This window comes from Lepisosteus oculatus, chromosome 27 (genome assembly GCF_040954835.1).
Source record: "Lepisosteus oculatus isolate fLepOcu1 chromosome 27, fLepOcu1.hap2, whole genome shotgun sequence".
NCBI classification, from domain to species: domain Eukaryota; kingdom Metazoa; phylum Chordata; class Actinopteri; order Semionotiformes; family Lepisosteidae; genus Lepisosteus; species Lepisosteus oculatus.
In genome coordinates, this window is record NC_090722.1 from 4629034 (window position 1) to 4692399 (window position 63366).

The 63366-nt window shown below is 47.5% G+C and overlaps 1 protein-coding gene and 1 long non-coding RNA gene across 2 annotated transcripts; both read right to left on the minus strand.

The window, feature by feature from the left end:
• Nucleotides 1–4547: 4547 nt before the first annotated feature.
• LOC107075476 (uncharacterized) lies at nt 4548–24334 on the minus strand. Its single transcript, XR_001476994.2, has 3 exons — nt 23085–24334; nt 7616–7739; nt 4548–4661 (listed from the first exon to the last, which is right to left on the minus strand). It is a non-coding gene; the product is annotated as an uncharacterized lncRNA (long non-coding RNA).
• A 6417-nt stretch (nt 24335–30751) lies between these two features.
• rhbg (Rh family B glycoprotein) lies at nt 30752–49195 on the minus strand. The gene is made up of 10 exons (XM_006641806.3): nt 48855–49195; nt 39493–39679; nt 38585–38735; nt 37928–38075; nt 37223–37389; nt 36226–36363; nt 35058–35191; nt 34314–34435; nt 33908–33981; nt 30752–32690 (listed from the first exon to the last, which is right to left on the minus strand). Exons 1-10 carry the CDS (start codon nt 49045–49047, stop codon nt 32604–32606), a joined length of 1401 nt encoding a protein of 466 aa, XP_006641869.1. The 5' UTR covers nt 49048–49195; the 3' UTR covers nt 30752–32603.
• Nucleotides 49196–63366: the final 14171 nt, after the last annotated feature.

A 63366-nucleotide genomic window follows, 5' to 3' on the forward strand; every position in this document is an offset into this window, starting at 1 on the left:
TTAACTCCTGTTACCATTCTTTTCTCCTCATGCAATGTTACCGCTGCAAAGCAAACGAGAGTTTCAGAGCAGCAGGCAGCACATTCCCACGTCGGCCACAATCGAAGCTGTGGTGATACACTTTCCAAAACGACGCTCTTGGCTGGTCATTCAGCTGTAGTGACCCTCGGACTGCTTACACCCCTTCATGTGCTTCCTGGGTCAAGTATAAAAGAAGATGGCAAACCCACCTTCGGATCACAGCAGCACAGTGCAACTATAAAACAATTCTGATTGAAACGAGTTGATATTTCTCACCTAGAGGGCTGTCATTTCTTTAGATGCTACTCAAGAGTGATGGACGTCTCGACAGCATTCCCCTGCAAAACTGAGCTGGCTGCACCCCCTTTTTGAACCGTCACTCGTTTGAAATACGTGCTTCGCAGTCTGCATTCTTCCACATGATCAGCCTACATGCGACCCACTCCAAGCAAGTGATTCATGCGCTACCGGTTTAGTAGAAACAGCCACTGGCCACAACAGGGCCAACGAAGGGAAGATGCTATTGAGTTTCACCCACCTGTCCAGCCACTGTCAGAAAGCTGTGTATTTGGGGGAAAATGCATAGCAACCCAGAGCCTACCCAGGTGATGAAAATGAGGCAGGACTATAGCTCGGACACCAGTCCATAGCAAGGCACAGACAAGCACACGGGGACAACATAAGCACACTCATTAAGCTAGCCAGCATATATTGATAGGATGGGAGGAAGCTGGAGCAATTTTAAAAAAAATCATGGAGCCAAGGAACCATGCAGACTCCTCCCAGACTGTGCCCCAGTCCAGAATCAGCTACACAGGGGCTAAGAGGTGCAAGACCCCAGTGTTACCCACCTCATGGGATCAATCACTCAATATTAGATTCTAACCTTTCAGAGAGCTTTGCACAGGTACAATTCAGATTTCAAGAATTATTCCAGAAGGACGTAATGAATGTCATTGGGGAAGTAGTGCCAGGCTTTAGGGCTGCAGCAGTACAACGTTCTTCAGCCAAACGTTTTGATGAACAATGCAAATGAAGATTCAGATTCAGTTCGAGTCTGGAAGGGCAGCACGAGTACACAGGCCCAGTCCTTGACAATACCAATCCAGTAAGTGTCCTGAGGCACCATAAATTGCTCATTTTAAAAGGTTAGAAACACTTGAAAATTTCCGATCAACCAAGTGAGTAACTTGTTCAATTAAAGCAAGTCCCACAGAACACCAGACCTACAGGTTTTATATGCCCGTATTGGATTATAGCTTTTCAATCATTAATATCCAGCATCAGTTTAACAAGCAGTACATTCACCACTACAGGTAATTTAGAGATCATTGGGAACAAAAATCAGAAAATCCTTCAGCCTTAAGCAACTATTACTTGCATAGTTGATCAGTTGCATAGTGTTCATTAATGAACAAGTGATGTAGGGTGAGGAACTGGATTGGGGCTCTCCATGACCAGGGTGGGTGACACCCAGGTTGTGGTAGCTAATAACCAATGTATTTCCTGCAGAATTGTCCTAAGCTCAGAGAAAGCCTCCTGGACTGATGCTCTTCAGGAACGTTGGTGGAGGCGCCTGAACAGAAGCAGCTTTATAAAAACAAATCTGACCCCTTTGAATGCGTTATTGTGGCCTGCTGGCAGGCGTGGTCCAAGCTGATAGAGTGCCTGACTTCCTTGCTAATTCCCTTCAACTCCATCACCCGGGGCCCGTGTGCTCACAGCGTCAGGTTGACACAGCAGGTCACGACCCCAACAAGTGCCTCTTGACCTCGGCTGCTAGCAGGTCAGGCCCTGTAGATTAGCACAGCTCCAGCGATGAGCCGGTCGCTTAACCTTTGTGTGGCCGTCCTCAGCTGCAGAAAAATGCACAGCAACTTCATCACTCCGAATACCCTCCTCGGGCTGACCAATCGGAGCAAGGCGCCACCTTTTTATTGACACGCAGCGGTAATTGGCAAGCTGGGTCGGATCTGTCCTTCGTCTGTTTTCTCAGGACCCAGATGCAACGAACAATAGCAATCACGAGTTTAGAGCAGCAAGAACAGACGCAGGTAGTATTCAGAGCTGAAGAGTCTTTCAAACTCGCTTTGCCCACGAGAGAAACAAAACCGCATGCATCTCGTGAGAAAATGTTGACAAAAATTACACTGCACATTTCGACACAATTTCATAAAGATATTTCTTTCCGTTCCGTGGAATAACGTCTCCAGAAATTCTGAAACGGTCATTCATCTCTTTCCTTGGCGATTGCGTCTGGAAAAACTTAGGAACTGTGATAAAGGTTCATGGTGATTTTCTGGAATGTTAAATACGCAACATATTACACTTGTGTATTGTTATCATTTGAAAGACTTTTCCTCGAGTAGAGATTGGGGGAAAAAATTGAGTAAGAAGAATATTGACAACCAAGAATGAAATATGTTCATAAGGTCAGGGTTTGCTCAAGTAATTCCTAAGATTCGAAAAACAATGTTAAAAATTCAAAGCCTCGTCATTACAAGATCATGAGCTCTGCATTTACATAGTTTTCCATATAAATTGCCTTTGTTTCGTTTGTTTAAACATTTTTGATAAAACATTGAATATATAACAATGTTAATAACGATTTGTTTGGAGAGCATCGGTACTTCCAAGTGAGGGAAAGACGTTTTCAAAGCCTAGGCGCTCCGATATCCCGCCAGTGGATGATCTTAAAAGTGATTTTTGCCCCTTCAAAGGATAATGATCAGCAACTGCCCATCCTGACACGCTTATTAATACCTTCCCGTTACTACAGGACAAACTTCCGTCCCAGCAGCCTGTGCGATTTCTGCAGGCTCTACAGTTTGGGGGGGTCAGCTTTAATTTATTTTACTTTGAAGTTGGTGGTTTTGTGTCGTTTTAGTTCATATGTACAGTTCACCAGCTTGGACTCCCACGCAAACAAAGACAGCGATGCCTCACAGAAAAGTTCGACAGAACGAGGAAAAAAAGTAAATTACAGCGATTTGTACTCATGGCCGAATAGTTCCTTACTAACGCGTGTTGCAATGGATTGGTAGGGACTTTCAAAGAAAATACACAAACATTCTTGAACGCTTCCACCGAATTAGCGTCGCACAGAATTCAAGTATGACTGACGAGAACAGAAACGTCCGAGGCACGGTTGCCGATTTAAAAATGGCAAGGCACAAGTGAAGGTTTATTCCAGGCTGAAAAGAGAAGAAAAACGGAACGTTTCGGCTGGTGGAGCCTTCTTCGCCCACAGCCGGAACATTGTCTTTCCTTCTCTTTCCAGCCTAGAATAAACCAGTACTTGTCCGATTTAAGTCTTGGCCGGCCGGACCTGAAATTATTTAATTCACGTTCGGAGCGTCTTGACAATGACCTTCCCGAACGAAAAGAGTTGTTCAGTAAACGTGGACGCTACACCGGGTAGCGCCGTGATTAGACTTGTCTGAGATTCGGGCAGCTGCCGCTACAACACCACGGCCGGGTCTCGGAACCGGCGGACAGACAGGACGGAGCTCGCACGCCGGGGCCCATCTGCGCAGGCGCACGGCTTCAGCCGCCGCCCCCCCCAGAAGCCCACTAACGCAGGACACGTCGAGGGGTTAAAGCTCTTAATTAAAATGAAAAGGGGGGAGACACAAGCATAAAAGCAAACGAGATGAAGTCCCGTAGCCCGCTGTCTGGGCCAGAGGGTGGGAGTGCGTCTGCCTGCGTGTTTGTGGAGGTCTGGAGTGGAGTGGAGTGGGGGGGGGAGGGGGCTGGGATTTGACTTCAAGATTAAATAATCTAATTGAGTGCCCCCCACCCCCGTCTCTCTCCTCCATGGTTTTATTCACCCAGACAGTTAGGGGAGAAAGGAGAATGGGGAAGGCAGGGCGAGTGTGTGGGTGGGGTGGAGTGAAGAGGGGGGGGGGGGTACTTTTTATACCCCCCCCACCACCACCATCCCCAACTAAAGCTATGTGCCGTCTGAGCCGCATAAAGACAGAGGTCAGAGGTCAAATAGGTTCACAGAGACTCGGGGGCTTTCTCATGCTAATGCGCCCCGATCGGGTCCCTTCCGCAGAACAACAGCAGGCTGGGAATCCCGCTGACGGTGGAGGGGCGCACAGTGCCGGCGTTGCCAGCCAGCGCCCACTTACTCCCCAGACAGGGTCAGGGACGACCAGCGCCGCCCCACAACCTTGATTTCTCTCGCAGGACTGGGGGAGCCTCCTGTTTTTTCCTCGTCATGAGCCCCCGCAATGCAGAAATGGAAAGACGTGCAGGTGCATTTAGTACCAAGAACAGGAGGCACTTCTTTACACAAAGGGTGGTGGGAGTGTGAAACCAGCTGGCGATACCCAGGCTTCTTGCCTGAAACAGCTGGATGAGATCCTCAGATCAATAAGTTGCTCATTACCAACTGGGTCTGAAGAAGATTTCACTCTCTGCCTGTCCTCATCCTCCATTTCTAGTGGTGCATTGGGGTGATACTGTACACGAGGGGCTCCAGGTGCCAAATATGAAATTCTATTCATATGCTAGGAATATGTATTTTATTCTGAAATGCCAAGTTCTGAAACATCTTGAGTGGTCATTTCAGGAGCGACGCCGGTCCAGTCCAGTCAGTCTTGTGGGTCACCCTGCACCGGTGGTCTTCAACCCTGAAAGCAGAGAACCCCTGCAGAGTCTTATAGTCACCCGTTTCTAAAGAGCAGCAAACCTGTAAGCAATTGATAAATCAAGCACGTCATCTGTTCATTTAAGAAAACTCTGATCCTTGAGGGCTGTAAAGTCCTTAGATTTCAGTCCTACATAAGCTTATAGTGACTTAATTTCACCACCGGTTTAATTGTTCCACATTTTGAGATAATGGTGATTTCATGGTGACTCACAAGACCTGCTGGATTGGGCCTCTCCCTGGGGCTGATCCATCAGATGACAGGCTAGATGCCTTACAAGCTGACGCTACGAGGAATTCCTCTCACATACAGCCAATAACATAGTGCATTAAACTGCATATGAGTGCAGAGGGCAAATTCAGGAATAGTCCTTCATTCCTATTGATAGATTCTGGCACAATCTGCTCCCTAATCTTCACGGTTACTGTCATTATTGCTATTACCATAAAGTGAACTAGATCTAGGAAAGACCAGCTGAAGGAAACAGATTTAATGATCCAGTGTGCACTTATTCAGTCAATGAGCTCCTCCATATGACTGCACTGTCCTCCCAGTAAAGACTCACCTTTCGACTTTTTGCAACCACTGCTGAGTTAAGTGAGCATCAAGCCTGCTGTATAAGTAACCTACTGTAGTTTAAGAAGTGTTTAATTGATTATCTGGGGCCAAACCCTTGACCTTTTCCTTCCACTCCATTGTGCTGAGCCACTCAATCACGTCAGACAGGAGCCGGGCTTGAAGAATAAGCAGCATTTAACAGCGTTTTAATAGTTTGCCGCTTCCTACAGAATGTATACTGTAGCTGAACTTTGAGATAATTAATTATGGACACCCTGGGCACAATGGCTTGAGCAAATGTTTAAGCATCAGTCTTTCATACAGCAGATAATACAGGCGCCTCTTTCAAAGAGAAGACGATCCTGGAGAACCACAGACTCACAAACTTTACAGCAAACTCCTGGTCCTCACTGACTACAAGATAGAAAGCGGGCAAAATTCAGACCCGTTAATAAATTGACACAATCAACTCATTAAGATCTGAGGAGTGCGATACAATCCTTCTCTAGTTGGGCAGCAGTGTGGCGCAGGGCTCATGGTGCTGGATTCATAACTGGAAGGTTGTGGGTTCAAATCCCAGGTGAGACACTGCTGGAGTTCCCCTTGTGTGAGGTGTTTCACCCAAATTGTTCTAGTAAAATCTCCCAGCTGTACAAATGGATGCAAATGTAAGTCACTCTGGTTAAAAGCATCAGTTTAAGGAATCAAGCAGTTCTCAGTGTTGCTCTGACTCTGTGGCAGCTTAATAGTACAACCCACACACTACACAGAATGAGGCGCACTTGAGTAGCTCGTTCATACCCCTAGTGGGGTAGCAGTGCAGCACAGCGATCAGACTTGTGCGGGTTCAATCCTGAAACCACTGTCTAAGCTCTAAGCTGAGTTTAGACAGTGGTTTCAGGATTGAAGTTACAGGGGTCCAGGGTGGCAGAAGCTGTACCTTAGTTACAGCTAAGTTACACTGTCTAAGCCAAGCTTAGACTTAGACTTGGGTTCTCCAGAATCTTCTTGTCTTTGAAAGAGGCGCTTGTATTATCTGCTGTACGAAAGACTGATGCTAAGCTTAGACTATGACAGCTTCTGCCACCCTGGACTCCTGTAACATCTTATATTCTTACAATACCTATTTTGGTGATAAATCGAGATGACAAACCCATAATAATTTTTTTATAGAAACTAAATCCCCACTTAAGCAGTGTTACAGGGTTTTTAGGAACAATCATTTTAGATCAATTTTAAAATTCAACTTTAAAAACAAAACACAAAAAACTAATGAAAAAGAAAACTGTAGCAAGGACAAACCCAAGTTGCAAAAACAAAAGTCCATTGTGAGTGACATCTCGACAGCGTTGTAAGATTAAGGGGTGACAGAGAGGGAGGGCTGTAGTACTGTGACAACACCCCCCCCTCCCCCATCACATCACTCCCCAATACCCAAAGCACAAAGGGGCTCTGTCGGGGAGTAAAGGGGTGCCTGAGTCTGTCTGCAAGTCACTGGGACCTTGTAGGTTGTCTGGGAGCCTTGTGTCTCTGTCTGCATGCAGAGGAATTAATGCGCCTTTTCTTTGGTCTCAGGACTAGTGGAGTCCACAAGTGCCACTGAAGGAACAAGAGGCGTTTTGACATGAATGTCTGACTGGGCAGCTTTCTATCCTTTGACACTTTATGAGATGCAGAGGTCTGGCACTTGGGTTTCAGCTCTGGAATTCCTTTTCAAGGGGTACAGAACTTCCCCTGTGAGAGACAACTGCAGGGCAGCCAATGTGAAGGCCAGGTACACTGCAGTCAAGTGCAGTAAACCCCAGGGTAATTATACTGCAGTAAATCGCACTGGAACTGGGGTAAAAGCAACAAAGCCCAGTGGTACAGTGAAAGACTAGTGAATCACAGAAAAGTATGACACACTCAAACAGAGCAGAGCAAATTAGTAAAGCACTACACTATACACGTGGCAAAGCACTGTAAATGGCAAAGCAAATACAGTACTGCACAATATTGCTTGTTCTCCAAAAGCTGTCACTGAGAATGCTACTGTTCTCTTTTAGTAGACTTTGTAAGTTTTTTTATAAAAGTTCTTTTTTTTTTTTTTTACAAAAGATGTACAAAAAGTCAGATTTGACTTTCTTTAAAACCAACACACCGAGAGGAAAAGTCTCTGTTCCGGTTGCTGGCTCAGCAAACGGACCAACATCGTCCCACACCTTTTACTCATAAAAGAAGAACAGTATCAATAATGCTGTTTCTTTACGCTGGATTAAAACAGTTCGCTTTCTGTGGAAGGGACTAAGAAACTGAGTTAGTGTAGCTTTACTACAGAAGAGACTACAGAACTGGTTTGCTCAGCAGACTACCACATTCGGAAGCTGCTGGACTTGTACCTGTCAAGGGAGGCCTTCTCAGTTGTGGGTTGTAGCTCCAAATTAGACGATTCCACTCGCTCCGGTCTCCAGCCTTCTGACATCTGCTCATCACGTGGGGTGTGGTGGGCAGCTGTGAGCAGCTCTCTGTGGAAAACATTTAGATTTGTAAGCCTCGCATGATAGTGAGAAGACATTTTCACTCAGTCCATGGAGAGCAAACTCATTTAAAAAGTGACATGGAATTCCTTTAAATAAGATAAAGACCAGGTCACTTTATAGCCACATACAATTTCTCGCATTAGGAATTTGTCTTTTCACAGACCCCAGCTTCCTCTCCATGAGAGACACAGACGGAGAGAGAAGCTTGGGGTCAGAGCGCATGGCACCCCTGGAGCAGCTGGGGTGAAGGGCCTTGCTCAGGGACCCAATGGAGTAGGATTCCTCTGCTAGCTGCGGGATACGAAGCAGTAACTTTCTACTCACAGGCGCAGATCCTTAGCCACAGAGCCACCACTCTGCCCAGCGGCCAGTGGCACTGGTGGCACAAATCAGCCGCCCTCTTACTAGAGAATTCAGAGGAGGTGCACAATACTACCACCTGGGATATCTGATTAATTTGGCTGATGCGTTTATCCAAAGATAAAAGCATCCATGTCCACAGATGAGTGGGGATGATTTGTTCAGGATCACATCTGGAATGTGAACTGTGTCCACATGCTCTTTATGTATCGGCAACCAGGGAAACTGGGAGACTGTTTCGGTTTCCAGTGCCAGAACTGATGCTTGCATTAGGGGGCAAAGTCTGATTCTTGCAAACTAACACAGTAATGCGCAGTTTGCATTTTTAACTGCAGCAGGATAACAGTACAACGTCTGAAAACGTCACTTGTAAGGTTTCAGTAGGTCTCTCTTAACTTCCTGAAGACCATCGTCTTTGTCTAGAACGGTCTTCAGTTTAATTACACTGTGTCCCGTGCAAGTTCAGCTCCTTCACCTACTTTGCAGAAGTTGCTGCTGCTAAATTAAAAATAAAAAAAGCTTTAGAATGTAGCAGATGCCAGACAGAACATATCAGAGCAGGTAGAGTCTGCAAAGCAGGCTGTTTGAGAAAGGGGTAGAGGAGGACAGGGCATGATCTAAACACCTGCTGGCTTTCATTCCAGCCCACCTTAAATATCTAACCGCGGCCTTCATAGATTAAACAAGTGGCTGGATAGGGAAACTGGAGATTGGGATTTTATTTTTGCCTATGAAATGCAATCCTTAAAAACTAAACGCCAAACAAAATTCTGGTCCTAGTGTCCCACACACCTGCTAGTTGGGACACCTGCAGCGGGAGTCTTATCGTTTTTTTAGACAATGCATTGGGAAAAAAAAACAACCACAAATAGGCATCCTCTTTTTTTTTTTTACAAACATAAACCGATATGATCTTACCATACCATGTTAGAGTGATGTAATTAACCTCTCCCCGACTGATTTGCTCAGTTTTAGACCAAACGCAAGGGACCTTCCACAAGAACGTATCTTCCACCCTTTTACTATCATCACTTTCTCGTATACCGTGATTTATAAAAAATACTTCACCACCCGAAGGAAAATAATCTGTGGGCGCAAGGGGGAATTGGGAACAATATATTTTTTTAAAAAAATGCCTTTATTTGTTGAACGACGCTCTGTAACTACGGTTCAACCATGTGGTTTACAAAGTGATTTATTGTCCGGGCCATTGTAGTACTTACACTACATTTTTAATTAAAAAAAATAAACATTCGGGCGGACAAAAAGATGTCTCTGGCAAGTCGAGGTACAGGAGGCCGCGGGGCGGAGGAACCGGCGGGCTGCTGCAAAAGCCCACCCGCTACTAGGGGGGTTTCCCGCCTCGCCGCAGCCCGTCCGAGACTCGTCCTCCCGCCGCTTCAGAACAGGAGACAGGCCCCGGTCTGATAGAGAGACGAGCGGCGTGACAGGCCGTGAAATTGAACTGAATCGCCAACTATGGCGATCGAGCTACGGGACACGTCTGGAAAAGGCACCGCTTTTTGCTTTTTTATACATGAGAGACGGGCTTACGGCGGGGGGTGAAAGCGGGCCCTTTTTTCTTAACCATTGGAGTTTTTTTTGTGTGTGTGTGTGCGCGCTGAAAAGGCCAGACTAGACCAGCACACTTCGTCTGCGTTCCTGAGCTCCGTGTTCATGCCGATGTGAGCTCTCTATTGATTTCTGTTATTCTTTAAACGTTAAACACACAGACACAGCCAGACATAGCAGTCGGCTTTCGCGTTACAAAAATACTGTGAGAGGAAACGTGAATCTACACTTGTCTCATTAACAGAAATAAAACTGTTTTTTATACTACTATTAAAATGCTATTAAAGGTGTGCGGCCGTTACGTGACTGGTTTGGGAATGTTTAGCCATTAATTAAGAAAACACTGTCTACTACGCAAAGCTTTATGGGATTTTACATTTAGCTCAATTTAGCTCAGTTACCATTTGGAAATACCTGTATCACTGTGTTATTGAGGTTTCTGAATTCGGAGGAAGGGTCGTCCGGCCTCTTTAGAAGTTAATTTTACGGAAGACATTTGAACAACTGTTAAGAGAGAAAGAGGCAAAGACATCGCCACGAAACCGATAGTTTCCTGACTGTGGCATTTGATCCTTTCACAGCCTTAATAAATACACGAATAAAGTTATAATAAAATTATTTACTAATAAAACCGCACACGGCAGAGTCATTTCATATTTTCTACATACTTTCACGTCACAACGCAGACATTCATCAGATTTAGAAGTGGGTCTGACAGAAGTTCAGTGGCAATTTGCATTAATAAATAATAAGAAAAATAATAGTTATTGTGCACTTCGCTGCCTTAATAGGCAACTATATTTCTTAACAGTTAGGGACGAGTACCCTTCACGTGAGATGGTTAAATCAGTACTGCCTGTACAAAATATACTATCTTTTCAAGCACCTGGTTAAAGCAAGGTTTGATTATTTCAGACCTGACACCCACACATCTGCGCTAATTTACACATTCTGCAATCGACAAGTTAGTCTAAGAATACGTCGAAAGACTATACAAGTCAATGTATGGGTTAACACTGGTATATGGTTGGCGTTAATAACCAATAGTGCGTTTATGTCTTATGAAGACAAACTGCATTGTGTTAGATATTCAGAACTATAACACCTCAACTATACAAATGTCTTGTAAAAAAAAACATTTTAAAATGTGTATAGATGCCTGACGTATTTATTACACAGGACTTCATAAAACTGTTCTCTAAACCCCTTTTAATTAAGACGAAACGTGTGGTATCGAATTAAGGTGTTCATAATGTAAAAGAAAAAACGATTTTTTTGGATGGAAAAAAAACGCTTCAATATTATTATTGTTAATGTTCTTACCGAAAATAGTAACCTTCATTATCAAATATCGGCAGGCGTATTTTGTGCTCTTATTTATTAACGAATATTTTGAGCGAGCCTTAATATTTTTGTGGCGCTCTTGTTAAAATAGATGTTCTCCTTTCCTTATTCATGATGAAACTTGGCAACAGCTTTAATAAAGAAACTGTATTCAAATAATAAATGATGTAATAATCAAATGACATGTATGGACGTGAGTGTATTTTTTTTGTCCAAAACACAAAACAAAACGTCTTTAACATTTTGCATCGAATCTAATGAAATTTAAAAAAGGAAATAAAATGCCCTTTCATATTTTGTTTTACTCATGTTTTCACCTTGAACAAACTGCTCTGTAATGTGTTCTTTGCATCTGATAGGTATTAACAGGTATGTTTAAATATTATATTAACAGATCTACGAGACAAAGCAACGTTTATTATTTTATTTCGTGTAGTATATGTGGTTTCAGATAAATCAGTAGTCGTGACGTAGATCACGTTTTTTAGATCGCTTCACTGAAAACACCAGGACATCGACACCGACAATGTAGAAGTCATTTTTTGATCTCATTTAAATTGCCTCATTATACCCTTATGTGATGCAATTAATCAATATTATATAGTCATGATGCATTCTGCTTGGTGGGAACGCGTTTTATTTTCAGATTTCAATTCTGCGTGTCGGGAGGTCCAACGACAGCGGAGGAGAGCACGTTTCAATCATGTTTTTATTCATTTGTCTGTTTTGATGCGCCCGTGTTTGCAGTCGTACAAGCCAGAGGTTTCTGAAACGGATCCCACAGCTCGTGTCCCTACTGAAAAGACGCGGATATTTACGCGCGGCTGTTGATGCTGAAATAGACCCGTTTTTTTACTGTTTACAGGCTTTGTTAACACCCTTCTCCCCCGGCATGTTGGGATCTGTCCCTCCTGTGTCCCCACGAACAAAAAGGCGTATTTTAAAGCCTATAAAAGGACAGCCTACGATTAATAAAAAAAAATACGGTGTTTTCTATGCCCTACATCAAAGCGTTGCACAGGAGACCTCACTATCAATGCAGCAAGAAACGAATTAGCCATCTCGCAGTTTACGAGGTGCATGAAATTTGCAGACGCCCCCTTAGTGTAATATTACAGTCCCGGATATATAGGTGACGGCGCCGCAGATATTCGCGTGACCGAGGGTTAGGGGCTCTGGGGGCGATTGATTTTGGTTGAGGTTAAACTTGCAGAGAGATTTTTGGTTGGTTGTTTTTTTTTCGTTGGGCTAAAAGCGATGATGATGATGATGATTATAGCTACGCCGTTCACGGAGGAAGCAGGGAGCGTGTCAGAGAGCAAAGGGATTGGGCCGGCGCAAAATAAAAAGTTCTTAATTACAGACTTCTGAGAGAAATCCACGGCCACGTGAGACCAAAAGGAGTAGGATTAATTGTGAACAGGCTCGAGATCTCCCCGTTCCTGACAGCTGGGGTGTCGTAGTGGGTCGGTTCTCACGCTCGCCTTGCTCTTTTCCCCAGAGCGTTTATTCCGTTTTGCACAAGCGCGCCCTCTCCTGGACAGCTTCAGAAACAACTCTCTAGCGCTCTGGGAACCCGAGAGCGCTACAACTCCGCCTGTCACCCGTGACTGACAGGCCACTCCGCCACTAGCCGAGGTCTCTCCCACGTTCAGACCCATAAACCCATCTCTTCCCACGATAATCAGATGAAGGAACGAGACGCCGGCTACCAACTGTGTCCAAGCACAAGAGGAGGGAATAAAACACCTTTTGGTGCGCCTCACATCTACAGTGATAAGACAAACCTCGAAACGTTTCCCCTATCGGTATCGGTCTTACAGCAAGCAAAAAAAAAGGGCAAAAGTCATGATTCCCTTGTTTGAACATTAAAAATAAACCACTCGTGTTTGGTTCATGCGTTGTTGTTTTAGAATTAAAGGTTTTAGGTCACTTTTTTTTCCCCTGCACGCGTTTGATAATAATGAAATGGCGGCGTTTATACAATATGATACATTAATCCACGACATGAACGAACATAATGCTTATCTTGATATCAAGGGATCGATGTCGAGTTAGTCATCTAATAACGCGATCGAGGAGTTTAACCATAATTAAGCGGTTAACTATAGATATGATACAAGAGCACTGTGTTGACAGTCTGTAAGTAACCTTAGTGTCACAAGCCAACCCACGTCAACAGTAAGACAACCGGGAAAAGGCGATTTTTGTTGATTTTGTCATTCAAAATGTTGGCATTGTACAACTACAGCGGGGGTTATTTCTCAACCTTACGTTAAGAGTCGTTTTCGAATCCGTCTGTGAGATTAATTGACGTTTTAAAGGGCGCTTCTCTTATAACGAAGGCACCGTGAACCGACGATTACCGTAACGACTCTAAACGGACGTTATCCTTCGTAAAACCGAATTTCCACTTTTGGAAGCGTCCCAAGCTGGGGCTCGAGGAAAAGATGGCGAGGAGGGTAAAAAAAATAATAAGACTTAAAAGCCTATTTATCCTGCCCTGTGGAAACCCGCAGCCGGTCATGAGCTCAGGCAGTGTCTGAGCCTTTAGCCTGGTGGAACTCAAGTGATCCCGTTAATCCGGTCCTTATTAATGAACTCTGTCTGAAGGGGAAGGAATGGCGTGAATACTGTATTGTTCGAGGGCTGGGGGGGGGGCGGCAGGGGCTTCGTCCGACTCGACTCGGGGTCCCAGAGTTTTAAGCGCGTCAGCCCGGGAGGAGGGAGGGAGGCACTTGTACGGACACTTTAAAACTCCAATAATAGTATTTTTTTTTTTTAGCAGTTACATGTAAATGCCAAAACGACGTCTTTAAAAAGTCCAGAGCAAGCTAAACGAAACCGCCTCAGATTTCGGATTTTATACTCGTCTTTAAAATGAATCCGTCGTAAGAAAGATCAACCGTGTTAGTTCCCTACTGTACTTCTTTATTACAGCGCAAGATCTAATTAAGTCATTCCTTGATGAAGATCAAACTTAACGGCTGTCGTTACAGCTGATTGGTTGAACTAGTGGACACGTTTCACCCACACATTTCCCGTGAACTAGACGCACTCACTGTCGACCTGTGTTGTCAATACTTAAGCGCGACCAGTTAAGGTCATTCTTCCAGCGAATATAATGCAATTAACAACAGCTTTCTATTTTTGTAAATTTGCATCTGAATTTACGGTCGGCTGCTTACAGAGTGTCACCTCTTGAAAAGGGATCCCCACAAAACCCAGGTCAAAGTACCTCAGCCGTATGCAGAAGATAAGACCTCTTTGCTCATTCTAATGAACAGAAAAGTAGAGATTTCTTCCGATTTGTTTCTCGGGACATTCTGTAGCTTAATGAAGCTTTGGGGACTGATCGTTGAAACATTAAAACACAATCGTAAGCCATAAGTAGCATTGCATTTTCTGCGGTCGCTTATTTTTAAGCCCAAATCGATGCACTTTACGGACAATTCTGTTTAATGTTAGATCTGTTTAAAATGTATAAAACCCTCAGGATACGTTTAGGATATTGAGATAAAAATGATTTTCCCTCCCAACGTCATTCGAAGGCACTTGGTATTTAGATCCAGTATGGAAGATCTCCAAGGTTTGTAATAAACCGAATTAACTACAAGCAGACTGTTCGGGAACACTGATCGATTTGCCCTCGATGAACAGAACGCAGAGCGCGGATAGAGAGACCGGGGCGCGAGCACGTCTTTCCCAGTATTCCAGCAAACCCTTCCACGGGCGTGATTCCGACACACACGCGCACCTATAAGGAAAAACGAATGGGGTGGGAAATACCGAAGTCATACGAAACCGCTGTGCCATTTCAGACAAACCAGAAGAGAGCAGCGCCTCGTGGACGCGCACGGCAGTAAGAGTTGTCTGTAGACACTGAAAAATAATATAATAAAACAAACTGATCTCCCACTACAGTTTTTAAGCCTAACAATTTCTTGTTAGGTGCTATTAATTGCCAATTTCCGGGAGAACGGCACGACGCATGCGCTAACTAAGTCATTCCACCTGCGGCGGAAGTTCGCGGCCGGACAACAGGCGCGAGCGCGGACGCGCAGGCCGACGCAGGAGAGGCGAAGTAACCGAATGCCTTCTTAACGATATCCAGCTGATTCGAGTGGGATACGAACGATTCGTGTTGATTCAAGAACAGCAGCCCCAGACACTGGCATTTCATCTGAATATTCTGCCGGTGGCAGCATCTCTATGGCAGCAATTAATCTATGAATTGGTTTCATTACTCTGTTCTCCTCCCCACTGCGAACTAGTGTGTGGGGAGCGTTCTGGCAACTATTGCTGCCGTCGCATCATCCAGGTGGAGCTGCACACTGGTGGTGGTGGAGGGGAGTCCCCATTACCTGTAAAGCGCTTTGAGTGGAGTGTCCAGAAAAGCGCTATATAAATGTAAGCAATTATCATCTCAACTCAGTCAGATGCTGGACACCAATATTGGGCCAGTGTATTCTTTGCCATACCCGTCTCCATCAGATCGGGTCTTGAAAGGCCGACTCGAGTCACTGCGAAAGAATCGTGCCCCTTTGGGGTGCCTTTGGCTATTTCGGAGAATTAAGCAATGAGGTTTCAGGAGAAGTACGACAGCGAAACCTCCGCGGACATACAGTAGCTGATGAGCCGGCGCTCCTGAAGCGGATATATTCCTCAAACTTTAAATCAGATTGCAGGCCGAAAAGAACCTGTCCAAGAGACCCTGGAGCTTGGGCTCTTTCCTAATATCGCCGTTTCATTCTGTATTGTTGTTAGTCAGCCTGCGCCAGTGGCGCAGTAATTAAAGCAAATTAAGAACCGTCACGCTTCTACAATGAGCCAGAATAGTCTGGCCAACACCGACATAGCACAAAACCTGGAGTTTTAATTCGAAACCAGTCAGCACACACACTAAGGCCAGGGTAGCATTTATATATATATAAAAAAAACACTTTCCCAGCAAAGACTTATAAGCATTGCAGTCTGCAACTCTTGGCTATGCAGACTACATTTTGAGTTTTGACAAGCTAAAGCTGGACTTTTTTTATACTCTCGGTGCTATAGTTAATACCTCCCTTGCTTCTGTATCTTAATTTAAAAAAAAAACTGAACGCCGTTGAAAATAGAATTTGCATGTATTTGGATTGGGGATGGGGGGGGGGGGGGGTCTTCATTTGCAGTGGTCCCAGCCTTTCTGAATCTCTGAAAGGCCCGAGCCCTGCATCCTTTCACCCGAGAAACCCTAACCGCAGCCCGGCGAGCCTACAGAAAAGCCGTAGCCGGTGTCTTCTGCTTTAATGTGACTGCGGCCTGGGAATGCGCCCTTCTCGCCGGCTCACTAGATGCGCTCTATACCCTCTGACCTCCTTCCTCGGTCTCTTACACACAGGGTCTCCTGATTACACGAAACGGGGTTGGCGCAGCACAATGTCCGGACCAAAGGGTCTTTGTTTTAGTTTCTTTCTTTGTTTTTGTATATACAGGCATTCGCGCAGAAGGTCCGCGGCGCGGTTACGGTCACTAACCCCGAAATGCTACCCAATTAAAACGGGGGGGGGGGAGAGTTGTCAAAGACCAGTGTATTGTGTCCGTGTGCGCGCCCATTTGTGTGTTGTGTGTGCCAAGCCCGCTAAGGAACGGCGTCGTTAGCATTTTAGAGGCGGTAATTAGGCTCGGCCTGCAGGCAGGCAGGCAATAGAGGATGATTGGCAGTATCAAAAAAAAAAAGGCGCGATTCAGAAACCAGCGCTCAGTTCGGATCATGGGGTGTGAGGCGTCGAGTCTCCCTCATCAAACACGCATTCGGGCTGGAATCAGCACCCGTAAATAACGCAGAGCCGGCTATTCACGCCAATTAGCCTGCCTCTGCTCTCCCCGGATTCTCACAAAGGGAGGAAAGGACTGTTTTTGTACGCGCCGAGATCCACTGAAGGGGACTTGATCTTTTTTTATCAGTAGTGCGTAATGAGATCTCTAGTGTACGTGTCCTGTACATTTTGGCCCACGAGCCGAGGAAGGTTTGATTCTCCAAGCTATAGCGTAATCAGGATACCCACTTAATAGCGGCCACCGAATGGCTCGGTCACACAGCGAAATGACCGGTGCAGCGCAGAATGACCGGCGCCTTCAGTTACGTCATGTCCATTTTCTTAGATCAGCGCGGCGCTACGTGTGACGTGGATCATGGCGCTCGCCAAAAAAAGGCAATTTAGTGGACGGATCTATAAACCTCAGATACCCGACGATGAAGATGGAAATCCGTTAAAAATGTCATGATGGGAGAATTGTTTGTTCTTATTTCAGCCCTAAATAGTGGTGTTCGGTTTGTCCTAGTCAGGATTCATCCTTAAATCAATATTGTTCGTTATTGGTAAATATGAAGACGTTCTTAAGTTTTGAGAAACGTTGGATATTCGTTAATTTCCAAGTTCTTTGTGCGGTTTCGGGTTGAAAATAAGCAACCGAAAAAAAAACCCGTCCATGTTCATTTAAAGTTTCCGAGAGCTGCTCTGCTATAAATCTTTCCAAGATGTCCCCTTTCAAGCAATATACTGAATAACAACAAACACCACCACTGAGGGTGTACAGTCCGTATCAGTGAACTGTATCAGGAGCAAACACTGATAATGACTGTACTGGAAGCTGGTTTGTATAGCTCGCTTGATACCCCAGGAAACACTGAAAGATTAAGCAGTACTATATTTGTTGTCGATTGTATCGATTGATCAATCAAATCAATTTCTACTGTTCATAATATTCCGCCCTGCACGTCTCTCAACAGTAACCTCTAGATAGTGAATACAACGGTTTTAAGGCGAGCGCAGAATAAAAAGTTGTTGTTTTTTTTTTTATAATTGCGAATATGACGTTTAAAATAAATGTGGACGTTGCACTGTCAAACTCGTGACAAATGATCCGGAACTACATCTTCGGTAATATTTACATCGGGTAATCTTTACCCGAACATTAAATTCGGTAAATATGAGCTTTAAGACTATATTTTATGCTGAATAACTATAATAATAGTTACAGTAGATCATTAATAGGGCAAATTCTGTATAGACCGCTTCATATAGTGCACCATCACGAGTCTGCCAACGCACATTTGTTAATAAAATGTATAGTTCAGTTTGACAAAATGACGAGTTAATTTTTCCCAATAATCTCCAAAAATGGAGATTCGTGATGGCGGGTTATTCCAGGCGTGCCCGATGTGTGTCGTTTTCTACGGAATGTTTAAAAGCCAACTTGATATTTTTATTCCGACCTGCTTCTATAAATCTGTCATTAATTCGGCTCGAACGGGAATTTCATTCAGAGATCCTGATCAGTCTGGAGCACCGCTTCAAGTGCCAGTCTAACTGTGAGCGTTGCCAATGGAGTCCCTGGTACTGTTATACTCGTCTAGAGCAAGACTACACTGGTAAAAACCAGCTGTATAAATAGGTACAGTGTTGTTCCTGGTACACTAAGGCGCTTTTAATTTAATCACCAGCCAAAATATTAATTACAAGTATATCATAATTGTTTTTTTGCGGACTGAAAACGTGTTGGTTTTTTTTTTTTTAATAGTGCAGAGGCGACACCAGAACCCAAAGTTATCAACCGCCTTTACTTAAGGCTGGAAGCTTTCAAAGGGCATTTGGCAAAGTGCGCTTCTACAGTATGTGCACGTATTCGCGCGCAGGCTGTGTCGGCGCGGAGCGTGCACACCCAGCCTTGACCACACAGGGATAATACTGCCCTTCCCTGTGACGCACTACCTGTTAAGAACAGCTCGTGCACCTGGTCCGGCGAGCACCTTCCCCACAGACACCGAGGGTCACATTGACCAACCTGCCCGTCTATTACAACTACATTTCAGCATCGTAATAGACGTCTAATTGAACTGTAGGCATTATTACTGTTATTAATAAAATCTGGAACAAAATACAAATTGTCCTTTTTAATTTCTTAACGGGGTGTATTAATTAAATGTTTGGTAATACAACAATTTTAATTTCATTGTTGTTAATATACAACTTTGCATTATCACGGCATTCTATTATACAAAACTAGAGTGCACAGATTACATTTTGTGAGTATTAAAAAGTAGAATTTAGTTTTAATGTGGTGTACAGGGTGAAAAGGACTTTTAAACCAGTTGGTTCAAGGCGGATCGGAAAAAAAGCTGTGTGTTCGACTCTTATCCGAAACAATAATATTACATTTTTAACCCTATACAATTTTTTCGACCTTCTCTCTATTCAGGCAGATATATAAAAATACAAATATGTTTTAAAAAGAATACATCACGTACACAACAGTTACATCACACTAGCAAATAAAGCGTCCACGTTTTCTATTTTTTAAATGTTTTTTCCATGAAGATTTTTTCTTCCGTTCGACGTCTTCCAGAAACAATCTGACCCCAGTTTTGTTTCTGCTGGCAGGAAACGCGCATTAATCTGCGCGGCCGAATACCCCAACATCCCGCCGCAATGAACTGCGCGTTCAACAATTCCTGTACAAATACCGGAGACGATGCCTGATAGCGTACGTTTTGTGGGCTAGACAAGGATTTCGATTAGCGATAATTTTTTAAGATCATTTTCCATCATTCTTGCACGCGATGGTTCATTATATATTAATGTAGTAGACAAAAGGTTGCGAAATGTTTAAAATTTCTTTTATGGCGCCTTGGACACACGCAGACTGTTGTATTGACATAATTCTTATATCTCACATTATAGTATGTAAATAGGAGACGCAATAATACGTTATCGTTGTTAAAACAATTAAAGAGGGGGCTAATCAGTTTTTTAAGGGCTATCAAAGGTGTGGCAAATGCAGAACAACATCCCAGGCGCGTTCCCCTCCATGAAACCAAGCTCTGCAAAACAAATGCTATTCATTTTTAATCGAAAGTGTATCTTTTAGGAATCCTTATCCTAGCATTAAATCGAAAGTATTTGCCTTATTAGAAAGATATCGCTCTGCGCTTGAAAATTAGTACAATTATCTGTATTTACTTGTCTAAGAAATCGGAATTCAATTAGTTGCGATTGCACTTCAAAAGGCACAATTCTGCCAGTTTCTAGCACCGCTTTTCGGTCCTTAAATTAAACCTTAAAATTCCCCCCCGCGCAGAAGGTGTTTTTTTACCACCTTTTTCGTTCTGTTTTCCCTAAAGTTATTACAATAACAAAAAAATAAACGTTCTTCCAGGCGATAAACAAGGCGCCGAACTTCTAAAAAACAAGTCGATCGATTTTTAAATAGATGGCTGGATCGCGCTGGATAACACCAACTGTGTCGATTTTTGATCGATTTCCTTCAAATACCATACAGTACCTACCCCCCCCCCCCCTAATCTGGCACTTTCACGCGCCTATTCCGACCCTGCAGGGAAAACAAACGATATGGGAAGACATGAGGCATTTCAGTCTTACTGCGGAGCGTCTTGATCTTGCGATCACAAAGCCGAGGCTTGATGCGACTTTTTTGCACAACCCCTTGCAAACCAAAAACATGATAAAAAAAAACGTGTAACAAACAGCTCACGATTTAGGCACGTTTTTTCTGTAGTTCTCCTCCGAGAACAAACAGCGCTATGCTGAGCATCGTGTTCTAACGGGGCCTTTCAGCGTGAAGCGCTGTAACCCTCGCCGCCGGCCGGGCTGCTGGGCTACCAGCTCTCTCTCTCTCTCCCCCCCGGCAGGGGGCAGCCGCGGGGCAGGAGCGGAGCCCGGGGGAGAGAGCCGGTCGGGGCGGCAGAAGCGAGGGCCCGCTCCGGAGAGGTTTGCGCTCTTGCAGGCGGCTGGCCGGAGCGCGGTGGGCGCTTGGCACAGCACCGTGGGAAAGTGTAAACAAACAGCCACCTCCCCCCGCACGCCCCGCTTTCTCACGAGGAGAGCTCCGGCCGCGGGAGACAAGAGACGAAACCTCGTGTGTCCAATAAAAGAGGTGACCCTCTTTTCTGTAAAAAAAAAATCCCCCCCCCCAGAACGTTTTAATAAACCACCCCTATAAATCTTATGTTAACACAGACGCATGCACATATTTTACCCCAAAATGCTTCAGTATAAACAAAGTATAACGCGTGCTGAGTGATAGTACTGTATTTTATTCATCACAGGAAACCATCGTTATACGTAGCCATTAGGCAAGACAGCCTTTGCGCCGTTTTACTTCACCAAGGAGCGATAGGAAGGGTTTTGTTTTAGTCTTATCACATGTTGTGAATAATTACATTAGAAATAAAAATAAATTGCTCCAGAATAAGAACAGAGTAAACCGTTGGCGGTAACTTGTGTAAAGTCGGTTTTCGCCGGGCATTAGAAAGCATTGTGCTCTATTCTACTGGATTAAGACAAATAGCCAACATAACCGTTCCCACAAATGTAGAGAGTGTTAAAGAGCTAATCAGATTTCTGTTCTACACCAGAAACATCCCGCTTCAATTGAAAAAGCGAAACCAGCTAGGACGACATTATTCTCATTTCAAATACTCTTGGGCTAAATCATTCTCGAGTTATTTATCTCGCTAAATAACGTGGCTGCTGTTAATTGTCGCAGGGGTTTCTAACCAGCGTGTGAAAACGTCGTTGTTAACTTCGGGAAGTTTCAAAGCAGGCTGGAGACCTAATTATAAATATAGGAGTAGCGCCGAAGATGGGAAAAATATATTTTTTATGAAAATAAACAATTGGTTCCCTCGTTTAAACTTTTTTTTGGGAGGGGGGGAGAGCCGCTCATTGGTCTCTAAATAATATAAAAAGGCGAAGGCCGATCGTGGAGGAGGGTTGCCTAGGAGACGGCCTCGGGGCAGGAGTTCCCACCCTGTTCCTCTCGCGGCCATTTGTCCTGGGCTCGGAGTCTCGAGCCCCAATTACCACGAGGTCAAGTGCTCGTGTCCCGTCAGGCACACAGACCTGCGCGCGGCAGGACACGAAGGGAGAGGGAGGGCGAAATTATTTGTTACCGGTTTAACCCCCCCCACCAGCAGCACCTCAGAGTGAAGGGGCTCTATTAAAATGTCAAGTAACGCCAGGGGAATTAGGAGATTTTAATAGGAGGCACCCTGGCCTTCTCCCTGGGGTCCGTGTTCCACGCCAATGCGCCATTCCAATGGGTTAACAATGAAGGAATGAGCATAAGGAAACTCTCCGAATGAGGGCGGGTTTTTTTAAATAATCAATAGGTGAGAAAAAAAAAGCAAAGCGTTAAAAAAAAAACGCGTTTCAACCAGATAATTCAGTTTTGTTCATAGATCCAGAAGGCAATACATACCTTCTCGCCTCGGATTGGATGTCTTAACAGTACTGATTTAAGTATCTGGCTGACAACGTTTTTGATATAATAATTAATGTAGAAAAAATAAACTGTTCACTAGTAAGCTATTGCACCCTGACTGCGAGAGTCAACGGCACTGTTTTACGGATTCTTATGCGAATCTCCCTCTGTCTTCTTCAAACCTAATGCTTCTGATGAACTTCAACATTTCGTACACAGGCCCCTTACCCACGCGTGTTTACATCCCGTCTCACAAGTCACTCGACCCACTACCTCTCAATTCATATTGACTGGATTCATTTGTACGCAGACGACGTTGTTTTGTTGTTTAGGGCCTCGAGAGTGTATCACAAACATCGCAATATAGGATAATGTATTATGTCACAACTGCGAGGTGTTACGGGTTGGTTTCTTGTTGGGTCTCCAAGCTACGTGACCAGGGCTCGCTCATTTACTCATGATTTACCGCTTCACATTGCTGGTAACATCTACCAGGGCGTTTTACACAGCGTACGTCTTTAATATTTCACCCAAACGCCTGTATAACAAACCCGTTTAGAAGTAAACGTTGAGAAAGAGGTACTTTCACAAACGAGCTCACGCGCTGTGCTCCCGTTGGGCGGCACAGCGAAGCGCTTTTGAACAGTTTTCAAAAGGTTTGAAATGGCGAATGCTTGTTTTTATCTCAAGCAGTAACATACGCGGTTAGGATAAAGGGATTGTCTTGCTGAACTGGGCATTATTCTCATTTTATTGGTGTTCATAGTAAACGTCGACGCATTCCTACCTTTCTTCTCAGGTGAAACCTGTGGCCTCCAGAAATCTTGGGAGATTTTCACAACAAAACCGAAACACGGGTGCCATAAATATCTAGCACGGTTTAAAATGATCTAACTTGCACTGTGACTTTTATACCACGAAAACTATGAATTCGTCATTCACGGTCTACGTCACCTGCAGGTGACCGTCCGCGCTCGACTCGTCCTGCGCATGCCCGGAGAGCTCTGGGACACGGCTGTTGACGAGTGAGGCTTGAATTGGCCGTTAGTGGACGGTTCTGGATTCGCGGTGCTACGGTGGGCCTCGAGTGCAAAACCAACCAATAAAGTTAAAACACAACATTGAACGAGTTGAGGAAACGCCTTGAACGGGACCGCCTGGCCACGACAGGGGACACCCACGCTCACGCGCGTGGGGGACCTCATTTGCCACGAGCGCGCGTCCATGAACTCTGGGAGGAAAACCGGGGGGAAACGACACCTCAGGGAGAACGTGCAAACTCCACACAGACAGATTCCACCCCCAGACCGGCTTTGAACTCGGAGCCCATGAGCTGTGGTACAACTACCGAGCGTCTTCTTCTACTGCTATACAAACGGAGATACATCCCAAAAATGGAAATACACGCAAATACGAATACCCTACACATCCACGGCCGTGTACTGGTGGCTGGTTAGCGCTGCCGCCTGCCATCACCTTGGCAAAATTTAGTTCTGGGGCACCCGTCTGTGTTTTAGGGGGTTCCCTCCCCCCGTCCACAAACACGCTGGGGGGGGTTTGAGGGTGTTAATGAATTGTCCCCGTGTGCGTGTCCTGCGGTCCACACCCACCCGGTTCGCGGCGACCGTTCGTGTCAAAGCGGGGAGGGAAAACGGACGGACAGGCCGGGGAGGGTTTCGGCTGGCGAAGAGGCCTCTTTCCTTTTCTGTGGCCTCGTGTGACAGACAGGGGGTCCCGCCAAACAGCGTCAAACAGACCGTACCCCCACGGCCAGCGCTGCGCCTCTGAGAGATGTTCAGTCTCCCTTTCAAGCTCCGTTGTGCTGCAGCGCGACCCGAGCCCGCACCGCGGTCCCAGATGATAATAACAGATTTGTCCCTCAGCCGCCCCCGGAGTTAATTGGCGGTGTGAAACGAGAGCCATTCCCTGCGACTCGGCTTCGAGAGGCTGAAGGCCTCATTAGATCGCTGGCGCTGATTTGTCTCTCCCCCCCCTCCACCTGCTGTGATGAAGGCAGGACCCCGCAGCGACGGGGCGAGCGAGCCCCCCCACCGGCCCCGCCTCTTCCTCCTCCTCCTCTGCCCCGCGGTTACGAGCCCAGAAAAGGGCTCGTCCCCGCGCAGGCCGGCTCAGGAGGCGCGGGCGCGACGGAGGGCGTCGAGTACAAACCCGCGGGACAGACGGAATCGTTCAATTTGGAAATTGTCCAACCGCAAAAGAGCCGGGACATTTAAAACACGCATTGTAGCTTTAAAGGACTCTCCAGACGCTTTGAGACGGGAGGGATTTCGCTCTCGAGCTTTATCGAGAAGAGAAGCGTACTGACGGCGATGAGAGGTGCCCCGTTATACAGCCGTGCATCTAGGGTGACCGCTCAGCAGGCCCAAACAGAACCACAGCAGGGACTGAAGCCCACGAACCTTTAGTGCCGGGAGTGCGCTCTCTTTCCCCTAGTGTCTTGGGATCCATCCATACCTTCTCTAACCACTCCTTCCAGTTCAGGGTTGTAGGGGAGCTGGAGCCTATCCCAGCATGCACAAGACAGGGTTACACCCTGGACAGGGCGCCACACTAACACACACACACACACCGGGACCGATTTCCACAGCAGCCGATTAACCCACCAGCATGTCTGTGGACCGTGGGAGGAAATGAAACCCACCTGAACCTGGACAGAACATGCAAACTCCACACAGACAGCACCCCAGGAATTGAACCCAGGACCCCAGCGCTGCAAGGCAGCAACGCTGACCACTGCGCCTTTTTTGTTGCTCACAATGGGATCCTATCCTGGATATCACAGAGATAACAACACGTGGAGCTCGTCATCGACTAGATGCAGAGAATCGGAGGCAGGGTGCGATTCTGCTCAAGAGCTAGTGTTATCATGACAGGACACCACCTTTTACACCATCCACACGCAAGACTTGCGATACTCTAAAGTGGTGCCTACTTAAGAGAATAAATGAATCAAATACAGCAGTCAGAACAAGTAGTTAGACTGCAGTTGGACACCCCTGGCTTGAATTGAGTCCTGCTCTTGGAGGCTGTATTACACCCAGTGCGACAGGTCGTTCATAAGCCTCTGTGAGTAAAGACCCTGGAGGGTCCTCTCCTATCCACATTACAACAATGTGGGCCAATTGATTGCACAGCTGATGGACGTCATGTCATTGAGAGTCCAGGGCTGGATGAACAGTCAAAGGCGGCACTGCCCTTCAGGACCAGCAGACCTGAATATCAGTGGGAAACACTGAGTCTCTCCTGAAAGCACAGCTGGAGCGTAATGAGTGAAAACTGGTAGGTGACAGAGCCTCTGTTTCTACAGCAGGGCCCCATAAGGTTTAAGAGTAGAAGAAACCTGGAGCCTTCTCTGGGTGTGAGCTCATACCCTCACACCTACAGAAGGCTTCACAGCCGAAACATTGTGTTTTCTTCTCTTTTCAGCCTGGAATAAACCCCTTACTTGTTCCTCTGCAGCCTACCCCTGCTGATGCAGCTCCCCACCTGAACTAACAGTATAGTAGTATAGTACAGAGTAAACAGCAGAGCATTTAAACAACAGGTTATGTTAAAATTGTACAATGACTTACTAAGACCATATTTAAAATATTGTGTACACTTGATGTTGTAACAGCTTTATTGCTGCTCTGGTATGAGTGCACAGAAGAGCAACCACATACAGTGGTGCACAGAGAAGTCCATGAGGCCATGCCAGCAGCTATATACAGTACTTGCCTGCTGGATTTAAAAAGGAAGAACTGAATCAGAAGAAGTATCCTCTGTGGGGGGTGGGGGTGGGTACATCAGCGGGACACTAAGGGTCCTGCAAACATCTCAGAATCGTGGGATCTCTGAACTCCTGGGAATGAACTGAACATGTTTTCTATTCGATTCACACAGCACACAGCTGCAAAGCGATTGAATTACAGCTGAGGAAAAGCAGCACCGTGGCTTCTCACTAGAGCACCGCCTGGGCTTTAATAACGGGGCACCAGCTCCTTCGCACTCGGAGCTCTGCTGGGGGGGGGGGTTGTTTTGTTTCGGGGGGGAAATGTTATTTCTAATGAAGTGAGCAGCCCCCTTCCAGAGATTAATGGATTGTGCTCTCTCTCTCTCTTTCTTTTGCCAGACAGTCCCACATCCCCTTCAGCACGAACAGAAGTTAAGAAATAAAAGCGGCGCTCTGGTGAATGGTCCCCATTTAGGCTGCTGAAGAATGGGCGCTCTGTCGAGGGGCTGGGGAGGAGACCAGACGCACACACAGGCCGCGGTCAGGCTGCGGCTCTCGCACAGTTACAGAGAGCAGAGGCTTTGCTGCCCGCGGAGATAAAAACGATGTAAAAGGGGCTCGTGGCTATCCCTGCCCGACTGCCACTCTGGAAATGTCAACCTAGGAAATCCCGAGACAGTGAGAGGACAGCCATCAGGACAACATGAGCTCACTGCACTCGTGACAGTCCTGAGCCCAAGATTATGCATCTTTCCATCCAGTTCTACACAAAAACCAAACCCCTTCCGCTCCTCTGCCTGCATGCTTGCATTACAGGATGTACTTCTTTACACAGAGAGTTGTGGGAGTGTGGAACAAGCCACCCTGTCATGTTGTTGAAGCCGATACCCTGGCCTCTTCCAAGAACTTGATTGTTATTTCAATTAGCTACTAACTACCTAACGGTCTTAGCTGACCAACTGATCCGCAAGACTAGAGAGAAATGGAGTGGAGATCCCTGAGCTAATCGATTCCACGATCTCCTTCAGCCAAAGGAGTCACCTCTTTACACAGAGAGTTGTGGGAGTATGGAACAAGTTGGCCAGCCATGCTGTTGAAGCTGATAATCTGGCCTCTTCCAACAAACGGATGTATGAGATCCATGAGCGAATAACAACGCACGAGCTAGATGGACAAGAAGAGTGTCTCTTCTGCAGAAGATAAAAGAATTATTATCGAGAGCAAAATGAAAGGAAGGGAAGGTTTATTTTCAAAGAACCTAGTCAATTTATCAGCTGCTCCTAATTCTGTCCTGATATCACACCCCCCTGACTAATGTAAGCTACGGCACATCTTTCCAAAAACACACTATCAACCCCATAAAAACTCACATGCACGCTGGCACTTCAGTGTTCCCAGAGCGACCGGGACACATTTCCTGCTCAGCTCTGCATGCGCTCCGCCCTTCAGAGCCACTTCACACCCCCTCGGCTTGATGTATGCCGGCGCCGTAGTGATGGATAAAGGAAGGGGAGAAAAATAGTCCCCCCCAATCCCTCCTTTGTATTGAATCTGCCTTTTTATTATTTCGCCTTTGGCTCCCCCCGCCTCTGATTAAAATGCAGCGGTGGCTGTGTTCCTTCCTTTCTTTTATTTCCCCGCTTCTGCGAGGACACAGGAAAGGACTGTGTGGCCCCCTTGTTGCAACGGCGCCCCCACAGGAAGTGGACTCACCCTGTGTGTGCGCGCGTTTGAAACCCGGGCGGAGGAGCAGGGTGCCAACGAGCGCTGGAGCTGGAGAGAGGGCTGTTTGTGCTTTTGTAACAAAAAAACAAGATGGGGGGATGGGGCGGGTTATGGGGAAAGGACGATGACAGCACTCCCAGAGACGGGGTGTCATGAGACAATTCCCGTGGCTTCCTTCCCTAAATCCTGCATTTCTCCCCACCCCCCTCAGTTCTGCTCTACCTCTTTTCCTTTCAGTCTCCAGCTGTGCTGTCATTCTCTCTGCCTACCTGGCTGCTTCCGGTATTGAGAGGTTGAGACCGCCAGGGTCGAGCCCCGGGCCTGGGATGGCTCACTCCCAGGGGAGAATCTCCTCACTTTTCCAGCGTCTTTCACGGGGAGGTCACGTTCGCCAAACCCTGGCCACTGTCCCCAGGCCAGGCCTCCTCTGCAAGCAGGAATTTCCTGAGCCGGGGCCTGACAATTAGCATAGTCACCTCTGCTTTCACCCAGGCCTTGTAAATCCTATCCTTTGTCAAAGCCGGTGAGCCTCCCAGCACTCAATCCCGAGTTAATAAAGACCGACCTCTCCGACCTTTCCTTGACCTCAGGGGTCACGCTCTGACTAGTCGCTCGTTTCGGAGAGCGTGTGCCTGGGAGCTGCCCTGTCACGCTGAGGAGGAGGTCACGACCTCTGCTTGATCCTGGCGAGTCCTGCCAGCCCTCCCTCATTCACAGGGGGTACCCCCCCCCCCCCCTCCCTGCGTGCAGAGAAACTTTCACCCTTATGTTTTTGGAATTTATTTTGGACAGTGTGTTCTGCAATGGTGGAATTTTATAAATCCCTGAACGTAGTTCTCAGTACCACCCTCCCTGCTCATTTGGTCCAATTTATGAACTTTTTTCCCCTCGGCTCTCACCACTAACCCCACACTGGCTCCCTCTGTCTCTCCCAGTGCCTCGGCTCTCACCACTAACCCCACACTGGCTCCCTCTGTCTCTCCCAGTGCCTCGGCTCTCACCACTAACCCCACACTGGCTCCCTCTGTCTCTCCCAGTGCCTCGGCTCTCACCACTAACCCCACACTGCCTCCCTCAGTCTCTCCCAGTGCCTCGGGTCTCACCACTAACCCCACACTGCCTCCCTCTGTCTCTCCCAGTACCTCGGCTCTCACCACTAAACCCACACTGCCTCTCTCTGTCTCTCCCGGTGCCAGTGTCCCAGGCAATGCACAAACACAATCACATGTACACCTACACCAGGGCCAGTATCACAAGAATCCTATTAACCTATTAGTACATATTTGTTAATAGGCTCCTGAGCACAAGGGAAGAGATCAACACTAAAAAGAAATTTTCCTCCAGGAGGGAGATACCAGACAACTGTTGCCTAATGGACAGGTGTTTTTTGGGGTTTCATATGTAGAAGAACATACATTTTATAAGTTTGATCTTTGTTACATAGGATGGCTGGGGTGCCATCACATAGTGAAACTGTGCTAAGACTGTCAGGGGACGCGTGTGAAATGAATTGTCTCTTTAAGGGGATGTAGAGCCTAAGGCTGAGTTGTGCCCTGCGCCGTTAGCGGCTTTGCTTTAGCTCGGAGGCCCACCTGCTCAGTTCCGCCCACGGGACCCGCCGGTCGCGCCGCCGCGCTGCCAGAGATCGGAAAGACCCCGAGCAGGACGGCTGCAGCGCCGCGCGCAGCCGACCACCCCCCCTGTGAGAGAACGAGCACGTGGCTCAGAGCGCCTCATCAGCGCCCCCAGCTGTTGACTCCACAAAGTAAAATAGGTTTTTAATTGGCGGATGAGAAAAACGTCTGTCTGGCGGTTATGCACCGATGGAGGGTCATCAAAAAATAATCTCTTGAACCCCTCCCCAACGACCGGAACACCAACAGATTCCGTCCAGTTGACGTAGCCTAGCTTTTTAAATCTTGCAGCCCCGTTACAGGCAAAACGTTACACCGAATTAGCGTCTCTGCCTGGGATAGCAACTGATCAAACTCTACATTTCTACTCCTTCAACCCAGTTTCAGAAACTGCCATTCCGAACAGCCGGTCCAAAGACCCGAGTGCAGAAATGATGTATTGTCCCCCCCCCAGCACAAACGAGGCGCTCGTCATTTTTAAAATACACTGCGTCGCCGATAGCCGTCGCGATTGTCATCTGCTGAGCGGAGAGCATCGTTTTCAAAACAAGGAAACTAGTCGCTAGTTAGAGTTGACGCTGAGGTGAGCCAACTGGCGACAGGGGGCGCTCTGCCGTACAAGTTGGCGCCTCTCAGACTCGCTGGCAAAACGGGGTCTCCCTGTCCACAGAGCGTGCACGTTTGAAACCTCAGGCGGTGTGGGCTCATGAAGAAGCGGTGAACTCAGTAGTTAGTTCATTGGAAGACTCGAAGTCCGGCAATAGCTGTTGGGGTATCTGCTGCCCCGCCCCCGCTGAGAAACCAGTCTCCTGAGAAAAAGGAGATTTAATGGTATAAAGAAGGATACCAAAGGGGAGGATTAGTTGTAACTCATCTGATAATTCCACCCAGCCAGAACAGCCGGACATCTTGTTCCGGACACCCGCCACCCTCTGTGTAAAGAATTGCTTCTCAGAAGCAAGCCGTGGTTAAACAAATAAAGCGAATCGAGGAAAGATTAGGGTCATTAGTGGGTCATTAGTCATTAGTCATTAGGGTCATTAGTGGTCATTCTCTCATCTCATCAACGAAACAGGAGTTTTTTTTTAAAATAGTATTTAAAAAATCAAAGGCGATAAACGAGAGGTCGATCGGCCGATCTAGACCGTTTTTGGTGTTTCTTGAAAGACGCCCGCATGTCGCCTTGAACATCATGGCTGGGTAACTTGTTCCATATTCCCACCACCCTCTGCGAAAAGAAGTCTTGTTGTCAGTTTATTCCAGACTCCCAGACCTCTAACCCTTCGTCCGCTAAAAGTGAGACGCCAACAGAGCGCAGAGGATTCTGGGCCTCACGTGAAATAAACAGAATATACAATACCGTTTGTGAAAAAGGAGCCATAAATTCTTTATTTATTTTCAACTTTTACCTTTTGAATATCGAGAATACAATGATTTTAAGCTTTTTTCTCCGTGAGTTTTCGCCACGGTACTACAGTTTAGACACATCGTTTAAACACTTGAAACAGAAGCCGTAAACACGCAGCCTACTGCTAAAAAAAAGTCGTCTCGTATTGGCTTGGCCAACAGTGCTTTTATTTGTAGTTTTTGCAAAAGGGAAAGAATCTTTTTTTAGGCGAGGTTTGCTGTTGTTTGAGGCTGTTCGTTTAGTCAAAGAGCTGCTTACGTTTTTTTTTCTGCCCTAAATGTAACAGTGTTGTGTAACAAAGTTTCGGAAGTTGATAGAGAAACATGAAGAGGTCGTTTCTGAGATAACAGCGAAAATTTAATGAAGAAATCTGCTAATCTACTAAACAGACAGGGCAGGTTATGAGCCGAACTTTTAACTACATTTCAAACCGGTCATCTGTACATGTAAAAATATTTATGATGCGCAACCAATTGTTTTTCATGTTACACTGTTTCTCAAAAGAGTATTGGGAAGAACGGGCTTTGCTTTTGAGGCATTAAAGTTATCTTTTCTCAGGAGGGAATTATATCTCTCAGTGTGGGAAAAAGGGGGAAAAATTGCTGCATCTTAAACGATCTCAACTCTCGTTCAAAGAAGGAAAAAATAGTTCCCATCTTTTAAAAATGCAAAGCCGAATTTTAAACATTTAATTTAAAAAACTTTAGGGTAGGGTAGAGTAACAAAGCTCTTCCTCTTTTCAAATCACACTCTCTGAACTCCCTGAACTGAACTATTCTAGTTAAGACAGGTTTGGCATCTTTCCTACGCAGTGTACCAGAGAGGCTCAACAGTGACCCCTGGTGGCTCTCTACGTCCTTGACAAGCACTTCAGAATCGTATCGGCCACTGTCCCGGCTCCGCCGGCGATCTCGTACGATACGCGTAGAGGAGCGTTCAAGAGTTACAAGAGAGAAACGGGTAAGGAATCGGTCAAATGAATTTACTCCGTTCTGTCTCAGCGGACGCCAAGTGACGCCCCAAGAGACAGAGAGGCGACGAGAAAAGGAGACGCTGGTTGAATCAAAGGAGCACACGGGTCATATTTTAAATAAAAACATGAAAATGTTAACAGAACATGTTTGCTTGAGCGTAGCGGACGTCAAACACGTGAGTCTATTCACGTGTTTTGGGGGGAAATGAGCGTGGTAAATGAAAAAACAGCACCACTTCACTACTAAGTTGAAAATTAATATATACTATTCAGTGTGTGTGAGTGTAGACGCTGGGAACGGAATTTTACTGGCTGTAAAAGGCTCACCGTGCTCATGGAATTCAGAGATTTAGAAACCTCAGGTATCAGCTTGGCAAACAAGGGACTCTATTAAAAAGCGTAACCGCAGCAGATAAGATTTTTAACATTTTCTTTTTCAGTTCAGGCGAGAGGCAGCGCAGCTGCAGCGCGGTTAGTTTTTTCGGACGCGCTCGCTGTGGCCTCTGGGCTAGAAAGCTGTAAAAAGAGCCCCTTGAGAGCAGGACTGCCAGCGCCCTCTGAGCCTTGAGCCTGTGGCTCCGAGCACATCCGCTCAGGACACAGAGGACACAGCACAGCTGATCTGACTGAATGTCTTAGACCACGCCAAGGTAAGGCCAGGACGGTCAGGTACCCAGGTAGACGAGATTCCACGGCTCGGTGATGTGGCTCAGTCTGAAAGGACCCAGAAAACGAATTTAAAAAGCTCGTGTTCTTCGGTTTAGTGTGGGTGTGCAGGCGGGTGTGTGGGGGTGTCTGTGTGGGACAGCTTCGGCGCCGCTTCCTCCTGAGCGTTAACCGTTGAGCGGCTTTTCCGTCTCGTCGGGGGCTTCGTGTCGAACCGCGGTCAGCTCATCGTGGGCCTCGTCTTCCTCTGGCACCTGGAAAACACGAGGCAGATTGAAAGGCGGGGGGGTCGAGCAGGCGGGACAGAAATACCCTTAGCTCTGCCTTATCGGGCAAGCAATGTGGTTCATGGAGCCGTTTACCCACTCCTAATCCCCGACTCCTCTCATATGAAGACTTACCCAAGAAATAAATCTCCCCTTGTGAATTCGATAACAGTTTTGGCTGTGGACAGCAGAATGCCACCGTGAATCTTTCCGAACTTACGTCAGTTCTAGGCAGGATGGACTTGAACGGAAAGACTGGAATACTACGGGCAAAGCAATCACTTACCCATGAAACTGAATGTCTTGCGTGGAAAATCGATTCATTCGCATTACATCACTACGCTCTCAACCGAGCCGGTGTTGGAACCAAACGGCCAACACCAACTTGAAACCCACTTTAATAAAAACTCATTGCAATTATCTGAGCAACGCTGCCACCTTGTGGACACATCCCTGCATTGCCCTCCCAAGAGTTCTTTTTTCCTTCACTTCAGAAACGACTTCATGGAGAGCCCCACTCCAGTTAGTCTTCAATAAATCGCACTGGTCTGGCCTGTTTCGAGAGACTGGGGACATTTAAGCAATCAAGCGAATGGTTTGTTCAATAAAAGAAAGTCAAATCCCGCAGGGCTGAACTGCGTTCTGATTTGTGTTTCAGATGATCTTGAATGGGACGGTTCTGCGGTGCAGTGGTTGTTCAACTCTGGACCTGGGGCGCTGTCTGTGTGGAGTCTGCATGTTCTCCCCGAGTTTGCATGGGTTTCCTCCAGGTGCTCTGGTTTCCTCCCACAGTCCCGACATGCTGGTGGGTTAATTGGCTTCTGGGAAAAGCGTCCGTGGTGTGAGTGTGTGTGTGTCTGTGTGTGCCTTGTGATGGACTGGCGTCCTGGCCAGGGGGTACCCTGCCCTGCGCCCGTTGCTGGTCCAGCTGGGCTCTGGCTCCAGCGCGACCCTGGACTAGAATTGGTTAGAGAACAGAGAGATGGAAGATCTCAAATGATCACGCGCTAAATTAAGTGACGACACCATTAGCAATGACCGACCTCTTCTTTTTGAGACTAATAACATCACATAAGTCTTATCTCACTGCTCAGGCACATCTAACCTGACACTGCACGGATGCTGTAGGCTTTTTAACAGAGTGCAATAGGACAGACTGGGACTCCGACGGGACGAATCCAGCGGACTGGACCGGGAGATCGTACCTCCCAGTAGACCCCGTCTTCAAAGCACATGGTGTCAGGAGGGGATCCGAAGACAGGGAGCTTCAGGACGAATCCTGTCAGGATGGAGAGAAAAGGGGGATTTGGTGCATCAGGAATGAACTGCAGCAGTCAGAGTGCAGCTCATTACTAGGCACCTGAACACAATCGCTCTGCAGTTTTTACGGTCCATGCAAAAGAACGCTTTTCCTATCGGACTTACTGCCTGACAAACAGACATTGAGAGGTGATCGGAATCATTTAGTGCAATTAAAGGAGATGGCCATTAATTTGGTCCACCATCAGTACACAGTTTTTTCCAGTGCAGGTGAACTGTCTGCCACTGCCCCTCACCTCTAACGTCCTAAACAGAGTGGCCCAGTTCACGATCCCTTCCCCGGCCACTCACCCACAATGATGCCGCCCCCCAGCGCGATGCCCAGCGTGATGAGCAAGGAGAGAGCCTGGTTCAAGCCCTGCTTCAACGCCGTCACTTCCCCGCTGAAGATGTCTGGGAACACCTCCTCCATCCTGCAGAGCCAAGACAGCAAAGCCTGAGACCACGGCCACCACGCAGAGGCTACTGCAAGCCCAGCTGTGCAGGCCCACACGATGTTCGAGCCACCTGCCCTTCTGCGCGTCTCCAAATCATCTGTCCCACTGCACCACACAGACCACGTGGCTCCACTCATTTATATCCCTTCCTGTGTTCCCAGATGCTCTCTTTCCATACGCGTGGAATTGGAAAGGATTCTTTACATTTCCCACCCACCCAATTAGGAAGCCAAGGAACAGGTAAAGGTTTATTCCGCGCTGAAAGGAAAAGAGATGCAGCATTTCGGCTGTGGAGCCTTCTTCAGGTGTGTCAAGAACTGGTGATGGAATGAACCTTTACCTGTTCCTTTGCAGCCTACGCATGCTGATGCAGCTCCCTGCTTGAACTTCAATTAGGAAGACGCCAGTGGCTTAAAGGCTGAGACCACTCCCAGCAATAACTAGGGAGTGAAATATAACCCACACAGGTATGCCCCCCCGTCAGAACGATTCAGCTCGGGACGTCCCGTGTGCTGCTCAGTGCCCCGTGTGCGTGGTCAGAGAAGTACGCCCCACCTTCAGCCCAGAAAACAAGCCTGATCTGAGAGGTGGTCCTTACCCTTCTCCATAGACATCGTGTGTAGCCAAAGAGGCAGTGATCGCCCCTACGATGGCTCCCAGGATCCCCGGCATGCCATGGAGGTTGTGGACGCCACACGTGTCCTGGACCTTGAGCTTCGCCTCGAGGACAGGCTGAGGGGGGTAGAGAGAGGCACAGAGGAGGCAGCGCAGGGGGTCAGAGCAGCACTCCCACTTTCTCAGACCGCTCAAGAAAACTCGGGTCACAAAATCAAGTCATTGACGGTCTTGCAAAAGTCGCCAACTCTCCGAATTAAGCACAACATGTGAACATTGTGAAAGTACTATATAGTTGCCCCTCTGCCGAGAGTTTGCACGAGTGGTGACGTGATGCAGCCCTTCCTGCTCACTAGTCCCTGTAATGACTAATGCACTGTGATGTACGAGCGAATAACTACAGGCTGTGTGGCAGATATTTAGTCTCAGAAATGTTCCCACGTGATCTGCATGCAGAGTTAACGAGTAAGAAGTATTTGTCTGCAAAACCGTCTCAAAGTCAAGAGCCATATTTCTACTGGATTAAAAGTGATGTATTCACAAGCCTGCTTGTTTACAATGTCACAGGGCCGCTTCACCTCACTGGATGTCTCTGAATGGCAGAATACAATGCTGCACATAAATGGAAATTCAATTATTTTGTGGTGCAAATTAGTTTTACGTGTTACTGTGAACATTTTGCTTTCATTGTGGTTTGAAATGCCCTCATCAATGCCGATTCTTTTGTACCCAGAAATATAAAAATAATGCTACAGTTCCCCTTTAAAATCAGCAGACTCAGAGCAGGAGGAGGCTCTGTCTTGCACATCTCGTGCTCGATACGCTGAAGGGCACATCAATACGCCATCATTGGGAAATAGTTTCGGCTGATTCAGAACTAGTAATACAATTAGGAGAAAGTGCCGGTGTGCCAGTTTTGACCCAGAGTCTTACTGTCTGTAGCCCAAGTCAATGACCGTTGCCCAGGACAGTGGATTAAAAATATCCAGTGCTGTAACCAATAAAGATGACAGGTTCAGCCACCCCTGACTCTGTAAAGGCTCTGGAGGTGGTATTCACCACTGAAGAGATCGGGCTTGACTGATTTCTGGGACTGGAAATGAAAGTGTTTTCACAAGTGCAGAACTGACGGGAGGAAGGGCTTCTCTTACCGAGAGGTACTTGAAGCCCAGGGTGGAGATGGTGCCCGCCAGGAAGCCCACGACCATGGAGCCGAAGGGCGTGAGCATCATTTCGCCCGCCGTGCCCACTGCCACGCCCCCTGCCAGCGCGGCATTCTGAATGTGGACCTGTCGGCGAGGGGAAGGTTACTTATTATCAGGGTTCGGCACAGCGCAGACATCCGGGGTCTCCCAAGATCCACCTGAACTCCCCACTAAGGTGTGGGAGGTGTAAGGGTGTGTGAGTGTGGGGAGGTGTATCAGGTGTGTGAGTGTGGGGAGGTGTATCAGGTGTGTGAGTGTGCAGAGGTGTATCAGGTGTGTGAGTGTGGGGGAGGTGTATCAGGTGTGTGAGTGTGGGGGAGGTGTATCAGGTGTGAGTGTGGGGAGGTGTATCAGGTTTGTGAGTGTGGGGAGGTGTATCAGGTGTGAGTGTGGGGGAGGTGTATCAGGTGTGTGAGTGTGGGAGGTGTATCAGGTGTGTGAGTGTGGGGAGGTGTATCAGGTGTGTGAGTGTGTGGGAGGTGTATCAGGTGTGTGAGTGTGGGGAGGTGTATCAGGTGTGTGAGTGTGGGGAGGTGTATCAGGTGTGTGAGTGTGTGGGAGGTGTATCAGGTGTGTGAGTGTGGGGAGGTGTATCAGGTGTGTGAGTGTGGGAGGTGTATCAGGTGTGTGAGTGTGGGGAGGTGTATCAGGTGTGTGAGTGTGGGGAGGTGTATCAGGTGTGAGTGTGGGGGAGGTGTATCAGGTGTGAGTGTGGGGGAGGTGTATCAGGTGTGTGAGTGTGGGGGAGGTGTATCAGGTGTGTGAGTGTGGGGGAGGTGTATCAGGTGTGTGAGTGTGGGGGAGGTGTATCAGGTGTGTGAGTGTGGGGAGGTGTATCAGGTGTGTGAGTGTGTGGGAGGTGTATCAGGTGTGTATGGGATGTATAGAATGTATGGGGTGTTCAGGGTGTATGAGAAATGCAGCAGAGAAATGAAAAACTCACCATGTCCAGTTTGCCCTCCCCACAGACCAGCGCTGACATGGCGTAGGTGGCCAGCGTGCAGGAAGCGAGAGAGTAGTAAGTGTTCATGACGGTCCTGTGCTGGTCGTCCCCATGGGCAGTGATGGCAGAGTTGAAACTGGGCCAGAACATCCACAGGTAAATGGTACCTGAAGACCAGAACAAAGAAGCAATTGTCAACCAGAAAGACAGTGGACACATGAGACAATTGCTGTGTCCACTTAAGATTATTAGTAAGGCCTGACCCTGTCCAGTCCTGGGCAAACAAAAATTTGAGTCCCGTCAAGTAATTAGTTCAATCCAGAAGCTGAGAACACAATTAACTTCTTGTGTTTCCTGAGGATCAGCCTATCAGGAATGGCTCCCAGCTCCCTTAGTGACGCTATCCCTGACATTGCTGACTGAGGATCTAGTTGACAGCTGTTTTCTTCTGGTGATTTTAGCAATGGAGGGTTGAAAAAGAAGATAAATCCTTGGATGCCGATGGCCTTGATAGAGTCAGATCAATAAAATAAGCCTATAGTCACACCGGTATGGTGAAAGCCTAAAGGATTTGATGTCAAAACTTCTCATTGCGCTCATCATGGGTCCCAAAATACAAACCGCAATTCCCTCCAATCATAGAGCTCAATTTCTCACCAACCACAGAGCTCAATTTCTCACGAACCACAGAGCTCAATTTCTCACCAATCATAGCGAAGAGGTCAGAGTGGTAGACGGAGCCATTTTTGTGTTTGCTCTTCTCCAGCTGGGGCCGGTACAGGATGCGGGTGACCATCAGGCCGAAGTACGCCCCAAAAGTGTGGATCGTCATGGATCCGCCAGCGTCCCTCGCCTGGGAACAACAGCATTCATGTACAGACAACCCCCACGCTGCAGTAGTCTCGAAGGAGACCTTTGTCTCTAAAATGAAATGCTTTCTGATGTCGGGTATCAAATATAACATCCGTTTCTACGTGCTGTGAAGAAAGCATCTTCTTGACTGCTTGTGGTAACAGCTTTGTTCCTTGATCTTGCTGATCTTTTTGCAAGAGATTTATTAGAATAATTATGAACTCCTTGCAATTTATATAGCATATTCAGTCAAGAATCACTACCTTTTCTCTTTCTCCTGCTGATCAGTCAGGAATCACTCCCAGCTCTCTCACTGTCCTGCTGATCAGTCAGGAATCACTCCCAGCTCTCTCACTCTCCTGCTGATCAGTCAGGAATCACTCCCAGCTCTCTCCCATTCTCATCCCATTCATAAAGTCATGTGTATCTGTATTGAAGGACCAGCTCTGCTTTCATGGGAAAGACAGAAGTGGTGCCGGATCTGCTTCTGAGAGACAGCGGCTCACTCACCCCCATCAGAGAGAGAAGAATGAACTCGTTGACCGCGAACAGGGTCACCTCAAAGACAGCCATCACAAGGAGCTGCACAGGGCTGGTCTTCCCCAGCACGGCGCCGAAGGAGATCAGCACAGAGCCCGTGCAGAAATCGGCATTGATCATGCTGGAGGGAGGGAAGAGACACACCAAAGTAAAGACAGGACCCCACTTCTTCTCCACACCAAGATCAGAAGAAATGAGTCGCACTTTGGAGTGTCTGTCTTTGAGGTCTGGACAGACTAGATCAGTACATGTGGTACATTCTGAGTGTGATTATGGTCCTGTGTTTGTATTCGGTCTGTGCACTCCTGTGTGTTTGCCATGCGTTTGGGTGTGTGTTATGGATTGAGTGCAGCTCTTCTGGAACATACTCAGTGCACTGAGCCCTCTTACACATGCATGTCCTTGTTGTCCGTGTGTGTATGTTGAGTGTGTGTGGATGCCCACCTCTCCGTCCTGATGTGTGTGTATATATATAGTATGTTTATATACTGAGTGTATATAGTATGAATATATATATACTGTGAGCGTATATAGTATATATATAGTGTGTATTACGTGCGTGCCAGTGTTGTGCACACCTCTCCACCCCGATGTGTGTATATATACTGTGTGTATTGTGCGTATATATAAATATTGTGTGTGTTTATATACTGTGTGGGTACTGTGTGTTTATATACTGTGTGGGTACTGTGTGTATGTATATACTGTGTGTGTATATACTGTGTGTGTATATACTGTGTGGGTACTGTGTGTATATATACTGTGTGGGTACTGTGTGTATATATACTGTGTGGGTACTGTGTGTGTATGTGTACTGTGTGGGTGCTGTGTGTATGTGTACTGTGTGGGTACTGTGCGCGTGCCAGCGCTGTGCCCACCTCTCCACCCCGATGTGGATCTTGCCATGGTGCAGCCCGTGCAGGAAGCCCTGCATCAGGGTGGCCCACTGCAGGGAGAAGGCGGCGATCAGGAAGTTGAAGCCCACGCTGCCGAACCCGTAGCGCTTCAGGAAGGTCATGAGGAAGCCGAAGCCCACGAAGATCATCACGTGGACATCCTGGAAGCCTGTTGACCGCAAAGAGATTGGGACACTTGTCACCGAGCTCCAGCAGGCCAGGACACCTGAACACCACTCACTTCCAACAAGAAGAACCACTGCATCCAAACTCTTCGATCTCTTGTGACTGAAATAAGAGCACCAGAACTCTCAAAGAAGGAGGAGAGGCCACATTGACTTTCCTGGTTGCTCTATCTGCACCTGTATATCATCTGAAGTGACAGGGAATGCATTTAGGCCTGAAAGCAGGAGGTACTGTTTACGCAAAGGGTGGCGAGTGTCTGGAACAAGCTGCCCAGCCAGGCTGGTGCCACAGGGATCCTTCAAGACAAGACTGGACAAGATCCTTGGATTCATCAAAAAAACAACCAAATGAGCAATTTAGATTGAACGGGCTCCTGTTGGTTGTGACCTTCTTACATTGTGTTCGTACGCAAGCAGTACAAAAGCAATTGCCCATTGGAAGCAGACATGGCTACAGGGTTTTAAAGAACTGTAAAGTCGTGTCAACAAGCTGCAAAGCTGTTCTTAGGCTAACCACAGGGTTTATGCTTTCATTCTCTGTAAGGATTTGCAATTCCCCCCTGGATATATTTCCAGCTCCTACGTGGATATTGCTGGTTATCGCTGTGAATGTTTAGCACGCTAACATCAAATCCACCAAAACAGATTAATAAAAGTTCATCATAAATAAAATGTGAGGAAACCACAGAGCAACTGAACTATAGCAGCTTCCTGCTGGATCCAACCCAGTCAACAGTGGTCCTCAGAGCATTGCGCAGCAGCAATGTTTCTTCCGATGCACGTCCAAGTTTTTTAGCAGCCAGTTCAAGGACAAAAGCTAATGCAAGTAATAAAAACCTACCACTCCGGAGCAGCGTTTTGAAAGAACACATTCCGTAGATTCTGAAATTGCCATTTTAAAAACAAAAGGGAAGAAAATCTCTCTGCTTCCTTGTTCACTGCTCTCCCATCGTTGTCTGCACGGTTACTCACATTATGCCAGCACACACTCGGGGGGGTGTGCACATTGGCCTGCCAGCTGATCTACAAACACCTCCACAAGTCAGGTCGGTCAACAATTCTCTTCTCTTGTGCTACAGCAGCCAGTCAGTCACCCAGTTAAATTCTTTACAGACCTGCAGCGGCAAATAATGCAATTAGCGTAACCAAACACTGGGGACAGTTAATTGATGTCTGTGTTTTTGGTCAGGTAGTGTGAACTGCATCTATAGCAACCCTCACTCCTGATTGCCCCTCCTACACACACACACACACACACACACACACACACACACACACACACACACACACACACACTCTTTGGCTCCAGAAAGTGAATCTTTCTAAAATGCATCAATTGCTTTGCACCGGCCTCCCAGCTCTGTATCAGCTCAGACACATCCCCGTGTGCCTTTACTGGGGCTGCAATCTGATCCTTTCATCAGTGTGCCCCAGCAGCGGGCCAACAAGCTGCCTCTGCCATGCTGTTGCCCTGGCACAACTCGAAAGAGGCCGCCGAGGGCACCAGCCTTCCCGACTGTCTGCTGCCCTCCTTCTCTGCATGACTGCGCTGATCTGAACATTCAAGAACCGAGCTTGTTCCCCTGTCGTCAGATCAATTCCCAGAGCCCAGAGGAGGGAATGAAGTGATCAATTCTTTGCATTTCTATAGAACTTTGCATCCTGTACAAAGTGGACCTACTTTATCCTATAATAACAACAACAGTAATAACAATTCCTTACACTTATATAGCGCTTTTCTGGACACTCCATTCAAAGCTCTATACAGGTAATGGGAATCCCCTCCAGCGCCACCAGTGCGCAGCCCCACCTGGATGATGTGCCAGTCTGCTCCCCACACACCAGCTCTCAGTGGGGAGGAGAGCAGAGTGATGAAGCCAGTTCAGGGATTATTAGGAGGGCGTGATTGGTAAAGACAAGGAGGAAATTTGGGCCAGAGCACCAGGGTAATACCCCTATTCTTTTCGTGAAACACTCTGGGATTTTTAATAACCACAGAGAGTCAGGACCTCAGTTTTACGTCTCATCCGCAGGACGGCTCCTTTTTACAGTCTAGTGTCCCCCCTCACTATACTGGGGCATTAGGACCCACATAGACTGCAGGGTGAGCGCCCCCTACTGGTTCCACTAAGACCTCTTCCAGCAACAACCATCTATAAATATACTTAGGTCTGGTTTCCTGGTTTGCTTAAGGATCCCATCTGTGAGTGACGTCTGTGCAGACCCTATAACACATCGTATAAAATACAACTTTTGGGTGACATCACTGAATTTCCCGCTGTCTGCTTCACAGTTCTCTACATTTACACAGGACGGGTTTCAATGTGTGCAAAAGCACTTGCAATAAAAGTTCAGAAAACTGCACTGACACTGGCAGAAACATCTAGGGTCCAGTTTCTTTTTGATTCTGATCTACAAGCCTGACAGAAGAATATGAAAAAAAGCAATGATGCGGACCCTCACAGCGGCAAAATGTGATCTGTGCTCGAGGTGGAGGATTCGAATATTTATTTTATTTTGTTAACCGGATTTTTAAAACTCCACTGATGTGTTTTACCCTCGAACACAACCACTGTGCAGAAAAGATTGACCGCCCGCAGTCCGAGCTGACGTCAAACTGTGCTGGAACGTTTTACATGTATCAATGCGCGCACTCCAATAGGCGCGACCTGGGAGGTCTACATCCGCAGTCAAGTAGTTCTGCCGCGGGCAGTCATTAGGCAAAGCGCCCAGCGAACTCAAACCGGTTCCGCCAGGTTTTCGTCTTCCTAACCTGTAGTCCTTTCTTGTTCATCCAAACCTGTCTAGACGGCAGACCACATGCGCTGCTACTGTACATGACTGCTCTTTCAGCTCTACCCACTGGCGAAACTCTGAGTCGCAAATGCCCCTAACGAGCAGTGCCGTTATACCTCAAATCGCCATGAAAGACATTCTCCTGAACAAGGGGCTATCTTTAAGGCTGTCCGAGGGTTAGAGCTGAATTACAGCTGCACTCGGCAAACCCAAGTCTCGGTGTTTTGCTCCAAGCGAGAAATCTGCCATCGAACACTTGGTTTTCAAACTGCAGTTCCAGTCAGTCTTTTTACCCCCGGCCTGCTCTCCTGGACAGCCCGTAGTAGCGGTCAGGGCTTTGGACTCTTAATCAGAGGGTGAGTGGCGAGTCAAACACCCTTCTGGTTTCGCCCCTGACCGGGGTAGCTACAGAAATGATCACCGCCCTTGTGGTGGGGGACCTCTGTTTGGGTGGGCCTAGCCCACCTAGCGCAGAGTCTCTGTCCTCTCCGTCCACTACACCCCCCGCGTTAAAGGCGTAAATCCAGGATGCATCCGTGACACGGTGCACTTGTGTCTTGTGGCTGTAATGCCCGAAACTGCCCTCGGGGGTGCTTTCATCGCGCCGGCACTGTGCGCTTGTAGCGACAGGAACGACGAAAACGAGTTTCCCAGCTGTACTGCGGCGGCTGGGCTGCGCGTTTCCGCCTCGCTGGTGCTCGGAGCCGTTTGCCAGCGTTTTTCTCAAACCGCCGTTTACTGTTCACGGATCACTGGCCCGTTAAATCCCACAGGTGTTTCCTTGTAACTGCTGCTCGGCCACAGCTTGCGAAAACAGCACTTTTTAGTCTCTTTCTGCTTGGAAATTGCAGATGCCTTGAGTAGTTTTAATGCTGTTTGGTATTATGCTTCAGGGCGAGGGCCCGTATTTTATCCATCTAGATTTTTCAGTCGGATTCCTAAAGTTCGCCAGAGGTGTATCGGCCATTTTGTTTAGGTGCTTATCTCAGGAGATTTTAATTACCTAATGCAATTTACAGTTGGTTTCCGTGCACCAGTCGAACAACTTTGCCCAGTTCTTAAGGTTTTTACACGTGTAACAGTCTGCCGGACTGATCATTCGCATCTGATTGATACCCTTTCGGCACACAGCCCAGTTTCACACCTGAAGAAGGTCTTCCTTGTGCGCGAATCCAGGACACACCTGAAGAAGGCTCCACGGCCGAAACGTTGTGTTCTCTTTCTTCTTTTTTTCAGCATGGAATAAACCTATTACTTGTTCCTTTGCAGTTTCACACACGCCGACCATCGCCTCTGGCTACGCGAGTTTGGAAACTGCCAGGCGACACAGCTCTGAGCTACAGGCGGTTTCGCTCCATCACGAGATTAAAAACACACGGCTCCACGAACCCACGCGCCGAGGTTTCATCCCGGAGTGGGAGCGCAGGCTGTCCTGGATTCGCGCACAAGGAAGACCTTCCCCAGTTAAGCACAAACGGAGCCAAGCCGCCATCAGACTGACACAAGGTTCGAGTGTTGAGCTGCGTCAGCGCAGAAACGTCCTAAGGGACAAGTGAAGACACACCTGAAGAAGACTCAGCAACCGAAACGTTGCGTTTCCCTTTTCTACTTCTCGGCGTGGAATCAACCTGTACTTGTTCCGTCACACGGATGAAAAACGGCGTCTCAGGTTGACAATCATAAACGTACGATGCGAGATTTAGCTTGCGCTTTATTTAAATGTCATCGCTATCCAAAATCCCGTTCAAAGCCCCGCGCGTTCTAGACGTCTATAAAAGTGAAAACAAAAACTATAAATCCTGTCATTTTCTTCAGTACTGGCACCCATTTTAAAACAAAAAACATCAAGTCATCCAGAAGCGCTTAAAGCGGAGTGTTTCTACTTGAAATGTTTCTGGTTGATTTGATGTTTGTGTTTAAACATATGTTTATGTTTTCTGGAGCTTGTTTATAAGTGGTATTCTACAAGAGGTGCTGACGTGCTAGTGGAAGACAGGTTATATGCGGGTGTGTCACGGCTATAGCTAGGGCAGAAGACTTCTGAAAGCTGGGGTTTCCGAATGAGGCAGAGGTTAAAACGTGCGCCGTGCGCCTACCCTCTCTCCCGCTCACAGCTACAGACTCCCGAGCAAGCGCGCACAGGCGCACCGTGGGGCGGGGCGGTCCGTCCGCGAGCTCACAGCGAACCTGGCCAGGGCGTGCAGCCCGCAGCCGTGTGCGCGCAGCTGAGATGCGATCAGTCGAAGTCAGGGAAGGTCGTAGCCCGGACTCGGAACGGAGACGTAAACGCGGGGCCGTGGCTCTGTGGGTCAGGATCCGCGCATCTGGCTGGAAGGTTACCGGTTCGTATCGCACGGCTGACAGAGGAAGCCTACTCCGTTGGGCCCCTGAGGAAAGCCCTTAACCCCAGCGTACATATGGCTGACCCTGCGTTCTGACCCCCAAGCTCCTCTCCCTGTCTGTGTGTCTCATGGAGAGCAAGCTGGGGTCTGAGAAAAGACACATTCCTAATACAATAAATTGTATAGGGCCAATAAAGTGATCTTATCTTAAATCTTGTAAGTTGTATAATTTATTGTACTTAATATTCTACTCTGTATCCTTAATTCTATCACCTTCTGTCCTATCTGTCCTTGCGAGCTTGCGGGTAAAGCATTTCATCGCTGTATGCTGTATTGTTGTGCATTTGATAAATAAACCTTGATTGATTTATTGATTGAAGTGGCCCACGCAGCCTGCGGAACGAGCGCGCACCTACGTGGACCAGCCCGGTGACAGGAGCGCGGATCTCAGAGAAGCTGGTGACGCGCCTGTTCCTGCGCCGGGGGGGGGGGGATTGAGACAGCAGGTGAACTGAACCAGCACAGGGCGGCCTAAAGCTGTGTTTGTACAGAAACACAGCACGTCCTGCACAAACTCATCCATGGCAAATGGGGGTTTGCACTGCTTATCAACAGGGAGATGTGAAAACAGCACGATTTTCTTTTTAAAAAAAACATACCTTCACCCGCATGGACTGCTCCGAAAGAAGAAAGCGTGCAATAACACCTCTATTATTGTTACGTTTGAGGGAAATGGTTCATTACAAGCTCTGTATTTATACATACACACCCCCCATTTTCAATAACCGCTTTATCCTTCCTTGGAAGAGCACGCAAGACCAAAACAAAAAAAAAAGGACGCACTTCTTTACACAAAGGGTGGTGGGGGTGTGGAACAAGCTGCCCAGACATGTGGTTGATACTCTGGCTTCTTTCAAGGTACTGCATGAGATCTTCAGATCAATCAACTACTAATGACCCATCGAACTCGATGGCCGCCGTTCTTGAGCTCGTAAAGGGTCTGGATGAGGAACTCCTGTTCCTCACAGCACCTTGCTCAGGGGCCCAACGGCGTAGGACTCCTCTGCTGGCCGCGGGATTCGAACCGGTAACCCGCCAGCCACAGGCGCTGGGCCTGAGCCACAGAGCCAGCGCCCCGCCCGATAAAAAAGACCGAGCGAGAACAAGGAATTGAGATGACGTGAAGGCGGTTTATAACTATTTTTGTATCTATCTTAAAAATGACTTATTTCCCAGAATACTATCAGGCCGGACTGTATCTTTTCCTTTCACCCGTGGAGGACAAAATCCAGCTGTTTCTGAGCCAGGGGACGAAGTAACTGAATATCCCCGGCAAAGACATAAAAGACGCCGCGATTTTCGTCTGCATTTAAATTTTGACCGATTTAACGCGCCCGCATTATTCCTGCTGCGGCTGCGCTTTTGTTTGCCAAGTCTATCGTTCTTTCTGCCTGACTACTTCACAGGCGGCAGCACCCCGGCAAGGAAGTGCTGTTGCACCGGTGTGGTTAAATATTACCCCTCTTTATGACTTCAAGAAGACCTTTAACCGGCTATCCGCCAGACAGACGGATTCCGTCCTTTTTCAAGATCGTACTCTACCGCCTTGTCCTCTCTAGTGCGATCGCCCTCCCCTGCCCCGAAGCTTTCCCCTGGACTCTCACGCTTGCAAAACTCTGCAGCCCTCCTCCCAGCTCTCTGGTAGGCGAGGGGAGCGGAGACGCGCCTTGCCTGCTCTGCTGTTCGCTGTTTTCTACCCTTTAAAACTGGCGAGGTGTTTTCCCTCGTCGAAATGAAGACTTCTCGGACCGTAGCTCGTTCAATGCTCTTTCAACGCTTAAAACACTAAATATCTCGGTTCTCGGCTCCAAAACCACCGACAGCCCCGCCTTTATCCGAGCGCATTCCGTTCGGATTTCCCAGATCCTTAATTGGCTTTTGTCTAGGGATCCGAAGTCAGCCTGCATAAAACACGGTCTGCAAAAACGTCCTTCAGCGATGTTAGAACCAGGTTTACAACCCTCAGGTCAGCATGCGCGTCAAACCGTTTCTCAACACGTCTCCTACCCCTTGCTCGGGTTATTTTACTGATGAGACATCAATGTGGCGGTACAGAGCCACAGTGGTCAGCATTGCTGGGGCCCTATGGTTCAAGTCGGGAGCAGGGGTGCTGTCTGTGTGGAGTTTGCATGTTCCCCCCCCCCCGTGTTCACGTGGGTTTCCTTCGGGCGCTCCAGTTTCTCCTGAGTCCAAAGAGTGAAGACTGTGGGAGGTAACAGGAGCAAGACGTGTTAGGAGATTATTTGGTTTCTGGGAAAAAAAATGGGCGCTGGTGTGAGTGTGTGTGTGTCTGAGTCTGTCTGCCCTGCTATGGACTGGCGTCCCGTCCAGGGTGTGTCCTGCCTTGCGCCCCGGTGCTTGCTGGGATAGGCTCTGGTGGTTAGAAAATGGATGGCGGGTCCCAGGATCTACAAAAGCCTGAAGACCTCAGGCAAATGCATACCACACAAGCAGCACAGAAAAAAAAAAACTATAGCTCAAATTTTTCAGATTTCTATCCATTGCTATACAGCAAATACATCGATTGCATCGAATCTAGGTTATTGAACACACCATTGCTTAAAACAGCCGATAATATAGCAATTCACATGTCTGTTAACTGCAGCTGCTGCCTTTCAGAAAACATTGAGGAACTGTATCCAGTGTTATTGCTTGTGACTGTTACAAGTCAGGAAAAAAGTACAGTACAAACAGTAAATTTAATCTGCAGTTCTGACCTTCCTGATGTTAGATGGGCCGGTCAGGACATCTGAGGGACAGACACACCTGGGGGCGCCATACTGTGCTGACGGGTTTAGATGATTTTACTTGGGAAGCTCAGTAATCCGATGTACAGAAAACCAGGAGAATGGGCTCTTATCCCGTGTGTGTGTGTGTGTGTGAGGCATTGAAATAACACACTTTTAATGAAGTCATTTAAAATATTGTGGGAACTCAACAGCGCAGCTGCTACAGCCCTAGACCGGCGAGTTATGAGACATTTGATGATTGAAAGACACCCCTCAAGCTGTCCTTAGTGTTGGGGTGCACTTCCTTTCATGACTGAAATTCAAGCCTGCTGACCAGTCGAGATCCTGCAGGAATACGGGATACTGTCTTCAAGAAGCACACGAGCCCTTGACTGCTCGTTTGGTCTTTCGAAATCAGGGCAAAGAAGATCAACACCAGTAAGGATTTACTATGGTACACCACCACAAAAAGAGTAAGCTGACAATCCGAGTGTGCAGTTAAGTGTGGTAAAACTACAGCAAGCTGCAGTAAGGCACAGGAAAGCGTCGTAAACATAGTAAAGTGCAGCAAAGCACAGTAAAGTGTGGTAAAGGCGAAGTAAAGTGCACTAAGGCACAACAGAGTGTAGTAAAGGTGCAGTAAGGTGAAGTGAAAGTGTGCTAAAGATGCAGTAAGGTCCCATGAAAGTGTGGTAAAAGCATGGTAAAGTGTAGTAAAAAGTGAAGTGCAATAAGGCGCAGTAACGTACAGTAAGGCGCAGTGAAAGTGCAGTAAAGGTGCAGTGTAAATGTGGTAAAGGCGTGGGAAGAAACATAGTGAAGCGGGATGCTGACTGACGGAACCTACTGTGCAGCAAGTACAGCAATAAACTCTTCACATCCCCCGGGAAAAACAAACAACCCAGGGCCTGGCATTCCTGTACGGAACCGCTCGCTCTCTCCAGAAGCGCTTTTCCTACATTTGCATCAATTCAAACAGATCATAGGGAAGACCGTGTATGTTCCGAGCCCAGCGCCAACTCTCTCAGAACTGTAGCCGGCGAACCCCGCCTGCGTGCGAGTGTCTCACTGCAAACGCGCTCTCAGGGCAGAGCGTACGGAGCACACCGCATGTGGACAGTCCGTGAAGAAGGGTACAAAGTCACCCCCCTCCAGGAGCCCTCAGAGCCAGAGCCCCCACCCCTGTCCTGTCAGCCCAGCCCCCCTGCGTTCAAGCCCCCCTCAGTACTCACTGGGGTATCGGTAGTAAAAGTCGTTCTCGATGTTCGTGGACTCGTTGTGCTTCCTGAGGTACTGGTGCCACTTCTTGGCGTCCGTCTCGTAGTCGTACTCGACCACCACGGCGAAGAGGATGATGAGTATGACCTGCAGGATGATGCACGTGACGGGCAGCCGCAGCCGCATGTTGGTCTTGTAGCCGGACATCTCCTGCTCTTCGGCCGGAGCGCTCCGCAATTAATCGGGCAGCTCACCCAGCAACGCGCGGGGGCACGGATCCACGGTGCGCTCCGGGGAGAGGAGAAGGAGGCTGTTTGCCGCTGTCAAACTCCGGGGAGCTGGAGCTGGCACTGCTGTTTCCTTATTGTTTTGGAGATTTTAAAGACAAGAAGGACCCGCCCCCCCAGCCCCACCTTGGCCACGCCCTAGCACCAATCAGACCAGCGGAAAAGCAACGACCCCGCCCCCTATATGTTAATGAAGTACATCAGGCGCGCAGGTATCAAAGCGGCCCCGCCCCCTCGCCGTGAGCACTTCCCTAAATAAGTGTTTTTGCATTCGGTCCTGTGCCAGTTCCTCGGTTTCACAACTTTGCTCATTTAGTTGAGTTAGCTGAAATGCATCAGAGTGAAGTAGAAAAAAAAAAGCTTCATGCTTGGAGTGTTTGGTACATTGTCATTCTCTTCACAGATCGGACTCTCTATTAAGAGCTAATAAGGGAGCAAATTCTTAATGAGCAAGGAGAGACTGAATAATATTCTGAATGCTGCAGCTGTTAAAATATTCCGGTTAAAGTACATGATTTTCAAAACCAAGGACTCAAAAAAAAGAATAAGCTCAAAATAAACCAGCAAAAGACCTGCACCCAGGTCCTGGCATGGATTCCTGGAGGGCAGCCGAAACAACAAGGGGAGAAGCCAGACTTGTGCGTGAGAACCAGGCCAGTGCCGAGCTCATCTCTGTCTGTCCTCGGTACTGATTTGTGAAAAGAAAAAAAAGTTCATAAAAATCAAAATCTCTGTCCATCACCGCCCATCTTCAACGAGCTGGACAGCTCATTACCCCAGAAACAGCCACTGGGGCGGGACTGTCATTTCCACCAACAGAAATGGATAAAATCTTTTAAATTACGATTTGCAAGAAATCAATAGTACTTTTAAAATGTGAAAGGCGTTAGACTTCATATGAGCAGTGCTACTGGAAGAAGTTGCACTGTAGTACTATTTTACGTATATGAATATGCATGACATGAATATATTAGTGTCAAGTCTATGAAAAGTCAGACAGGTTTTTCCTATGAAGTTTAATGTCAAAACGGTTAAAAATAGCACCCTTATTTGCGTTTACGGACGCACTCCCTCGCTTCTCCGTATTGTAGTTCTGACCCAAAACCACATAAACACAAGATGACCTTTCCCGTGCAAAACCCCGATCGCAAAACACAAAGCACTACTGTCGGCGATGGTGAGGGGCCGGGCCGCGCGCATCTTTACTGGGCCAGCGATGCGTGACGGCCGCTCGCCGGCCTGGCCGTAATCGCCGCCCCATCTCGCGCTTGAGTACAGTGCCTGTAACTCATTCAGGCACCGGCCTGTTCCCTCTCGCACTGATCGGATTCAAACGGACGACAGCACTGCGGGTTTTTTTCGGAGCAACTAGGGCACCTCAGGTGTTCTCGGAGAAAGGGAGGAAAGTCCACCTGCTTTCCAAACCTGCCCAACCGCTTTCTGCAGGAGCCCGGCGCTCTGTTTTGGTGCCCGATCACTGTGGGCACTGAGCGCTGTGCAATAGATATAGGCCGTGCTCTAACTAATCTGATCTTGAAATCGAGATGATCCTTTTACGTTTCTTCCTTTATTATTCCAGGAAAGCCCACTTGAAAACTAACCTGAATGTACGTTGGTGAACTGGAGACTCAGGGAATTTACTACAGCAATTTAAGTGAAACCAGTGTTCCTCCTGGAATATGATCCCATGCCCTTCAGCTCCAGCGTTCAGAGCCCTGAGCACTAACAGTACACCTAATCCCTCCCACTATCCAAATGCCAAATACTTGCATCCCAATGGCTTCTGTCACTGTGCTAAGCTGTCCCACAGGGCTCTTTCAGTGCTGAGCGCAGCACTGGGGTACAGCCAATCAGTACACAGAGAGCCGTGGATGACATCATTGCTGAGCGCAAACTGGGGTGACTCGTCTAGCTCAGGGAAAGACAGGATCGGTCTGCACAAATTTTATTGCATTGAGCAGCAACGACTCCCCAAGGCGAAATGAGAGAAGAAACACTCAGGCTGAGGATCATGTTGGAGCATTCCAGTTCAGGGTACAGAAGACAGAAATCAGGCCACAACTACCACACACTGAAGAGGCACATGGCTTATTTTTAATCTTTTCTAAACATCATAGGGCAGCACACCGCCACAGTGGTCAGCATTGCTGCCTCACAGCACTGGTGCCCTAGGCTTAATTCCAGACTTGGGGTGCTGTCTGTATGGAGTTTGCATGTTCTCCTCCCACTTGCATGGGTATCAACAATGGACTGTGTTTACCTCCCACAATCCAATGAGATGCTATTAGGTTAAGCGGTTTCTGGGAAAGTTGGCACTGGTGTAAAGGCGTCTGTGTCCGGTGATGGACTGGCATCATGTCCAATGTGTACCCTACCTTGCGCCCATTGCTTCCTGGGATAGTCTCACCCCTGCTCCTAAGGCCGGACAGAGGTAGCTATGGACTACTGATGAGCCAGCAATAAGGGAATCATCGCTTTCTGTCGCTGCTACCTTTAATATGTTATAACACCCCGTAAAGCTTAAATGTATTTCTTGCCAGAAACAAAAAGATCTACATAACTATTTTATATGTACAACATGAGCAGTTATACCCCGTTTACGAGCCCCAGTAAGGAAACGTTGTCTGTGGGTGCTAACTTCGACATTATACTGCATATGAAGTTAAATTAAATAATACTAAGAGCAAGAAGTTTAAACGAGTGAAATCTCGGGCTCTCTGGGAAGCTGGAAGTCACCTAGAAGCTGACAAACTCAGGCCCTGGTGGAAACCTGATTGACCAGGCAAGATGAATCCATTCTGACCTCCATTTGGGGACAGAACACCCTCGCCGGGGGGCAGTGCTACACCAGAAGGGGCCCGGTGGAGCACCCTACTTCTTAACTCCTTCACGGTCCCCGATGGGGAAATTTGCTTTGCAGGCGAGTAAAGACGTAACACATTACACAATACCTTTAGCACAACATGAACAAATCAACAAATAAGAGAGTTACATGGACGTTGAGAAAGAAAATAAATCTATAAATAAAAGTCAAATAAAACGGCCAAACGGAGCAGGTTAGTAGCTGTGGGAATAAGAGATGACTTAATTCTACTGGTAGAACATGAAACACTATGGCCGTTTCAGGACATCTGGAGTGATGCACTCTCCCAACAGTCCTTCCTGGTTCAATCAGAGCCCTTGGCTCACACACAAACAGCTCAGGTCTCTATTGCAGCATCATGACTAAGACTGGGATTTCCTCAAGCACAGGTACACAACTGGCCAAATGCTGCAGGGATTGGTTAGGCAGGAGTCCCAAAAGATTGAGAGAAACTCATCAGAATTTCCGCTTTCTGCTTTCAGAATTTCTGCCTCCTGCTTTAACGAGGTTTGTCTACGAGGTGAAGACTGGTGGACGTTCTGGACGTCTGCTCTCCTGGATGCCCCACGGCACTGTGGGAGGTCCAGGTTGTGACTGTGGCCAGGTCGAGGAAGGGAAGAGTCCTGATCACGTCACTGACACCGAACCAGCCGGCTGTGAAGCAGACCGTACTAACTACGGTTATATCTGGCATCTTCAATTTTAAATGGCAATAGTTTAAATTCCCCAAACCAAAACAGCATTTTTTTTTCCCGAGCATATCAAAAAGCACATACTTCTGATGGATAAGTCCTGGTGAGTGATGCGACCCCCTCTCTTTTTCGGCAGATGTGCACAGACGTGTCTGTGCCCGACTCTTGCCGAGACACATCTCCCGGTCCGCGAGGGCCCCAGATCAGAGATGTTTCCGCTGTTGTCGTTTTTTTAAAACGGAGAGATTAAAGTAAAAAAAAATGAATTCTGAGAATTTCTCAATCTACTCCAGGGATCTGTAAAGCAAGAGGCGTGTCGTCTCAAAGCCACCCAGGGTAGGTGCCACTGTGGAAGATCTCTGCCTGTCACAACCTACCAGTTAACTCTTTGCTGTAAGAATCTAGGAACATAAAGGAGCCAGTTTCCCCAGTCTTGTGCTTTGATTGCTTTTAGATCGGCAACCAAAAGATAATATCAAGCATCGTGATGAACTAGTTCTTCCGTCTTCCTTCTCCCTGTTCAAAGATATCTCCTATTTTCTGTCCTGAACTTGCCAAGAACCCGCTTCCACTTGTTTTCTCCCCAGTCCCTGCGTCAGAGCTGATCTTGAAAGAGTTCTCCGGGTTGACACGGTCAGCGCTTTTCAGAATCTTGAGCATTTTAATCTCCAATTCCAATTCAGGGTGGGGGGAGAGCCGAAGCCTATCCCTACAAGCAATGGGCAAAAAGCAGGACACACCCTGGATGGGACACCAGTCTGTTGCAGCGCTGGCACAAACACACTCTCACACCAGTGCCAATTTTCCCTGAAGCCACCTACCACCATGTCTTTGGACTGTGGGAGGAAACCCACGCAAACTCAGGGAGAACATGCAGACTCCACACAGAAAGCAGCCCATGAATTGAACTCGCCGCCTTGGCACTGCGAGGCAAGACTGCACCACTGTGCAGCCTGAGCCCAAGACTCAAGATTAAAAGACTGAAGTCACAAAGTTTCACATACAATGCTCCACTACAAACGCAATCGGCCTTTCAGCACCACAATTCAAACAGCGATGAGAGTGTCTTCTCAAAGAGGAGACTTGCCTGGGTCTGAGGAGGATTAATTAAGCCACAGTATCCAGGCTACAACAAAACACAAAACACAAAATCCCTTTTATCTGAGTTTTTTTTAGAAAAAGGGGTCTTATTTTAGGCAGCAGCTGTGGACAACCGAGAAGAAAAAAACAGAAACCCCAAATGCATCTTTTCAAGCGCATGTCAGAAATGCCTGACTGCTCTGAGATGGATGCAGAGTCAGGATGCCTGGAGTTTCTGTCATTTTTTCGATGTGCTTGGGCATGCAGCACCTTTGTATGACTGGGTGTCAGGTGACTTTTCGCCATGTCAGTCACGAGGCTCACCTTTAAACTGCTGAATCAGCCTCGCACGAGCAGTAGAGAATGAGTGGGACAGACAGAGAAAGGGTTTTCAAGTGCTGGGCAGAAGCACGTCCAGCTCCTCCAGAGCTGTTCCTGGAGTCCCCGCCTGCATCTGCGGTTCCTGCTCCCAAAATTGTAATTTACCGAAGAGCCTGCTTAATGATCCTCTTGAAAATGCACGTTCCGGAAAATGGAGCTCCCCAAGAAACGGAGCACTTGAGGTGCACGGCAACGATCTTGAAAAAGGTCACCCCAAATTGGGGATCAGGCTTTGCATTGAAGAGCAGCAGCCATGGGTATAAAAAAGGAAGTGCTTGTGGCGGGCTGATTGGGCCATAATGAAGCATTTGCAATTTCCATGCTACAGTCCGTGTTGACTGAGCCTGACACTACAGGATCCCCACTGACAGCTGTAAACTGCTCATCCAGGTGCATCTCGCCCTGTTACCTGGAGAGCATGGAGCTTGCCCACAGCGAATGCCATCTAGCAACCTCTCGCTGTGCGACTGTGGCCATGCACCTGACGATTACACAGGTAATGACAGGTAAATTAAGGTAATGACTTGATTTCACATTTGCTCCTATTTTCTGTTTACCAGGTTTACCAGGAACTCCCTTCCGTAGCCGCCAGGGGCCTGGCAGGCTCGACCGCCTACACCTGTGTGCCCGGGGGGAGGGTCTGGACGCGACTGGCCCCCTGGCGTTGCGTGCCGCGGGGCCTCGGTTATCTACCCATCGACCCGCACCGCAGTGAAATGCGGGATCGCGGCTTGGCTGAGGGCAGCCTGGAGGGCACCCAGAACCTCCCCACGGCTGCAGGAGCTTTTACAGAGCGATGGCGGCCCCGATAAGGACAGGCCCGGGCTGGTCTTGTTATGTAATAGGGGATAAATCGGGCTGCGAGGCATCCCACCCGCTTCAAGCTCGCTTTGACCCCAACAGCAGCTTCATTCACCCCTTCGGGGAGAGAGCTGGGGCTGATGGAAAAGGGGAAAGCCCCCCTCATCCCCATCAACAATGCAGCATGTGACCAGCATGTGGCATGTGCGTGTAAGGATTAAAAACGAGAGTTCTGCATTGCATCATTCAGATCTTGCCACAGGCATTCGTTCATTAGCGCTCATGACTTTCTGACACTCATGTGCTCAGAAAGCAAAGCAGGCCCAAGCCATCCCGAAAGGCGCCATACGCCGTGGAACAAAGGGTGTGGCGCACGCACAGGTGCGAACGTTCACAGTGGCTGTATCTCCTCAGTGGCTTAGATCAGTTACTGAGCTGGGACTTCACCAAGCTCCCTCAACAAGCTAGGGGTGCTGGGAGGGTGGCAGGTATGAACAGTGACCCAGTGTGGGCGGAGATATCAGGTCACATTCCTTCGGGGGAGATCCCTATCAGATCCATGACTGTCACATGGGAAGAGCATGTGCTGCTCTGTGCCAAAACACCGGTTTCACTTCCTGTGTTCTCTTTTCACACGGCAGCTACAAGAAGACTGAGGCAAGGGCGGAGGAGGTGAAGGGGTTTAAAGGATTGAGTAGCTGTCAAAAGGACGGGACACGAGAGGCCCTAGAAAGGGTTAGGCATTGAAGCCGAAGCACTGACTGCTGCAGAGCCTTGCCCTGACTACTGGGTCAAGCCCTAGCCCCTCTGTCAAAGGGTGGTGGGAGTGTGGAACAAGCTGCCCAGCCATGTTGTTGAAGCAATACCCTGGTCACCCTCCTTTCTTGTAGAAACTTTTTGTATGTTCTTATGTTTCCCCCACAAATGTGCTTTGCTTCCTGTTAAACATCACATCAAGAAAGCCATAGACTGGATTGCAAGACATCCTACTCACTGCTAGCATCCTAATCAAAATGTATTCCTTTTGAAAGCTACTGGGATGTCCAAGGCACAGCTTTCATTCAGGAAGCTGTATTGATTTGCTGAGCCTTAATATGGCAAATGATTAGGGTGCTACCATGAACCAAATCAAGACTGATCCTATGTATCTACATAAATGTTCTAGAGTTAGGTAGCCAACTCACACAACTGTAAGGTGAAAACTGGGCCACTGACTTTGGTACAAATGGCAAATGTGCAGACAGCAAACAACAGAGGGCGCTCTTTTGACAGTGATTGCAGCTGGTGTCCATAAAGACAGTTATGCACTTCCCTGGTGTAGCCCCTCCTAGTGGATTCCATTGCTGACCACGAAAGCAAGGTGTTCATGGTCTCACGTGTATCAAGACACTGAGTAGGCCAACTGACTGCAGAACCGGTCGCCCATTCACAGCACAATCCTGCCCACAGACAGTCGGCAACACACTGGACCCTGCTGGCCTCTCACGGCTGGGTTAGAAAGACAGGAAAAGCTGCGTCATCATTTTACGGGCACAGTTCTCTCCAGACAGCTTTTACCAAGGCGTCCCTGCTGGTCCCTCTGGCCTGGTGTACCCAGTGACCCTGAAATCACCCCGAAACCAGACCCTTTGCCAGCTGTTGTCGGTTCTGAATCTGAATTGCAGGGTACAAATCCCTTGTCAACTTTGGTCATAGACATTCAGAAGCAGGTCGAGATCTTCATCCAAGGAGTATTTCCAATATTTGCTGTAAATACTGCGTGAACCGCAAAATCATTTGCTCAGGTGAGGTCAAGAGATGTAGCTCAGCAGGAGCAAATACTGGAATGCCCTGGAGTTCAAAGGCTCAATGGGCAGCTTTGTTGGGTCAAGGGTCAGTAATGTGGAACAGCCTGCTGAAACCGCAGAAGTCAAACCAAATGACTCCTAACGTCAGGCAAGCTCGTAACCGTGTTGTCTCTGGTTGCTTGAAAACACAGGGATTGGGAATGCAAGATAGGGAGCTTGTTACTCTTGGACCGATAAGCACACAGAAAGTTTAAAAGTTTCACTCTTATCGCCGCAGTCTCCATTTTCTTAGTTGCGTAACAATTTACAAATCATAACTTGTCCTGAAACCCTCAATCCACCAATCAGAAGTCGGGGGGTGAGTGTGAGTGCAGAAGGCGGAGCCAACTGCAGTACCTGTGACCTGCTCGTGACCTCTTTCTCTGTATCAGCCAATCAAGCGCCGGCTTTCAGTCAGCTGCCACCGGGATGGCGCCTGACCCCACAGACATTTGCTCAGGAATGTCTTCAGATTTATCAGGCAAGGAGTTGTTTTGAGAAGACAAGAAAGCACTGGAAGACAGACGAAGAACAAAAGGCAGAAAAAAAAAGTTGCATTCCTGAAGTTAAATGTGCAAAAAAACTCAGTTCAAAGCACGCGTGACAGTCGTTTGTCACCAGCAGCTATATCACTCGGCAACTCCCAGCTGGCAGCCTGACCGAAGCTCAGCAGGTGTGAGCCTGGTCACTACCTGGATGGAGACTCCTGGGAAAGCTGAGGCTGCTGGAAGAGGTACTAGTGGACCAGTAGGGGGCGCTCACCTTGTGGTCTGTGTGGGTTCTAATGCCCCAGCATAATGATGGGGACATTATACAGTAAAAAAGGCGATGGCTTTAGGATGCGATATAAAATTTGAAGTCCTGACTCTCCGTGGTCATTAAAAAGTCTCAGGGCATTTCTCGAAAAGAGTAGGGGTGTTACCCTGGTGTCCTGGCCAAATTTCCTCCTGGCTTTTACCAAAAATGGGCCAACTCATAATCCCCATCTCTGAACTGGCTTCACTCTGCTCTCCTCCCCATTGAGAGCTGGTGTGGGGGAAGGGGAGTCCCCCTTACCTGTAAAGCAGTTTGAGTGGAGTGTCCAGAAAAGTGCTATATAAGTGTAACCAATTCGCACTGTCAGTCAGTCAGGAGCTGATCCTCTTTTAAATTCCTGTAGTTTCACATTGTAATAGGCAGAACTGCAGGCCAATTCATAGCTGAATCATCAAGGGGCAATTCCGATGCGGATATGAATTTATACAAATTATTAAAAAAAAAACAAATGAACGCCAGGGTACTCTGGAATGAGTTAACAGGAAACAGTATAACAGGCCTATGTAAAACACAACAGACGCAGTCTGTGAAATGCCCCCGAGACAATAAAAAACTACTGACAAGGGGATTCTAACTGCTGTAGGGAGATATACTGTAAAGACAATTATATGTCTATAGTACTGAAAAAAAACTTAAATCAATTAGGCTGCAATTAAGAACTGGGCTGGAGAAAAACCCAGAAGACACAGTGCTCTTGTAGGATGGGGTCTGGGAACCACTGATCTAGAGCTTTGCATTATGTAGCCTCCAGCCTCTGCCCCCTAAGAACAACATTGTTGCACATCTCACTGCCACAGCCCTCCAGTGCTCAGCAGGCAGGCCTGGGGGCCTAACAGCAGAGCCGTGAGGGAGGGGTGAATAATAAGCCCACTTCCAGACACCTCTTATTCCTTACACTGGGATCACAGCATTCTTTGGGGTGAAGGCCATCCCTTATTTAGTGAAAGGGTGACCATCTGGCCATGAGAGTGAGGTGAACAGAACACCACCCCCCCCTCCACTACAGGAAAGCGAAATGGGGGCTGCTGGGAAGGTGGCGATCATGGTGGTGGAGGGGTGCAAAGCAGTGAATGCTGGGAAGGATCAGTGACAGGTATTTGCCCAAGTATGGGACAGCACATCAGTGTCATGAGCTGGGCAGAGAGGGAAGGGAGGGCCATGTCATCTCTATTGTCTTCCATGTGTGACAAGCAATGCCTTTCAGGTACAAGGTATACAGGACCTCTTACAACCTCCCACTAGGGGGAAGATCCACAAAGGGGTGTGGGACTGACATAACCATGCACCTGCTGACCCCTATAGGATCACAGGGAGCTTCTGTGGCTGCTCGTGTCCCTCACAAAACACAGACCGTGGAAGACCCTCATCCAGCAAAACACAGAGTGGAGAGGGAGGGGGCTGGAGGAGAGGATCCTTGTGAACTTCAGAGGAAGGATAAAGCACAGTGTTACCAGGTGGGGTTTCTCCACTGCAGAGGAGCACAGGAAAGGACTGTGGGCCTTTGTACAGGGACTGAGAACACCTGTTCCTTTGAGCTCCTGTGTAGCATTGAACCAACAGTTTCAGAGCCAGGACATGGAAAAGAGACATGGACTACAGCACATTGTAGGGCTTGGAGGGACTTTCTGTACTGTGCAAATCCAGCCACACCTACCACTTGCACACTGCAATGATTGAAAACAGACCATCATTCTTTTAGTAGAGATTTTACGCTATGTCAGAGTGTGTACTCATTGTAAGATGGGTAAACTTTATTCCATAATTTATATTTTGTAAAAAAAAAACGTGCCTTCTTCAAACCCGACACCCATACAACAGAAGTAAGGGATTACTGAAGAAAAAAAAAAGAGCAGCTTAACCTGGTAGGAGCTTTGTTTCTCTATCCAGGTGCATTTCTTACTTAAGTGACTTATCTTTACATGACCTGCCACACGGAGAAGAACCGGTTTTGTGGTTTATGACGAACACCAGACAGCTCCAACAAATTGCTTGAGCTCTCTTAACCAAGCTATCACGCTGCCCCCAGGGCGAGCGCTTTGGAGCAATGAGAGCCATCGTATCTCCTAAGGCTTCTCCCCTTTTTGTGGAAATCTGAGAGACGCACCCTGGAGCGGGCCAGCAGAAGCAGGACCGAGCCGGATAAAAGCCACAGAAAGCAGCTGCCACACAAAAAGGTGCTTTTACAGAGCAAGAAACAACACCCAAACCCCCTCTCTCCTGGAGCTCATTCGGTTCCCCCTGCAGACCGGCAGGTAGCTAAGGACTTTTATTGGCTGCCAGATGTGAATCTCCGAGACTCTTTTCAAAACTCACGGGTTGGAGAGCCACAGTTCCTCCAGTCCCTGGGTCCAGTGGTCACCTTCTCCCTGATCACACACCCTCGGGTGTAGGCTGCATAACAGAGGGTCAGCAGGAGGTCCACAGTGAAAGTCACAGGGCAGTAGAGGGTGTGGCCAGTGCTGGAAGCAACACTAGCTGAGCATCTCCACCAGACGGCGCTCTTGTGGGACCTGGATAAGCATGTGCCTGGTCCCTGGTCTCTGAGCCCTAGATGCCCCTGTTCTTACAAATGTTCAATGAAACTGAAGTGTGTCGAGCTGGGAATCCGTGGTATAACACTATTTCCTCTCTCCACTGTAATGTACGACCTGTACACACTCACACCCTGCTCAGAAGCAGGACACATTAAGAGCTCTGAAACTGCATACAAATTCCCGAAGTCACTTTTACTACACCATAGGATGTAAATCCATTATTTTAATAAAGAATGCAAATTAGATTTTCCAACAGAATTAATGGAACACTGCTGTTTAGCATCAGTACTGAATTAAATCGTAGTCAGAATGATAATTAGCCAATTTACATAGCGGAAATCCTCTAATTATATTTACCCATCCCAGAAGTTGTTATGCAGTAAATTACATTTACTTTACATGTTGTTTTATTATGAGCTTAGCAAACACCCTGTGGGTTCAAATTCAAAGGCAATATATTGACAATACTGATAATACATTGATAAAAAAACAAGTCTCAGAATTGGATTTTGAACTTAAATTTGGTTTCAGATACTTCTGAATGCTTTCTGAAATGGGTATGTGTGTAAATTAAAATTAAGAAGCACAGTGAGGTTTGAAGTAAAATAGTCATGCTGGCTCCGATATATTTAAAAAAATGTGTTTCAAAGCCGGGGAACAGGTTTGCTGTGGTTTCACGAGAAGATCAACCAGAAAAGGCTCTTGCTCAGTGCATTGGCTGAGCTTTAAGGCACAAACATCAGTCAGAACTCCTCTGAAAACCTGTGACTCATGCAATTTGCTTGATGCCCCAAGACATCTCCATTCAGCCCTAACCTTCCTGCACAGGCTGCGCAGAGCAGCGGGTCAGGGGATGACATCACAGAGGGGCAGAGGGGCGTGTCTGAGGTTCACGACCTTATTGGCACAGCGCAGTAAAGAAATCCAAGGCTTAAGTCAAGTCTTGAACATTTGCCACTTACAAATGGGATGGCTATAGACTAAAATAATTGCCTGTTCCATGACAAAAAAAGGTTTAATAATGGGTCGGCACACAATTAACACAATTATTAAACCTTTTTTTGTCATGGAACAGGCAATTATTTTAGTCTATAGGCATTATTACTTCACTAGGCTGTGGAAAAAAGTGAAAATTGAGCCAGGAGCTGGTAAAATTAGGCTGACAGTATACTCACCACACCTGAACCTGTGTGTGTCAATATCGGTCTTTGAAATCACAATGTGTGATGTGCCAGTTTTACACCCCCACCTGAAAAATCACAGCTAACTTAATCTGAATTAATACCACAGCCCGTCATCTGTCCCAGCAACAGCCCGTCATCAGCTCAGGCAGTTTGACTTGAACTTGGTGTGAATGACATTTGTCAATGACAACAAAGACTTGTGCCGTCACTCTGTCACTCATCTACAACTTGGCTAGGGTAAAAGTGTTGGCTTTTTTGGGTAAACTTTGAGAAGTTAACAAGAAATCAAACGGCAGAGTAAAGAAATACTTACACACCTCCACCACCAGGAGGCTACACTGACTTTCAATTCAAACAGTCAGGAACAAACACTCATTCCACACAGCTGCTCTCGGTCCCCAGAAATACAGAGAAACTTCACACACCCTTTATTTTATAGCCTGTATTATTCAGTCTCTAATATCACCACTCCCACACAGTGGATCTGAACTGACAGGACCAACAACTGAGGTCTGCCGACCTGTAGATCTGCTTTAAATATTAATAATGTTACTGTTGATTCTGAAGCAATTGCAGATTTTACTTTGAAAGGTGTCCTTTAAACTGATAAGAATACTCCTGCAGGAAATGACTGGAGAGATCGGAGTAAGGTAACTTGCACGGCTCCAGCTGGGAATCTGTCTGCTGATCATTCCATAGTCAGCAGGACCAGGAGTTTTACATCCCAGGACGGGACACAGGGATATGCATTAACTTGCTGGGTCTGACCCATTGGATCAGGGAGAGGGTCAGGCTCTGAATTGGGATCCTAGTGGTAACAAGGTCCTTAAACCCTAAACCAGTGAACGTCAACAGGAGCTGACTGCATTGATAAGCCTACCGAGCATGCAGTGGTGTACATGTGATTTGAAAGCTGGACCTGAAGATAGAAAGTCAGAACCAAACCAAGGGGTGACTGCCATTACTTTCAAATTGTGTCACCTTAAGAGCCTTAGCTCCTCGTGAAGTACGAGAGACTAGAGACTGAAAATAAGGTGATCTGCCATGTGTGCACTTTCAACACAGATCAGCCAGGCAGTTTCGGACAGGACAGGCAGAAGAGGGGTACAGTACAAAAGGCAAATGCGTGCAGAAACCAGCCGTTAGCCCAAGGCTAACAGTCTGTGGGAAAAAAAGAGTAAATAACAGCTTTCCAGATACAGCCAAGCATGAACTTCAATTCTATGGTCTGGTCACTGACCTGAAAATCACCACTCCTATCGCAGCAAAGCATCTGGCCGCTGTTCAGCTCTGCCAACGTGTCTCAGCTCGCCAAGAGTGACTGGTTCTCGCCGTCGCCTCCTCCTCTCCCAGAAATCATAGCTGCAACCTCGCACCCTGGCAAATCCCACAAAACACGAACTATTGTCAAACATTTTAAATGCAAAGCACTTCCTAAAATGTATTTTCTAGACTATATTCCAATGCATTCTTTACAGTGCATTACCTGAAACGCATTGAAATACATGCTCTACAGTACATTATTTTTATTGCATATTCTTCCAATGTTTTTTTTTACCATGCATTATTTGCAATGCATTTTTTTTTCTAAGGCATTATGGTACAACACTCGATGGTCATGCAACACTCCCCTGACGACTGCGATGTCTTCTGCAGTCGATTACAACATTAAATTAAAAAAAAGATCCTTGATGTTCATGTTTAAGACTTTTAGTTGGAATGGTTGGAGTTTTGGGCTTTGATGATCTGACCCTGAGAATTGTTTCAGATGGGGGAGAGGGGCTCAGCCTTCATGAGATGCAATGCCTTCAGTTTATGCACAAGCAACAGAAACAAAGAGTGTTGAAAAACCAATGCAACAGATCTTCCTTTAAACTCTCTCTGCTGCTAGTTACAGACTGATACACTCAGCCCACCTTCTCAATATCCTCCGAGACGTCTGAGCCTCCTGAGACCAGGCAGCCAGCTGCCCCCTGTGAACCCCAGAGAGGGGACGAGTTCCCCAGCTTGCCTGTAAAACCGCAGGGGGGGGGGAAGAGAGAGAGAGAGCAGGGAAGAACAA

Coding starts and splice junctions, on each gene's coding strand:
- rhbg (XM_006641806.3), bottom strand. CDS start 49,047: ATGTCCGGCTACAAGACCAACATGCGGCTGCGGCTGCCCGTCACGTGC. Junction 37,390..37,927: donor TGACCTCTTCGCTATGATTG/GTGAGAAATTGA, acceptor TCTGGTCTTCAG/GTACCATTTACCTGTGGATG. Junction 32,691..33,907: donor AAGACGGGGTCTACTGGGAG/GTACGATCTCCC, acceptor CGTGTTTTCCAG/GTGCCAGAGGAAGACGAGGC.